Source organism: Amphibalanus amphitrite, unplaced genomic scaffold (assembly GCF_019059575.1).
Source record: "Amphibalanus amphitrite isolate SeventyFive unplaced genomic scaffold, NRLGWU_Aamphi_draft 000100F_arrow, whole genome shotgun sequence".
Lineage (NCBI taxonomy): Eukaryota > Metazoa > Arthropoda > Thecostraca > Balanomorpha > Balanidae > Amphibalanus > Amphibalanus amphitrite.
The window spans coordinates 386,008-456,205 of NW_024881595.1; the positions used below are offsets into that span (position 1 = coordinate 386,008).

The window sequence follows — 70,198 nt, forward strand, 5'->3', positions numbered from 1 at the left end:
TGTTTTTAAGCAGGTCGTATTTTTGTTGAAAACCCTACGGATGATATTGGTAAAACGTATTTCAGATATTCGATTCGGAAAAGATATGTCGAGTTGCTTTTCTGCCCCACGTCGCCATTCTGGGTATTCTGTGATCGATTCGCCCCGTGTTTGGTTGGGCCCGCGCCGCGTGGTTCGGCGGTATTTTTGAGGGAGGAACGCAGGAACGCAGGAACGCATAACGCACCGAGCGAAAAAAATTGAGGAACGCTATTCCAGGAACGCACTAACCGCGGCCGGAGGAACGCAGGAACGCTAACGCACTACCGAAAATCGAGGAACGCGCCCAGCTCTGCAGACCAGAATGGCGATTTGACGCACATCGGCGCATATTATCCGTGCATTCCCAGACTTTCTGTCATAAAAAAATGCGAACGTGTGAAATATCATTTGTCACATTCATGTCGGTGATTGTCAAGCAAAACCCCCAAATGCCCGTCGTGGATCATAGCCAGGTGTAGCAATACCTAAACGACCAATGGATATTCGGCCAAGCTGGCTGGGCTCACCCGGTCACCGGTGTCTGCTCGTTTTCCAATACTGATGCATTCAAAACTTTGAAGAATGTTTACTTTTAAGAAGTATATTTTTGACAGGCGGTGAATATCGTTAAATGACGAGTTTCCCTTCCCAGTGCTGATGGATACAAAACATCCATTGCAGAGTGTAAAAGATCAAAGATATAGGTATGCATGGAATGTTTCAAAGACAAGCTACATAGACCATAGGTATAGATACTCAGGCAAGTGTTACTCATTCCGGTTCAATTCAAAACAAAGTCACACAATCTGAGCGCAGTCGGATACAAACTGGAGAAAATTGCATCCAGGGCTAATTTGACCCCAAATATACGGTAATAGGTACATAACATTCCTACGGACTCCGCACTTTCACTCTAAAAACGTGTCATTTTTTCATCATGAAGGTGCAACACTTGTGACGACAGTCGACAACATCGCGGGTGGCAATCAAGTGATGGTTGGTGACACACCTTCGGGAGATTTGGACCGCAGTCAGGGTTCAGGACGCAACGAAATACACATTTGAGGAGTTGCAAGACTGCAGAACGTCCGTACCTACCTACATGATCATCCGACTGTTTCAGCAGGAGCTGAGACGTTTTCACCCTGTACTGACGGAGCTGCGCGTCCATCTGCAAGGTCTGTCTCCATCCTGAGTAACCCGACCAACCCCTTTCAAAAACATTTATCTGCACCCTGCCTTTTAATTGCGTGAAAAGGTATCTCTTGGTTAACGGTTTTCAACTTCTTTTCATTTGAATCCACCCAAACTCCCCACCAACATTACTTGGATGCAGCCACAAACTGATATGATCTGCAGTATAGCCACTCGAGTCTCGGTCGTCAGAGTACACCAGCCTTCTATAACTGATACTTGTCGCCTCGGGACAGCTTCGTTCAGGATATCCTGCCGAGCGGCGAGCCCGTGTAGCCGCCCTCGGAGCTGTGCTTGCCGTCCGAGCTGTGCCGGTCGCTGTTGATGTCGCTGGACGTGCTGGACGAGAGGGTGGTGCTGCTGCCGTACGGGTCCAGTGAGCTCTGCACGGGCAGGCGCCGCGCCCGTTTGGGCGAGAGCCGCGAACTGCACGGCTCGACGCTGCTCGGGTCGGCCTGGTAGGCCAACGCGTTCATGATGATGTGGTCGGGCACGATGCCCAGCGGGCGGATGTCCTTCATCAGGATCGTGGCCGGCACCTTGTGGAACTGGATGTACTCGAGGAAGGTGGAGATGACCTCACCCAGGTCCAGGTTCGAGTTGTCGCAATACTTCTTGGACCACATCAGAGCCGCCTGGAAAATAAAGCTTTTATAAAGAATTGTCTAATAAATGATATAGTTATCTAGATCGCATTTTAAAGTTTTTTTTTCTGGTAAAAATGTCTATAAAATGCAAAAGTGTCTTTATAACTGTCACTGATAAAGCTATATGCTTTAATGCTGACCTTTTACGAGAAAATAACCCTGAAAATCAGGGGCCTCAGTGTTGCTGTTGTTGAATTGTTGTTGTTGTTGTTGTTGTTGTTGTTGTTGTTGTTGTTGTTGTTGTTGTTGTTGTTGTTGTTGTTGTTGTTGTTGAATGTTACGTTATTTACGCTCACTAAACTATTCTAGAAGCGTTTAGGGTAACTATGGGGAAAACGCACCCCTGGGTTAAACGCCTCCCCTAAAAAAAATCGTATTTCTTATCGACGGATAGGTGTTTTATCCTGTCTTTCAGAACAGTCAGCTGCTTGTTTACGTAGGTCTCTATTTCCGGTTCAGAGTCTTGAGGAGCAGCGTGGGTAGGTGCTGATGTTGGTTTTGGGTGTTGTTTTTGTTGTTTTTACAGAAGATTCCTAATATTTTGATGCCCTCTTTATATCACAAAACTTGCTATTGTGCACATCACTCAAAACTGCGTTTTATTGTCATTCTGTTGAATATATTATGCTGCGGCGTTAGTGGCGCGTTTTTTGTCAATATTTTGTTGACCGGAAATGGAGTGGATGGGGCAAGACGCCTACTCGATGCATGGGGCAAGACGCCCCCAGTTTTGTGAAAGGGGGGCGTTTTGCACGGTGGTGAGAGTGCAGGGTAGCGCCCTGTAGGTCGGGGCCGAAAAGGCCTCTCCCTGTCCTTTTTTGCTGATATATCCTAAACGACTGCAGATATCGTCACCAAACTTTCAGGACTCCTCTGGGCATCCATTTTACACATTGCAACAAAATTTTATTCCAAAGGCTATGATAGGTTGACCACAAATGACGTCAGAATGACGTCAAGTTCTGCCATGTTCATCATTTTCTATTGATAGATGGGGTGGGGGCGCTTTGCACATGGGTGTGGGCGTATTACCCAGGGTATGGGGCAAAACGCCCTTTTGCAAGGGTATGCGAAAACCTTTTTGGGGGGTTAAATACCTCACGCAGGTGTCTTTTCTTGGTCTCAAAACGTAGTAAAAAGAATGAGCTACATGATGGTGCCCAAATGTTTAAGTAATCTGTGTTGGGTTGAGTGTCAGAAAGTTTCGCGCTTAAGGGGGGCGTTTTTGACCTATTCACCCTATTTTATTCTAAAACGTTCTAAATCTCGGCCGGCCTATATCGTATCGCATCTCACCTGGAACTTGGTGAGCTCGTCTGCGTTCAGCTCTCGCACGAGGATCAGCCTGACCACGTGCTGAGGCAGCAGTGTGAACGAGCCCAAACTGAGCACCTCGTTACCGTGCATGTCGACAAACTCGAGCACCTGCAGCGGGCAGGACAAAACGAGTGAGGGGCTCGGGACAGCTCCAGCCCTTTTTTACTACACATTCATCTTCCTGGCTAGGAAAAATGATTTATGCTGGATGTAGGTATGTATAGTACGGTAATAAGCAGTAACGGCGGAACAACTTCAATTACGGGGGGGGGGGGGGTACTGCCGACTTTTGGTCCCATTCTTTCCATGCAACGCCCATAGGGGCAGGGCTAATGGGATGGGAAAATCCCATTAGCCTGGGAAAATCAAGGACACAGTGCCCCGGTGCCCCCCCCCCCCCCCGTTCCGCCGCCTATGGTAATAAGAGTGCGGAAAAGGCGGTAGATAAATGACAAGCATGGTTTAAAACACTAACAAATAAAAATACCTCACAGAATGAACGCTTGCAATATATCAACATGCTTACAAATTATGTATCTGACGGACATAATTCTTATATGGTTAAGTTTAACTGCCAAACATCATTTATTCGGCTCGTACTAGCCGTCTTTATGGACCGCCCCCCCCCCCCCCGATCTCACCTTCTGAACCATGGACTTGGTGCATTTGTACTGTATGTATCGCTCTGCGGAGGCCAGCAGGGCGCACACGGTGTCCACGTTGATGCAACACTGGACGAAGCCGGCGCAGGCACGACGCAGCTCGTCCAGTCCGTAATAGTCGGCGGCGTTCATTAGACCTAGCAGAGAGAGATAGAGAGAGAGAGAGACAGAGAGAGAGAGAGAGAGAGATAGAGAGAGAGAGAGAGAGAGAGAGAGAGAGAGAGAGAGAGAGAGAGAGAGTGAGAGAGAGAGAGAGGGAAGAGAGAGTGAGAGAGAGTGAGAGAGAGTGAGAGAGAGAGAGAGAGAGAGAGAGAGAGAGAGAGAGAGAGAGAGAGAGAGAGAGAGAGAGAGAGAGAGAGAGAGAGAGAGAGAGAGAGAGAGAGAGAGAGAGAGAGAGAGAGAGAGAGAGAGAGATGGTTGTGCGTCAGATTTGCAGAGGACAGGATGAACTACATATAGTATAGTGTTTGCAGCCTGGGCAGAGTGTCTACACTCACCAGGCAGAGTGTCTCGACTCTCGACACTCACCAGGCAGAGTGCCTTGTCACTCATCGAGTAGAGTGCGCGGCTGCAGGGTCACTCGCCGTCCGCAGAGTCGTGACACCCTCTGAGCAGTGAGCAGAGTGTCGTATGACTCACCAAGTAGAGTGTCGTGACACTCACCAATAGAGTGCTGTGTCTCTGTCACACTCACCGAGTAGAGTGTCGTGACACTCACCAGGCAGAGTGCCGTGTCACTCACCAAGCAGAGTGTCGTGACACTCACCAATAGAGTGCTGTGTCTCTGTCACACTCACCAAGCAGAGTGTCGTGGCACTCACCGATAGAGTGCTGTGTCTCTGTCACACTCACCGAGCAGAGTGTCGTGGCACTCACCAATAGAGTGCTGTGTCTCTGTCAGACTCACCGAGCAGAGTGCCTCGACTCGACACTCACCAGGCAGAGTGCCGTCACACTCACCGAGCAGAGTGCGCGGCTGCAGCGTCACGCAGCCCGTGTGAACGTACTCGATGAGCTGACGGAACACGTCTGGCTCAAACTCCTCAATGATGAGCGTCTGATGCTGACTCTGGTTCGGCTGCAAACAATAGACAGGGGCGCTATATGTACATATATACACATATAGCTGCTGGGTGGGCATTTGAGGAGTTCGGCTTCTTTGGTATCCCTGTCGCTTCACGGGCATAGATATGTAGTAAACCGATAAATATTAATTGCATGTGTTACACATTTGAACCTCTTGGTTTGAAATAAAGCACCATTCTTCTTCTAATATTTCGGAAGCTCTTCATAGCTGGTCATGTTTGCATACATGCAAGCCTTTTTCAAGGTGCCAGGATTTTGATAAACGATTGCTTTACATAAAAGAAAAATGCATTTGTAAATAATCTTTTTTAATACTACAGATACCTAGTCGTAGTAAAGACGTATGAGTACGTGACGCTTAGACAAGCCATTGAGGAAACATTTTTACCCATTTCCCCGTAACCAAATTCATGCAGTAACACCATTCATGCAGTTGACTGGCATCACGCATGCGATTTGTCTTCTCAGTGTCGAGGGGCAGGGATTGACGTAACCAGCATCCGGGAATTCGCCCAAGCAATTACTGTCTTACAAGCATAATGTTACCGGTAACTCGACAGATGTTAATTAACTCAACTGAGTTCGCGTTTCTTTCTAGGCTGGCGAGAGGCCCGATGACCCTGCCTGGGGTCATGGCTAGTCATTAAGAAAGCCAGACGGTTTTTAAGATCCTTTTATCTAAATATCTGCTGATATTGTGACTGGGGCGCGTGACATACTCGGTCGGGAGGGGGATCGGTGTCATATGTCGTAATAACTAAGGTGTTTGAGTAGGGGTGGGGCGGGATGCAGCAGGGTGAAGGCAAAGAGCAACGTTTTACCTCGGGGATAGTAGCCAGCTGTTGTGAGAAGCCATGACGCTGCAAAAAGTCAGAACATTTGATAACACCTGTAGTTTTACGGCCCATCGATACCTCCCCGCGACAACAGCAAAATAACATCGAATATGGACAAACAACCCCATGGACAAACGGCCAATGAAACTTAAACACACAAATATGAACCATGCCGACAAAAGTGACAGAGCGAGAAGAATGGAGCTTATGAAAGAATTCAGTCTGATTGATGATTTAGCGAATAATATAAAAAATGTGGTACAATTTTACGGGCACTAGTAAACGTTTACTCTTTATTTTATGTGATTTAAAACTTCATGAACGAGTTGCTTGAAATAACGTAGCTTGTTACATAAGCAGACTAAGAACACTTGAATACACATAAAAGCTGACACATATCCATTGACTGAGACTAGCGGACGTCGGACGTGTAGCTAAAACACAATTAATAACCATAATCGTAACCACAAATAGCTAGATCGTCTTGATATAGGTATAACAAATAGAGAATAGCTTGGCTTCAGTAAAAGTGCATATAAATCGTAATCAAAATTCGTTGAATTATGTAAATGTTTGTGGCCGTTTTCCAAATTAAGTAAGAATGAAATAACCAATTTTCTTTTTTGCTGGATTATGAAAAACGAAACACGATTCTAGCACGAAAGAGGACATTCACATTTCATAAGAATTATTAAAGCAGCTCTCATTAACTGCTTAGTAAATCTGTGTCGCCTCAATCGTCATTTACTCAAGATAAGCTATTCTCTTGAAAGGAGAATATAAAGTTCAAAGAAGACGTGTTATGTGTGTAGGCATACATGATACAACATACAAATACCAGTCAGTATTGCCTTATGCTGAATTGAAGAACAGTCATAACAAAATTATGGACAAAAATACCTACTCATAGCGCAACTATCCGTGGTGGTCGTACCTTTTCTGTCGGATTTTGAATGTTGAGGAGTGGCTCGCTGCTTCTTTTCAGAAATAACCTGAGCTTATTCTCCTTCTGAGGCTGATCTTTCTTCCTCTGAGGTGATGACGACGAGTAAAACATCTTGTGAAATACTCTGAAACATAAGAGAAAATGCATAGCACTCTTCACCTTTCATGTTATCGTAAATTAAAAAAAAAACGCTTAATTTCGATCATATATTTGGCTGAATGAGCTACCTGCGACATTACTGAGATTTTAGTCTTGGGACGCCTTTATAGCGAAATTCAAAATCAGCCACAGTCCTTTAGCCAAAAAGGCATTGACGTACTGGAGGGTGTCAGGACTGCACGGACAGCATGGAGGAGCCAGAAATGACCTGGACCCTGCCCCTCCTGCATGCCAAATACCGACCTGCTGCGGGAGGCCAGGACGGCGCGGACGGCGCAGACGGGCTCCCGAGTGTCGCCGACCAGAAACGTCACATCACACAGCTCCGGCATACTCGCCAGAAACTTGAGGTCCTCAGCCAGCCCCGTCTTGTTCTCGAATATGTTGTAGTCGGGCTCTTCAGCCAAGGCCTCAGCCATGGTGGGGCGAGCGTCGATCATTGACCGACTGTCGACCCCAGGACGGGTCGGGTCAGGTCAGGAATGCTATGGTCCACAGTTATTATTGTCACGGTACACCACAACAATGTTCAGAACAAAGGATTGGCTGGACAATGGTCTTGCACACTGTATAATGTATGCTCTGTGCATATACCTAAATGTATGTCACAAATTCACTGTAGGAATGGTATACTTTTCCCGAATGAACTCAAACTCTTGTACTTGCATACAGTCAATGGGTCTCAGATAACCGTTGTTACTTTGCTGAGGGAGAGAGAGAGAGAGAGAGAGAGAGAGAGAGAGAGAGAGAGAGAGAGAGAGAGAGAGAGAGAGAGAGAGAGAGAGAGAGAGAGAGGGAGAGAGAGAAACAGTCACGAGACAACCACTCACTCTCACTCTTACGCACAGCCAACCCTTCGGCACCCATTCGCACTTACCTCGATCACAGCTATCTATCACAGCGAGGCAGACACCGCTGCTCACGTTGTCCAGCCTCGTCACGCTCTTCAGCTCCGCTAGCACAGGCAGCACCTGGACGAGCTGGCAGCGTCAGCAGCCCCCGGTGCAGCTCCCACGATCGTCCACTTGTTGCTGGTATCGTCAGTCCGCCGCGCGCACCGCTTCTCCTCCGCCCCGACGCCTCACACGGAACCCGGTGTCGACGTCTCCCCGCGTTCAGCCTCCTTATCGATCTGCCTCTGTGTCACCAGGCGACTGCAACTGACCAACACCTGACGAGCCGATCATCCCGGGAACTGAACGACAGCCGGGACGCCGCTCAGGTCCCCACTCGGCCGCGTCGCCGCCGTCGGGCTCGCCGTCGGCGCCGACGACTTCCGACGAACCGACCGGACCGGGTGCCGATCAATGTGCGCGACCGGGCTGCTCCTGCCGGCCGCCCGCGCCCCCGCCCGCCCCCGACTCCCCGAGCCACCTCCGCCTCCGCCACCGCCGCCGCCCGCCAGCGCACCTGAGCGGCCGGTGGAGCAATCTTGCCCGCCGGCACAGCAAAGAGTGATACGCACGCTGGATGCCAAGAGGCGCACTCCATTAGCAATATTAGCTAGCTGCTGCATACCGCGTATCTCTGATCACTGCTTCCGCGGGACGCCTATCGATTCGTGTGCGTCGCTGATACGGACTATGTGCTTCGTATTTGCTGAATCAGGCGCTGATATTTTCAGTCTTTAGAATTTAGGTTCATGTAACCTTATAAGCGGTCTTACAATTAATGATTTATATGAATGCGCTATATTTGCTTTTTTTATATGAATGCGCTATATTTGCTTTTTTTATATTTGCCTTTGTTTATATTTGTACTTATGAGGTGCATAGTGCATTCACGTTGTTTATCTTTCGTTGGTCGGGTGATCGCTAATTATCGATAAGCTATATAGTTAGGAACGACAATCACGGAGGGAACTCTTATTATTATTACATTATTATTATCACATAGACGTATTACATGACGTAGGTATTGTTCGCGGAGGGAACTCTCGCGAGTAGGTACTAAGTCAACTGCTATTACATCCTTGCTTACTCGGCCACTGGTCGATACTCGATAGTGAGACTGTAATTAGCAGTGCAAGATCATTATGACTTATACCTATGTGCAGATGGATTGATGCATGGCTGTCCGGCATTGCGAACGGCAGCCAAGTAAGAGGAGGTAGGAAATCTATTATTTGCACAAAGCGATAGCATTGATTAAACTTAGCTTTATAAAAAGGCTAGCATTTTTGTAAGTAGGAACCCATGGTTTTTATTTGGACACGCGTGAATTTTATTAAATGTGTGCCTACTGCCTGCCTACCTATAAATAAAACAAATTTGAAATGCAAGTCATGCTTTGGGGTGCGTAGGTATGCACGTGAAATTTAGCCATTTTTGGTGCGCGTGTGTTGTCGGCTAGGAAACGCTTCAAAATATTCGCGTGCATTGCGTACGCAATTGTGTGCGCTTTAAAAAACGTGTGCATGTGTTACGTACATACGCAATAGGTACGGTGGACCGAACGAACCACAAAAGAACCCAGCAGTGTGTGTATGTGTGTGCGATCTTTGAGCTCTTTCAACGTCACATACGTTCTCAAACATTTCTTTTATTGATTTTTTCAACCAGCCAACTGCCACAAAAGTGACGCACACGGGCTCATACCAACGGTTCACAGAACATAGTCACGCGCACGGTAACAATGCAAGCGGATGCACGGCGAAGAACCATCAAACGTATGCAACTTATATGGGTTCTTTTACACATGTCGCGCACACATGTCGACAGCTTACATGCAAAGGTAAATGTTGGTTGCTGGAGGACGCAACTGCACTTACGCTGTAAGACATGACCATAAAACGTCAAATATTTACAAAAGAATGACGACTTCATAGCAGGAACGTTTCAAGAGCGCCCCATTCTTACAGCGCACAGCAAAAAACATGCACGTAACTCATACTTAAACTACAAAGCAAGCGACTAAAAACTAGCATTTTTATCGTTGTTTTGTACTTGATCAATATTTCTATGTCGTTGTACTTGATCACAACAGCTCACATGATATCACAGTGATAGGGCACGGAGTTCCGCCGTCTCTCCTCACCACGGTCTCCACATGTCATCGGCCTGTTTCCGGTCCACGCCGAGGTCACTGACTTCTGACTCCTCGCTGCTCTCACTGTACGGCACCCGCTGCCGCTTGACCGGTCTCTCTCCCTCGCTCTCAGCCTCGGCCTCGAACGCTCGCTTCTTCAGATCGAGCGGGATCGGAATCGGACGGACCAACTGAGCGCCCGCCGCTGACGGTCGCACGCGCTCAAACGCCGACGGCGTCAAAGCTCCAGTTCCGCGGCCGCCAAGAGATGGCGCTGGCGGCGCGAAGCTCCTCTGAGGCGTGCTGGTGGCCGTGGCCGGTGGACGGGTGGCCTGAGGAGGTCCTAGTTCTCCATTCAGCAGACGATTGGCCATCAAGGTCTGCAGGCCGGCCAGAAGACGCGCATGCGCTCCGTTGTTGTTGAGGTCACCGCTAGGCGGCGCTGGCGGTGGCAGTACCGGAACACTCATGACGCTCGGGGAAGCCATGGCGGAGAAGGACAAAGGCGTCATCTGCTGAAGATTCGAGACGCAGCGCTCCACGTGCGCTAGAAGACGCTTCCTGACGCCGTTGTCGACGCCTTCGATACGGCCCACATACCTGCCGGTGATAGAGGTCAGGGTCAAGGACGATTGATCCGGACGTCACGCTCAAGAGCGACAGTTTTATCAAGTCAACGGTAGTAGCTGTTTGTCACGTGTGCAAGCCATAAACTGAGATTAATTGGAATAGTTTAATGTCATGCTGGTTTGGCAGAGCACCTACGTTTTATCCAAGCACGTTTCAGTTTTACCTATTTGTATTGCATGCAAGTCCGGCCCACAGGTGACAGTCATTTTTCACGGCTCTGCACTGACCTGGCCACCTCCTGCCCGCACTCTGTGAAGCCGTTCTTGACCTTGGTGAGGACGGACGGGTCGAAGGCGACGGCCATGGCCAGCTGCTGGCGCTGCACGTTCTGCAGGTGGCGCACCGTCATCTCCAGAATGTCCGCCTTCTCCAGCTTACTGTGACGCGCCGGCTGCAATAGACAGAGAGAGATCGTGGTCAGATGAGCGAGCAGATTTGCATTTAGCAACTTATTATTTTTTAATGAAAGTATATTATTTTTATGTTGGATTACGAGCTTTTCTTTCGGGGAGGGTTCCAGGAAAACAGTCATGCATAGTGTTCCATTTTACCTCGATCATACGCATTTTGTGGTACATTCACTAAACTATTTACTAAATATAAATTATTGTGAAAGTAAGACCTATAAAACAAACGGTGTTTGTCGATGTTATGGATTCAATTGTTATAGCAACTCTTGGATGAATTCCGATATAGGTGGTCATAGCTCACGCTGAACAATGTCGAATTCATTCGCGGAAGGGTGTGGGGAAAGCAAATCACTTATGCTGACAATTTGAAGGCACAAAAACTGGCGCTGGCGTCTTCCGTTCTCCCATCGATATAATTCAACTAGCACTTCCTTTCCGCACTAACATTTCCGACTTTCGTCCGGGATATCCGACCAGTCCGGCCCAAACGGCTCCTCTGAACGCGTCATTTCCGATCAAACCACTCATTACGGACCACCAGCATTCTATTACGGCACTGGGTCAGCCAATCAGCCCCGTCTGGCCGTGTTTAAACAGCCCGGAAGTGATAGGTCCCGGCACGAACGGCGCCGCCGTGGGTGGCTGTCCGTGACGGGAGCGTGATCGGTGGACCGCGGACGGACGGAGGACCCCCGGCGGGACGAGGCGACGCGCCGCTCAGGCGGCACTGATCGGGCCGCAGCAGCGCCGCCGAGCGTGGGGACGAGTGCCCCGGCTCGGTCGGCAGCGCTGGAGCGGAGTCGTGAGAAGAAGCGCCAGTGTGCGTCGTTCGGAGGGTCATGGATGAGAGCAGTGACGCGGCGGGTGTATTGAGAGATAACCTATTAGTATATTTGTAAATGCTAGAAATATTTCATTCATTCACGCGATGATTCAGCCATTTCGGTGTTCAGTCATCCGTTCTTTCATTCATGCACACATTCATGCATCTTGTCTATCTATCCCATCTATCCTTCATTCATCTGCCAATCATACATTCATATTGATGGCCAGGCCATTGACAAAATGATGTTTAGAAATGTTCAGGATAGAGAAAGGTTCAGTACCTAACCTACCAGTAAAACTATCAAGCAATCCATCTTATCTCCAAGCACATGCATGCACGGATGTCGCTTAAATTTTCATTGAGCTCATACTTAAGAACGTTCATTCGTTCACCCATTCATTAATTCATTTTATTGCGTGCTTTAATTGTCAGGCAATAAATTAGGCCAGCTCTAATGAACCAGGGCATACGGATATCCCCTTGAACAAGTCCACGACTTTTTGTCACCTTCCACCTTCACCTGTCCTGAGTGTCCTCCAGACACCGGTCCCACCCACATAATGATCCCTCGCGGCGCCTGGGAAGCTGCCCTAACGGCCGGCGGCTGCCCGTCGACCCAGCCCGCGCCGGTCCCACCATACAGGTGACCTGTGCGACCCGAGCGGCGACCGGCCGGTGGCTGGCACACGCCGTCCACCGCTCACCGCCCGTCCACCGCCCACCGCCGCCAGCCGCCGCCGCTCCCCGGTCACCGGAAGCGGCGGCGTGGGAGCGGCCGGCTCTCTCACGGCGGCGCGCGCCGGTCGACCTGACCCCATTACGGTCAGAGAGCGCGCCGGGTCACCGGCGTGGGAGCGCCTGTCGACCCCTCGGCGAGCCGGTGACGGGCTGGGAGCCGCCGCCGGGGTGAGAAAGCCGCGCCGACCCGGCGCGCGCCCGTGATGTTTTGTTTGGGTGCGCATTTCCTGGCTACCGTGTACCGACAAATTATTTGACTTCACGCCTATAATCGCTCTTACGACGTTCCTATATGGTAAGGAAGCTATTACAAACAGCGAAATCTAATTAAATTAAGTCCTTAAAACAATCATAATCATACGAACGCTCCCAGCAAAACGAACCAGTGTTGGCTAGAAATTCACCAACTCGCTACATAGCACTGCACGCCATTCTTTCTATCCAAACGCTTCATTACATGCTCCCTGGTCAATTTATCCTTGATATTAGCCGCCACCGCGTCCATCCCAACCAGTGGCCACATCCTGCCAGTCATATCCCCTACGCGACTCGGAAGTCAGGGCCGCAGTGGGGCAGCGTTCCGACCGGAGGGAGAGGGACCGGGGCAGTCACCCTCCCTCTGATCCCCCGCCGTCCTACAATAGACCGGAGCGGCGGCAGGTGCCTCCGGTGATGAGCAGGGGAGCGCACTGTGGGAACGCATCCGGCGGCCGCGCCGGGACAGGTGCCGAGCGGTACCGCAGGAATGTGCTCTCCCAGCGCCCACCGGACCGGAGAGCATCATTAGCTTTTGTAAACAGCGCCGCCGCATACCTATGGGGACGCCAATTTGGGAAATTGCTCCACTCTGCGCCCTTGTGTGTAACGTCATTCATTTCCTAGCTCTCCAGCGTTGACCGACACCAATTTCGGTGAATTCCTTCTCGTCTTCTGATCAGCATCTCGTCTTATCGTGCATCTGATATTCATATTTGTGGTATTGCAAAATGAACCTTTCCATGCATCATCATTTTCAGCTAACCCTATTTTATAAATGATACAGCTTCCACCTTTGATATTCAATGACGATACGCAAGAATAATTAAAACATGCCGATTACGGGACTGAAAACGGGTGCCTAGAAATACATATGTAATCATAACTGGGTACTGCTATATCTGTAGAGATAGCAGAAACGGTTCTCTCCAGCAGAAAAGATTACTGTGAACAGGTTTCCTTCAGGCTCGTATAAGACTCACGTATCTCTTATAGCGTGCATACACGGCACTCCATCTGGAAAGGTGTGCAAGTGGGGTTCGTGCTCGGATACCCATACCAAGTGAAGTGTGAACGTTCTCAATTTATCGATGCTTCGGTCGCGCCGCTTCTTTGCGAGGAAAAAAGACATATTGTGATACCTATTGCATAATACCTAATAACCAGTATAGCGCCTTTTGGGGCGACTAACGGAGCGAGCGAGGGGGCGAGTCTTGCACGTGCGAAATTTCGAGGGGGTACCTCCAACTGACTTGTGCACGGCACCCTACTGACCGGTCTCTAGCGATGTGCCAAATTTGAGCACAATCGGCCCAGCCGTTCTCGAGATCTGGGAGCGGCACCCTGCACGTGCGCACGTGCAAAATGGGTCCCAACTGACTTGTGCACGGCACCCTACTAACTGGTCCCTAACCGTGTACCAAATTTGAGCGCCATCGGTCCAGCCGTTCTCGAGATCTGGAAACGACCCCTGCACGTGCGCACGTGCAGCAGCACCCCAACTCTGGCACACGGATATGCAGTGCCTAGTGGGTGCCTACCTACATGCCAACTTTCAGCGCAATCGGCCAAGTAGTTACCGAGATATTGCAACAATTACAAAACTGACACCTCTTCGTTTTGCACGTGGCACGTGCATAAGGGGTCACCCACATGCGTCGGGAATAGTCCAATACTTGGTAGAAGGAATGAAGCTACCCTACAAAAATTACCGCGTGTAAATCGGTCAAGTGGTTGCTGAGATATAAGCCTCGCAAAAGCGTCCGCACGGCTTTTGCGGACGCTTTTGCGTCCGCAAAAGCCGTGCGGTCCCAAAAGTCTTTGCCCAAAGTGCGGTCCCAAAAGTATATTATTTACTCACTTTGCGTCCCAAAAGTCCGAGCTCGCTTCGCTCGCTCCGTAATTAAAACACTTATGGCAGTTTTCATAAGTAGTATAAGCATTCATACTGAATGCTAGGGCCAGCGACGAATTAAATGAATACGGTGGTTAAGTGCATCAGTACATAGATCAACGATGCTAAATAATGTATTATGCTAAATGTTATTATAGCTCTAGCACTATGTTAACATTATGTTAAAACGTATAATTTAGGTAAATGACAGTTATGTTAAATGTTGAAATCCATTTATCATTAAACCCGTTCTTAACAATAAGAAATGTTCCACTTATTCTGCACTTACATCTTTCTGTAGGGCGTCCAGTATGAGGGACTTCAGCTCGCCCAAACAGCCGTTGATCTTGGCTCTGCGCTTTTTCTCCATCACGGGCTTGTTGTTCTGGAATGGACACAACGTATCGTCAGATACAATGTCAGTTACCTGTCTCACATATGATTCTACACAGAACGGTATCAAGGCTACTGTCATGATACCTTTACGCATGATACCTACCTTATGAGAACTTAACGCATTATTTTCAGAGAACGGTGCTTTCCAGACAGCAATCAGCTGAGTAAGAAATCACAAATCACATGCACACTAACACTACATATGAAGCATAGTGTCTTTTTTTTCGCTCAAGTAACTTGCATCAACCTATTCAAAAGTGAACTAAATAAGATAAATTAAAATAAAATAAAATGAAATAAAACAAAATGCATAAAATAAAATGAAATAAAATAAAACAAAATACATAAAATAAAATGAAATAAAATAAAACAAAATAAAGTGAACAGAGCTGAATGACCTGTTATATAAAACAGGCATGTCGAAAACGATCAATCCAGGGTGACCAATCATCCCATTCCCCAAAATTATCGACCGTTAGATATCCCTAAGGGACCGTGTGCTTCCCGCCTTGCCGTCGATGGCAATGTCTCGGGAGACAGCAGGCGCCGGGCAGCCGTGTCAACAGTCCAACGCATCCCATATCAGGTGCTCACCTTTTTCATGTCTGCCTTGGACTCTGACGACGAATCGGCGCGATGACAGTCGAACTCCATCGGTGCTCTCTCCATGGCGAGTGAACCGAACTACCAACACTTGGTCCTCTCCCCTCACAGCTGTGACGTCAGCAGGGGGAACCCGCGGCGGCGGACGACGGACGGCGAGGGACGGGAGGAGCTCAGGGGACGGGAGCTGCTACCACACCGGAACCCGCGGCTCGACTGATGTCCGCCGACCCGCCCGAGCCGCTTTTGGTCCCGAGCCATGGCCCGCCGCTGCGCCCGGCCGAGCGGTGCGTGCATTGTGCGCCCGGATAGGCGTGGGAATTCGAAACAGATCAGAGGTGCTCGCGGAACTGACTCAGCTGAGGGTTGCCCTACTAACTCAGATGACTGCTTGCGGGTCCAGGTCATGCCTGATTACTGTTTTTGCATTTTATTGTGATCATTTTGACAAATAGTTATATTATTTACTCACTTGCCCGGCAAATTTCGAACTCCGTGCAAACATGTTTAATGGTATCACATGTGGTGTACCATACCATTCCCGGTGAAGGAAGAATCTGTCTCTTCCGATATTGTATTGCCTCTTATCTGTTGCAGTTATCGACATTAAATCAATATAGCTAATCTTATGCGCGGTGAAGTCATGGGCAACAAGTTGCTGAGAAGCTTATAGTAGGTATGTGCCTGTACGCCTTTGTGATGTCACTTCACTTAAATTAACTTAGCCCTAAATCACCCCTAAATAATATCAATCAATTGTGCTATCCTTGAGCGTAATAATGTTACAAGTTCAATCGAAAATTTTAGAGCAATATGAAGCGTAACAGTCAATTCTGGATGAAATAATTGCTGAAAAAAAAAAATGTTTTCGTTCCTGCCGTCTAGTTTAGTTTAGTTTAGTTTATTGAGTACCTACATCATCAACGGGCAGGGGCAGCCCAATTACAGTCGAAGTCGCATAGTGAAAAATACATACATGGTAGGAGACATACATAGGTACATAAATACGCAGACCAAAGACCTCTCAGACTTCAGAGACTACTTACGTATACGTAAGTGATCACACGAATCTTAGAGACATTCGTCCACACGTCTACCTCGCGGTTGCTATCCAAGAGGGTGTTGCACAGTTCCGGTATACGATAGAATGGGCTGTTCCCCACTGTGTTGACACGAGCGAAGGGTACATGGAAGAGAATCATATTCCGCAGATGACGAGTTGGCACTGCCAGTGGGAAGCGTTCGAGCAGATACGATGAGTCCACAACATGACGATGCTGAAGTGTGAAGGATGAGTAGAAGGGATAAAGTTTTCGGAACATTCTATGGAATGGGATGCCCTAAAAGAAAAAGAAAACACCTGCTTCCACCAAAATTGAATTGTTAAAGAATGAGTGTTGCTCTGCTGAGTTTTGATTTGATTGGAACGACCTTTGCACGAGCTCGACCCAACTGGTCTTGAAGAATCATCCTGAAAACAGCCTGAAATAGTCACGCTGCTGATGTCGCCCAAGAACCGTTTTGGAGAAGAGTGAGGACCGTTTAAAGTTCCATTTCTCCGTTTTATCTCTTTTTTATATGCTTACAAGACGTTCATCAGTACTTCATTTGATTTGCAGAAGCATATAACTGCAAGTTATGAATTGCATACCCAAAAGAATAAGACACCCTTGCTTATCATCTTCCCGTTTGGTCCTTCCCAAAGGGCGTCCGTTTCGCCGGCCGGCTCCTACTCCGTCCCGCCTCCTGCCGCCGCGCTGAGAGAGTTCCCACGGGGTGCCGGCGGACCGGCCGCCGCCAGGTGACGCGCGCCCCGGGTCGTGGGAGCGCGCCCCCTGGCGGAATGCCGGCACCTGTGCGCCGCGCGCCCAGCGGCGGCGCGGAATGCGCGGAATGCGGCGGCGCGTGTCCGCCGGCGGCGCGCGCGTGGCTGACGGCCGGCGGGCGCGGGCCCTCGGGCCGAGCCGACTGCCCCGGGGCGGTGGAACCTGCGGCCGACCGGCCGCCGGCACACCTGGTCACCGACCGAGTGGGGAGCGGCGGAATGCCAACGGGCAGATGTATAGGGGGGAGACCATCGGCACGCCGCGTCTGATGGAACGCGCTGTTAGGTGCCGGTGTGCTGCAGCGTGCGGGTTCACGGCGGAGCTGGACCGTGATGGAATGTGCTCCGGCTGCCTTGTGGAGCTGGCCTACATCCAATGAGACAGTTGCTAGCCTAATGGTCAAGAAAGGTTAAAAAAAAAAGAAAAAAGAAAAAGGTCGACCTATAAAGAAGAGAATCATTTTTTTGAGTTAAAGGGCGACAATTTACTAGACAATGGAGTGTTCTCTAGCGATGCTAGCGATGACACTAGAGCTAGCGTCCATTTAATTGTCAGTACCTATGCAAGCTACCACTGGATGCCATAGTGTATGCGTTATTTCAAAGTATATCTTGAGTTCGACTTTATTCCTCCAGGCTGTCCTTTATAATATGGTACTTAGTGAGCCAAGTGTATTATTTCGCACAAGAGGCTCATGCAGATCAACATATGTAACCAGAAGGTGATCTTCTGGTCCGACCTCGCGCCAACACACTAACCAAGGGGCGCATTGAGGGCCCCGGCCGATGTAAAAATTCCAGTTGGAACGAGGCTTGATAATCCTGCCTGCCAGTGCCACGCCTCAAATTTAACAAATGAGCATTAAATGTGTTTTCCCGAAGGCTATAACGCATGTCGGTGTCTTTAAATTTCATACAAAATATCAACTGGTAGCTCGTTACCGCCGTGAATTGGCCAAACTCACGGTCCACTGGTGCCATGCCATAGTTTGTGAAAACACTTCCAAGCAAATGTCCAAAAAATGGCCCATGGGGATCAGGCAAATCTGTTGACGCTCTATGTACAGCTTGCAGCAGATGCAATACGCATTACAATCATGCCTCGCTTGCATTTTTGCAATCATGCAACCTCGCTTGCAATCATGCCTCGGTGCATTTTTACCGAAGATACAGCCTGCTTAATTTTGTCTCGATTTGTAGTGAACACATATCAAGCTAGCGTGTGGTGAGATGATTGTTTGACATAAACTGGACGGCAATTCAGAACATTCGTTTTTTTATCATGACAAAATGAGCATTTTCATCGCTCATTTATTTGCCAGCTCTTCTCAAGGTCCTCCTACAATAGTCCGTGCACATACTCCCAGACCCACTTGCACAAGGCGCAGACGGGCCCGTTACATAAATATTGGGATGAGGACGCTTACCAAGAGAAAAACAAACATAAAACAGCGGTGGTGTACAAAGCAAGTGAACATATACACTCACCTATGACCTAGAGCAGAGCGCACACACATAAAAATATTGACACCGTTAGCGGTGTAATTGCACAGTACATATCTGAGCACTTGAGGAAAGTTAATTTAGTCCCTTCCCCGCTTAAATTACTCGCGCTTCCAAATGAACACCAGGAAGAAGGTAATAGAACACTGTTAGGAGGGTTGGGTGTTTTACTACATGTAGCAAAACACCCGACCCTCCTAACAGTGTTCTATTACCTTCTTCCTGGTGTTCATTTGGAAGCGCGAGTAATTTAAGCGGGGAAGGGACTAAATTAATTTTCCTCAAGTGCTCAGATATGTACTGTGCAATTACACCGCTAACGGTGTTAATATTTTTCTGTGTGCAGCGTATACGAGCACAAAAAGATATATTCGGGTCAACCAGATCCAGAATGTCCAAGATAACCTGTAGACGGGGTTTCATGAAGCAATGTTTCACTTAACGTGCTGTTCCGATGCCACCGTTTTGCATAAGCATAGTGGAATGTAGTACCGACTATGTAGGCACCTTATCTGTTGCATACCGGACAGGCGGATACGTTTTATCGTATATACCTACCTACCTACCTTTCAAACATCGTCTCGTTAAATACAAATCTACCTCATACCTGCTCAATTTTACCTGTTCCTTACTAGAAAAAAAAACATCATAACTTGCAGAATTAGCATGTGTAGATGTTCGTTTGTCCGGATATCGCTTCCTCGTTCAGTTTCAGTCGTCTCTTAAAACCGGTTCGGCAATGGCTCTCTAAACAACAGCAATAACAATGTAATTCATTCAAAATATCGTTGCCTATACACTGAGCTTGTCGTTACCCTTGGCCTTGTTAATCGCTTCCCAGTAATTGTCGGTGCTGGTCGCCTCCCAGTGACGAATTTCGGCAGGCAAACTGGCGAACCTGCGGAAATACGGGATACCTATCACTGGAAACAATCACCGTCGTGACTCGTGACAGAACCAAAAGCGAAAGCGACAACAGAGCTAAAGACTTATTAATGTCACATTAACGTTACGCAGTGTTTGTGCAGTGTCTACTTGAGTGTGTACTGTGTACTGTGCAGTGTGTACATATATTATACAGTACACATGGACCGATAAACACGCCAACGAATGGTATATCGCGGTCGCGGCCGTTTCCACGCACCTGTCCAGCACTTCCCGCAGCATGACCGTCTCCTCGGCGCTGATTGGCTCTCGGCTCATCTCCAGGTCCTGACGCACCTGCTCCGGTGACGTCACACCCATCAGGTGTGACGTCACACCGGGCCGGGTCAGGAAGTAGTGCAGCGCCAGGCGGGTCAGGTCAAAGCCGCGCGACTGGAGGAACAGCGGAATGCGCCATCAGGAAATGTCCCAACTATACCAATGATTGTCACGAAAATGTTAGAATATGAAAACGACATAAATGATATACCTATGTAGATATCACTTCTATCGGATTTATATCACAACTAAAATAGCATTGAAGAGTATGAGAAAATAAGATATGAGAAGATCTATGCCGTCTGCGCAGGTGTTTGCCGTTTCGTAAATACCTTGCAGAGCTGTTTCATCTCGCGACAGGCCTGTTTGAGCTTATCGGAGGCCGGGTGCCAGTCCGGGGGGTCCACGGGTGATAGGAGACCCATCGAGGTGGCTCCGGCGTCTATGACGCCGATATTCCGTTCACTGGAGGTCAAAGCAGATGACTAGATTACATCTAGAATGCATGTAAGTTGACATAAATGTTGATTGAATTAGGGAAGCAAGATAACATATTTACAAATTATGTGTTAGAAACTTTAACAAATAATATGCTAGCGTCCGTTTTGAGCACCAAGGCTTACCGGAAAAATGGTATAAACGATTCCAGTGTGTTGTCATGGAGATTGTTTCGGCTGTACGATAAAACTGAGTCGATTTTCACCTTACTTCGCTTGACCACTTCTTTGAGCGTGCTCACGGGATAACCTGAGGAACAAAGAGAAGCACCAAATATGTTAGACACTCGACGCAAGCCAGTCAGTGCAATATCCAGTACATTCCACACTTGACAATACAGTATGCATTCACAAGCAAAACATTTGACCCACAATCGCCTCATGCAACCCCTTGTCAAGCCCCGCCACAAGACCCTCTTATCCCCGCCCACCTGTGATGCCGACGTAGCGCACCAGGCCCTGCTGGCGCAGCTCGTCCAGTGCCGGCAGCGTCTCGCTGACGATCGTCTCCAGGTCAGCGCAGAACTCCAGGTCATGCACCTGCAGCAGGTCGATCCTGGAGAGACCCAGCAGCTGCAGACTGTGCTCCACGCTGAGGCGGACCCGCTCTGGACGAAAGTCGAACATCCGCGCCGGCTCCAGCTCGTAACGGCCTACCTTGTCGGCCATGTTAAAGGCCTGGCGGGGTATGTTTCGCACCGCCTGGGAGATGGGACGGGTCAGGTCAGGTCAGGTCAGGTCAGGTCAGGTCAGGTCAGGTCAGGTCAGGTAGATTATGTTTTGGAACGGTACGTTTATACTGTATGTATATTGTATATGCTGTAAATCACTAAGAGATTGACAGCATATTTCATAGAAAGAGAAATAGGTCAGGTCAAGCTATAGGTCAGGACATTGAAAAAGACTACGTTGGTTGGAATGCCACGGTTGCGCATGTATGTATGTTTGTCCATATACATGTATGTACTATGTAGGTATACGTATGTACATATAAGGAAAGGAACGATAATAGCCGTTTTCACGACGGCCATCTGGTACACATTTGGTGCACATCTGGTACAGATTAGGTGCAGATTTGGTCAAATCAGGTGCATTCGCCGGATAGCCCGTCGTGAAAACGGCTAATGTCAGCTTAGGTCAGATCGAAGGCCTGGAGGATCCAGCACAGCCACTTGGGAATGCAAGGACCAACGAACCGTGAAATGCATTTCACTGCAGTTTAATGCACGTGCCTCGATGTCAGCACTCAGCACCCTTGTATCTGACCGTGTTTGGGTGTGCTCATTTACATCCTCACCTCACCAATGAGCTGCTCGCTGTGGCCCTGGCCGTACCAGGGCGAGGTGTCGATCAGGTTCACCCCGGACCGGAGCGCCAGGTCGATGGCCTGAATGGCCCCGTCACGGTCATACTCGCCATACAGCCCTCCGAAACCTCCGCCGCCGAGACTCAGCTCCGAGACAAGCAACTCTGCGGTAACAAAGGACTGATATTCAGAAACGGCGACCAGTGCATGGCGGCCGGTCGGAAACCGTGTTCCTTTAGTGCATATTTATGTAGTTTACAGATATGTAACTCATTTTTTATATTATTGTGTGCGAAAATTGTTATCAGATACAGTACTTACTGCTGACGTAAATCAAAACGTCAGCAGTAAGTGAAATAAGAAACAAATATGGTGTGGATGAAGCATTCCGACACTTTGGTTGAAGTTTGAACCGTTGTCGTTTAAACTCGTGTCACCGTACTCACCAGTGTTCCCGAGCCTGTTGTAATTCATCATTTCGACAGCTACCGTGTCGTGGAAGCCGTCCACAAATGTCTCCACGATGGGCGCCATCACGGGGTCGCTGGCTGTGACCGACTGAGGGAGACCGGGTGAACCCGGGAGGAGCTAAAACGGTCAGTACGCCGGCACTGCCGGCAGTGGACTTCACCAGTTAGAGAAAACAAATAATTGCACACGTTTCAATTACTTATCCTTAGAAATAAACAACAAACACTTCTTTGCTTTCAAAGTTGGTTCAAATACTGAGCAACTCAAGCATAAAAAGCTACATTTCTCCTAACATGCTATTTAATTTTTTTAGTGCCTTGTTTCGGTATTAAAACGGACGGAACTCTTCTTTGTTTCGTGAATGAGTTGGCATGAGCGCAGTTCCCTTTGAAAAGCTGTACGTTAGTCGATTGATTTAACACTTAGATAATTGCTAAAAATGTAATCCCGTTGCTCTGAAACAGCGTTTAGCCAAGTTAAATTGTTCGGAAATGACTTAAATAAATATGCTTATCTCGTCTCCTTACCTTGCATTGTTGATTCACCTTGAGACTGCCTTGTTTGTTTTATAACTTCATGTGATTATAAAGCGAGCATTGGTATTGCACAGGCAGTTTCAGTAATATGTATGTACTTACATATCGTTGTTGGGTTGGTGATAATATAGAAGCAGTATGGAAAATTGACTTACCAATAATTTCACGTGTGCTCAGTATAATCTCGTAAGAAGTAAGCATCCACCTACCTTCACTGTTGCCCAATCAAAGCCGCCTGTAAACCACACTTACGCTATATACCACTGCAGGCGGCAATGTTTTCAGCACTGCACAGCACGCGTCTCCACCACTACTCGCCCGCGTCGGCTGAGGCTCGGGCGCAGCGGACCGCTCTACGCGGGGTCTGTTTATATAGTCACGTAGCACATGCCAACAGGGGCAGTTCAAGGTCGATATTCAGTTCCAGCTAACCTTGCAGCTCATTTGGTTGCACGGTGCAGGTGGGTGATGGGAGCAGCCAGCAGGTCACTGTTTCGTTGCCCATCGTAAGACCAAACGATGGTTGTATAATGTTATCCTACTACCAGTCATATTATAGAGATCAGCAATATACGCAACGGAGACGGCTGATGAGTACTGCGCCACTCGGCCGTGTAAGCTCGGTAACCATGCTAACCAGGCCACGAGCTGGGAGCTTTTAGATTAGGCTCCTTCTCCTAGCGTCAAAAAGTGGGCTGTTTGCCTCCCTACTGATGGTTTCTTTCAGATTGAGGATAGGCATTTCTTTTTGATAAATTTAGTCCGAACCCTTTGAATTGAATTATTCACATGAGGGACAGAGCCCACGCTAAGCGAAGCTTTTTGTGGTGACCCTGTGCTCTGCCCTCCGATCGCGCAATTCCGGTTCTATGCAGACTGGTGTTCGATTCGTTCGATTCACCCGTGATTGAATCGATTTGATTGAATCAAACAAAATTTGTCGAATCGAAAAGTTCAGGACTGTTCGATTCACAAGCCAAGCCATGGTAGAATAGCACGCATTTAGGGTTGATTGGATTGAAAAAATTAACGATTCATGAACTAAAAAATAAAATAAAAATTAAGTGAGCATAGTTCATTATCAACAATGCACATGAAATGCAACAATGGCGCTGTTCAGATGTAAAAATTCATTATGTAAAAATAATCGCCAAAACATTGGTTTGAGATTTTTTATTCGAATCGAAAAAAGAATCATTCCATAACTGTTTGGCTGAATCAAACTTACCTAAAACGTTCCCTTTTTTGTTTTTTAATTCTGAATCGAAACGAATCGATTCACCTTTTTTTGAAGGAATCCAACGGTTATTGAATCGAGAAAAAAATCAGATGCATCAATGATTCAAGCGATCCAAAAAAAAGTAAATCAATAACCAGTCTGGTTCTATGACAGAATTTGGAGTCCAAAATTTAACGTGCGCACATAGCCGCGCACGGCCGGTTCCCTCACTGACTTCGCCTGGCTACGGCCTGCCACCAACCACAACCATAACTGTCAGTTGGCTCAGCAACATCAAGCGCCCGTCGTGCTTCGAACCCTTCAACCCGGACTGTTATAAACGGGATCGCGTGCTCTCACCACGCGGAGTCCAACGCTCTACCGGCTGAGCTACGGGACCGACTGGCGGCTTAAACTGAATATAATGTCAACCCGCTAGAACTTTTTCAATTTACATATCTAACTTCTACCTGCCTACAATCTAAAATCTATTTAGCCAACCATGTCCAAACTCCAAACCACCATTGGTATCATCCAGCTATGCATTTTCTTTCGGTAAATTTCCGACCACCATCAGATTCAGCTGTCATGCCCATTAGGGGTACCCATTTTTCCCGATTTTGGAAATTTGTGGGTGGGGGTGGTTTTTCCCATTATTTCGCGGCTTGTGATTCCAATGATGCCAAAAATATTAAAATCAAAGGTGGTTTAGGGGTCGCGAATTGAGATTGAAATTTGCGTATTTACCTAGAATTATGCCTATTTGACGCTGATAATAAATCGCACTAAAGGCAAAGTTTTTGTTTTGAAAGTCGGGTAGAGGGGTCATTGATCGCTCATTTCCTCATCCAGATCGATGTGCTCCATCACGTGGTTCCGGTTAAATGCTTTACTAGCGATCATTACGATGTCGATATTGTAACATTTGGTGAAAACGCCGGGAATCCCGGCGACCAACAACAGGAGCAAAACATCCCGGCCCGGGATGTTTTGCCCCTGTTCTTGGTATCGTTCTGGTCAGCGTGTAATCATTTTTGAAATCTTCTGCCTCTTGAAGGTCATGAGTTGTAATGGTGACCTTTGATGACCTGTGAGGTCAAATTAAAATGTGACCTTCAGTTGCCACGTCTCTGTTCATGACAGGCTCTTTGTGTCCATACAATTAAAGTTTGTGCAAATGAGCTCAGGATACATCTCACAGATCATGGCTTCGAATGGATTTCAAATCATGTAATTAAAAAACGATCGAACCATTTTGACCGTATGCTTCCACAAGAAACTCCGTCCTGATCGCTCACGGCTACGATGTAATACACCTATGAGACAGGGTAGGATGAATCTGGGTGTTCTACCCAAAAATATCAACTTCTAATCCGAAAACAAACTCGAAAGCGTCGATTCTTTCCATGCCCACCAATCATGTACTATTCCATTTCTTCAGTGGGGACAGATACACACCGTTCTTGTGTAAGAGTTTCCGATACAACTGCAGATCATTTACGAGTTCATATTCGACCACAGGCGACTAGCCATGCGCTGATACGTGCATGGTTGATATGTGACAAAGACCTTTCACAGCTTCTTGCACAGATCACTTGTGATCTCAGGTACCTAGTTGGCGTCTGAGTTTGAAGAAACTAATGTAGCAGGAGATTTTCATCCTGCATGGGCCGTATGGTGGTACCAGGACGCATCATATGAGGGAGTGTGCGTGCAGAGACTGAAGACGAGGAGAACCAGGTCCGCCACCTAAGGTCAATGGCCCACCCACTGTGTCGGCCCCCAGGCAATGCCAGGAGTCAGTAAACGGTTCTACCTCGGAGTTGGCTGAGCCGTCTAGACTTTGGCACCTTCCTAATTTCCAGCTTTAGGCAATGACATCTTCATCTTCGTCTTCATCTTCGTTTTGCTTCTGTATATCTATACCGAGATAAAACAGCACTAAGCTATGCCGGTATGCATGAATGATGACCTTTGCCAATTTGCTAGCCGACCTCCCCGAGTCCCGGAGTTGCAGAGACGGTTGACGGATGAGGGAGACAGATGGCATTCGTCGACTTCAGTTCAACATCAGCTGAGGGTTTGGACTGAGCCTGTATAGAGTGCAGTGTGCAGTGTAAGGTCCGTTATCTTGAAAGGATACTGCTGGCAGCGGCCGTCACCAGGCACTGGTTCCATGACAAGCTATCTGCACCCGTCTCAAGTCATCAGCTGGTATAGAAGTGACACATGCCCAGAATTGGAGTCACGAGCAGTCGTGCACGCGTTCGGCCAGGCCAGTGCTGTCCGTCATAAGCAAAATTGCAAACATATTTCTTTCATAATGGGTTGAGGATGGAGTTTCGGTGTTACTGTCCTGTGATGTTCTTGCCTCTTGGCCAGCTTCCTTTCCATATGCTCAAACGCACATGCTGTGTGCGGGTTTGGGTGTTTGTGGGGGAGGGACAAAGCTAAACTCATACAGCAACCACCCGACGGTGGTGTAAAGCTTGCGCCCCTCCCTCATCCGTCTCTGCAACTCCGGGACTCGGGGAGGTCGGCTAGCAAATTGGCAAAGGTCATCATTCATGCATACCGGCATAGCTTAGTGCTGTTTTTATCTCGGTATAGATATACAGAAGCAATTGATAACTTCTTTATCTACTTCATGCCATATTTCCGTTAAAATACGGCATGCGAGTTATATGGTTATACCGTAACGGTTTTTAATGCCCCTTCCACCCAAATTGTATCGATAGGTCAATGTTCATGTCCTGGGGATTGGTCATTCCCTTTGCTGAATGAGACGACTCATTGAAAATTAGGTGGTTCCAATGAGAAAGCCTCGATCGCTGATTTTAGCCCCCTGACTACATAGCCATTCGTTCTAAGGCCGGGGGGATCCAGGGCGTCGCAAGTCCATTTACGACACGTCGCAAGTTACGACACATGTCCCGTCGCAAGTTGTGTCGTAGCGAAAAAGGAGGGATGTTGAGGAAAAAGGGGTTTGTCGGAGGATACGACAGAACGTAGCTGCGACAAGGTTTAAATACCCGCTTTACTCGAGAATTTAAAAGGCTACACGATCAGCTGATCCCGTAGTAAGCGTCAGTAAGGTCGAAAACTCTATCAAGCATAAAGGAACATTCGCCCTTCTGGTTTGCGAGCTTATGAGACAGCCAGTTCAAGCATGTTCTCTGATTCTGAAGCTTGGTCTCAACTGGGTGACTTGTGGTTGCTAACGCTCACGTGAGTTGCCATGAATTTTGGGATCGATCACAGGAGATTCGTGGCGCTATAGGGCATCTAGAAGCGATGCTTTAGAAGAAATGAGTTAAGAGAGTATGAGGTCACAGAGAGTTAGTAGAGTTGGAGATTGAGGTCACAATTGGATGTTACAGAGGTCATCTGGGACACTTCAGGTCACGGAGGTCAACTTGGGGTCATCACAGAGCTCAATTGGAGACCACGGAAGTAATCTGAGACACGTCAGGTCACAGAAGGCAACTTGGGGGCAGGTCAGGTTACAGAGGTCAACTCGGGGTCATCACAGAGCTCAATATGGGGTCATCTGGGACACGCCAGGTCACAGAGGTCAGCTTGAGGTCATCAAAGAGCTCAATTGGAGGTCACGGAGGTCATCTGGGACACGTCAAGTCACAGAGGTCAACTTGGGGTCATCACAGAGCCCAATTGAAGGTCATGGCGGTTATCTGGGGCACATCAGGTCAGATAGGTCAGCTTGGAGTCATCAGAGGGGTCACTTAGAGGTTACAGAGGTCATATGGGACACGTCAGGTCACAGAGGTCAACTTGAGATCATCACAGAGCTCAATTGGAGGTCACGGAGGTCATCTGGGACACGTCAGGTTATAGAGGTCAACTTGGGGTCATCACAGAGCTCAATTGGAGGTCATCTGGGACACGTCAGGTCACAGAGGTCAACTTGGGGTCACCACAGAGCTCTATTGGAGATCACGCAGGTCATCTGTGACACGTCAGGCTACAGAGGTCTACTTGGGGTCATCACAGAGCTCAATTGAAGGTCATCTGGGACACATCAGGTCACAGAGGTCGGCTTGGAGTCATCAGAGAGCTCAATTGGAGGTCACGGAGGTCATCTGGGACACTTCAGGTAACAGAGGTCAACTTGGGGTCATCACAGAGCTCTATTGGAGGTCATGGGGGTCATCAAGGTACACGTCAGGTCACAGAGGTCAACTTGGGGTCATCACAGAGCTCTATTGGAGGTCACGGAGGTCATCTGGGACACGTCAGGCAACTTGGGGTCATCACAAAGCTCAATTGGAGGTCATCTGGGACACGTCAGGTCACAGAGGTCAACTTGGGGTCATCACAGAGATCAATTCGAGGTCATGGGGGTCATCTGGGACACATCGTTTTTAGAATTTGGAGAATCTTTTGGGGGATGCCCCTCGCAACGTCCAAGACCGCCTTTCTGGATTCGCCAGTAGTTGCTGGAATGGTGTTAGGCTACTTCATATCCATGAATACCCCAATAAATGTGAATATAACATATTATGCACCATGTTCAACACTCTCGCTGGCGCGGATTGAGGCCTCATAGACGAACCGTTGGTTCTTGCTTTATAACTCGCGTTAGCGGCAACGGATTGCAACGAAATTTTCAGGATCTCAAGTTTCAACAATTTTCCACGTACCATGCAAATTTCGTGACCATGACCCCAATGACCTGTGACCTGTGACCTCTCCCTCAAGGCCATATCAACTTGCGACACAACTTACGACTGCTATTTCAAATTCGTAAGTTGTGTCGTAAATCAGGCACTTTGCGATAGACTTTACTTCTTAAGTAACGCTACTCATCAATTGATCCCTCCAAAAACGACTTACTACACAACTTGCGACACGTCGCAGCTGCGACGAGGCTTACGACGATCTGGATCCCCCCAGCCTAAGAGTTGCGGTCTTGTGTAGGTGGTAATGACGGTCTAAGCCAGAGTGAGTGTAAATGAGCATATGCTGTTCATTGACCAAAATGATATTTTTGGTGCTCTCTTTTACCGCTGCACGTCGAATATACCTACAGGCTACAACTAAAGCAATGTTGCACGGTGTCTAACAGCCATTAATACCACTGGAACACGTTGGCTTTGCATATTTATAGTCGTTGAAATGAAGTCATTTTTCCACTAAAATTAAAACTCCAATGCAAGCTTGCGACCCATAAAAGTGATCTAATATCGTTACTTCTGTCACTGCTATAGATCCAGAACAGAGCAAATAATGATAAAATCGACCCCGACCTGTTGGCATGGTAACCTTGTCCCAACATAAATAATGGTAATTTGGTCGATTTTCTGATAAAATTGACATGTTCATTTTGAATTCGTGACCCCCAAAAATCGTTTGCCTTCGTTATTTTCGGCACAGATGGAATCAGAATAGACCAAATAATGGGAAAATTGACCCCAACTTGTTGGCATGGTAACCTTGTTCCAAAATTAAATAGTATTAATTTGGCCGATTTTTCGCTAAAATTGGCATTTTCAATTTGAATTCGCGACCCCTAGAAATGGTTTGATTTCGGTATTTTTGGCACAGATGGAATCAGAATAGACCAAATAATGGGAAAATCCACCCCCACCTAAAATTTGAAAAATTGACCCAAAAATGGGTACCCCTAATGCCCATGACCCACTACTCTCCTCAGTTACCTACTCCGAAACTACCGGTAAACGATAAGGGCGGTCGGTTCCGAATCGGTCATAATGTGCGCCCACCCTCGTCACAGACAGGTTATCTATAGACACTCCTCCAAAAACGTACCTAGGTAGTACGGCTCAGGATCAGTGATCTAAAGTGGATGAATTTGGAGGACAGGAAGGTAGAATACGAAAAATAAAAATTGGGTAACTCACCTCCGTTGGACCCAAAGTCCGGGATGCATCTGAAGACTGAAAAATGCAAGGCCTTATGGCTTCTGTATAGCGTCATATGTCATTACGGAGCGAGCGAAGCGAGCGTAGTCTTTCCTTAGATTAACGGAAATTTCTGAGTATGAGCGGCCGGCCGGCCGGCCGGCCGTGGTCACGCTTCTGCGAGGCTCATATCTCAGCAACCACTTGACCGATTTGCACGCGGTAATTTTTGTAGGGTAGCTTCATTCCTTCTACCAAGTATTGGACTATTCCCGATGCATGTGGGTGACCCCTTATGCACGTGCCACGTGCAAAACGAAGAGGTGTCACTTTTGTAATTGTTGCAATATCTCGGTAACTACTTGGCCGATTGCGCTGAAAGTTGGCATGTAGGTAGGCACCCACTAGGCACTGCATATCCATGTGCCAGAGTTGGGGTGCTGCTGCACGTGCGCACGTGCAGGGGTCGTTTCCAGATCTCGAGAACGGCTGGACCGATTGCGCTCAAATTTGGTACACGGTTAGGGACCGGTTAGTAGGGCGCCGTGCACAAGTCAGTTGGGACCCATTTTGCACGTGCGCACGTGCAGGGTGCCGCTTCCAGATCTCGAGAACGGCTGGGCCGATTGTGCCCAAATTTGGCACATCGCTAGAGACCAGTTAGTAGGGTGCCGTGCACAAGTCAGTTGGAGGTACCCCCTCGCAATTTCGCACGTGCAAGGCCCACCCTCTCGCTCGCTCCGTTAGTCGCCCCAAAAGGCGTTATACTGGTTCCTATTCTTATTTTTCTCATCCTTCATCCCCTTCCCCCCGCCCCCCAGGTAAGCACCCCACCCTTCCCAAGTTGGGACGGGGTTAAACGCGCCTGGGCTACCTATCATATTCCGCCCTTCCCCTAGGGTAGCTGCTGCCCGCCCTTCTCGAGCTGGAGCGGGGTGGACTCACCTAGGCTACCTATCGGCTATTCTGACCTTTCCTTCCGAGAACGTATCACATTTCGGTACCCTCTTTTTCTCATTCACATGACTAATCATCTTGTCTAGGATTCTGGCACTTGAGTCTTGAAACACCGCACAAGTTTTGTCAGTGTTTTACCAAATGCAGACGCACCATTCCAATCCCTTGCCTGAGGTCCCGCCATCTGCCCACCCAAGGAATTGGCGCGTCTTTGCAGTCATTTGCACGCAATAGGTTTCCACTCCTTCCTTTACGAGCCGAGGCTGTGGAAACCTAACAGGTAAGTTTAACGGTGAGTATTCAAATTTGTACGCTCTGCGCAATCCCTTTATTTTCCCCTTTGCCAGGTAGAGGTAATTTGGCAGCACATAATTATAGATGGCACACCATTACAAGACGTTTACTGCGCAGGCAAACGTCCTCAAGCAGTACAATCGCTGAAAAATATTTTATGGAGGTACGTGATTTTAGAAGAAATATTAGGCATAGACCACGGTCATAGATGCAGAGACATGTAAAAGGAATAACATTCATTTGAAAAATCAGAGAAAGAGTCACTTAGCTATAAACGCCACTGAGATTATCCTGTCGGTAGGTCAAGGTACTGGTACGGTTTGAATTTTGCATAGGTAGGTACCTACCTAAATTGATATTTTTTTGTGCATGAAGGCTAAAATGCTTTTTGCCATGAATCCAAGTGTTTGAATATTATATGAGGTAAAGCCATCTCGAAGCCAAACCATGTAGGTAATTAATGTCAATACAAAATGCATTACATTTGCACGAACGGGGACATGAGCAGGTTCAGGATTGACCACAAAGCCGGATCAGTCGGGCGCACTGTGGTATCTCCGATTCATTTATGGAGACGTTTCTATTATTGGAAACGTTTCCAATTTTGACTACTCTTCTGTTCCAAAAATGGAAACGCTCGTTCCATAAATAGAAACGCTAACATCTCCGCACATATTTTCTTGCCAAGGGTGGCTGGATTCGATGTATAACAACTGTTTCGCGTAAAACAAGCTCAGATACACCAAAAGCACTTGTCTTCTTGCATGGAAAGCTGTCGTATGCATTAAAATTCACGTCTTTAAAATGCTCCTGAATCGTATCCATTTATGGAGACTTAGTTTCCAAAAATGGAAACGCCGATGTTCCAAAAATAGAAACGCTGAAGTTCAAATGTGTGCAAACTTAGCTTAAATGTGTTTTTAAAATTTACATGCAACTAAAAATTTGATGTTTTGGGACTGGTTTAGCATCTCGGCTCTCGGCAGTTACCTTGGACGCCGGGTTCGATAATAATACCTTACGAGCCGCAACTTGAGCACATTCAAAAGTCAACTAAAACTAAGATTTCCCAGAAACTACTGGACAGATGTGGTCCAAAGTGGGCAATACATAAAGCGTAGATATCATTTCAATATATAAAATTAATATCCATGTTACACATGAGCTAGAATGAATAAATTCATCGTCAGAATGCAATGGTATTTGGTGTGACGACGGTGCAGACCTTATTTCCATCCTGCTTTTTACGTATTTGCACGGAGATTTACGTTGATCCGAGCCTACGATCATATTCAGCACATTTGAAATATCATAAAATGCCCACTTAAGTCTCCAAATAGGGCTTTGCAACAACTTTCATGCGATTTAATAAAAGATTGACGACCACCAGGCCGCTGGTACACCGGAAAACGCAGCGTGATAATGAATGAAAAACTGAAGTTCCCGGTGATGTGGTTGTTCCAATCAATGGGTCAGTCTTTCAGTAGTCTGTTAAAAACGTTATTTTTTGTTCAAAACATTCATAAATGTTATTATTTTCGATTAGAAAAACGTGTGAATTTTTTATCACGTCAACATGTTATAAGCATCGCCTCGTTCGTCAACTTTCGGTTTTCTGATCGGAAAGTCGGAGAACAGGAACATAAACTAGAATGCTGGCTGTCGATTGGTGGCATCCTGCGCATGCCAAATAGCACCAATCAATGCCCAGTTTGCTTTAAAGGTAGCGATGCACGCGATGCACACAGCGTCTCCATTTATGGAACAGATCGTTTCTATTTTTGGAAACGGCGTATCCATTTTTGGAACATTGTTCCAAAAATGGAAACGTTTCCATAAATGGATCGGAAATACCACAGTGTGCCCGACTGGGATTGCTCCAATTTTCAAATTGTTGAGATTGTTAGAAAATTAATAAGTTCATTGTTATTTTCATTTAAGTAAACAATACAATGACTGAATCTTTCCTAAAAGGTCGTTTGTTGACTTGTAGGCAGTCATATGCCTGCCTCCCTTTTTCCTCCTAATTTGCATCGCTCAGTTTTTTTTTTTTCTAAAGCATACCATTGTTTCATAATAAGCCTCATGGATGTTTTTTTTGCAATATAACTGATCTTGTTGTATGTGAATGTGTGGTTGCATTCAGTTGCACATTGTCGGGTTGTCCAATGTCCATGCTATCTCCTTCCATCCCTTTTGTGATTTCAATTTTATCCGCAACCATTTACAAGAAAGGATAATCATCATTACACTGTAAGAATAGGTATTGCCTGGTTGTATTTCTTTAGGGATTAATGAGCCAATTGCATTGCTACACATTGCAGCATTGATTCTGATTCACTTTCTGTCTTGTTGAAAAGTTAAAGGTGTTCAAGTAGTGACATCATAACTGACATAAGATTGGAAATAGATTCAAGTGGAGATTACATCATTTGAAGCACCAATAGATAATGTTATAGGCATATATGCTTATCTATAAATCCAAATATCAAAACCAATGGCTGTAGAATATGAGGATTGCTTATGGGAGTTAGGTGGGTAGGAAGTTAGGTACTCACTTTCAGTTGGTTTTAACTACATGAAACATCGTGTATCCTTCAAAATTTCATACACATTCTTTGGATTTTTTTTTTTTAGCAATTTATACCAACCCTTAAGGTTTAAATTCCTCATTTTGTTGATGTTCTGCTCCCACGAATTCCTACCTAGGGTCCCGACTTCCCTCAGACCATTTCAGGGATTGTATTTGTAATTGGCTGTGTGACTCATTGTATTTTCATTTCAGGATTTGTATCCAGGAGCCATGACTCCGGTTGATGATATCAAGTATCTCATCAACTCTGTCATCCTTGGAGAGGAGCCGGTTAGTTTTGTTGTTTTATTGTCTATGTGAACAGTGTGGATAAAAATGTCAGTGGATGACATGGGTGCCTATTCTTGTTTTCTAACTTCGATTGCATGAGTGTACCCTTAAAAACGTACTTATTATAGACATGATTTCTTAAAATTTAGGCACCTGCATTTGCGATTCAATGACATTTCAACTTCTTTCATCCAGATATTTTTTTTACTATCTTGTTTTGTGACCAGGCTGTGGCCTCTGTTTCCCAGTCTGTGGAGGACTTCATTCTGTTCATCGGCACCCTGGTGGCGTTCATCGCCTTCATTCTGTGGTGCTGCTTCCCAGTCATCCCCAAGGACTCGCAACCCAACTCGGAGAACCAGTACCGACACTACAAAAAGACAGATGCAAACGCCATGTATAAGGAACTGCAACGAAGTTAGCCGGCCGGTCGGCGCTAACCGGCCGGCCGCAATGTTGTGTAGATGGCAGCACGATCTGACCGCCAGGTGGCTCTACTCTCGGGGATGCCAATAGCGGCTGGGATGGCGAACTCATCTACATGTCTGATGTATTTCGTGTCTGAGGCGATACGGCCCCGGCGGGTGCTTACCGATACTCTGGGGCATAATGCACGTTCCAGGTGGAGCGTGCCGAGGGCAGTAACCGGGGGCTGCTTCGCTTGGCGACGTTTGCCCCGCTCGTGACTACAAGTATCGTGTCCTCTGTTGATCTAACGAGTGTTTGTGATGCCACTTTTCTTGATCCCGGCGCTCGATAAGCGTTTGCTGATTGTATGTGTATGTGTGTGCGTGACTATGTGGTGGAGCACAAAGCTAACGGCAGTGGGCGGCTCGCTTCGACATTCGGCCGGCTTTTCCTCGTGCGCTGAGACCCAGCGCCGGGCGGAGTGACGAATCGCGTGCGTCTGGGTGTCTCCGCATGCTCAGTGTGCGCTCGGGCTCTGTATCATGAACCGTATGGCCGGGTGTATTACACGCCAGTGGCCGGCTGACCTCTCCCACATTCCGGCGTTCGCCGTCCAGCAGCCTGACCTGACCTGACCCTCAGTGACCCAGCCGCCTGCTCCAGTTATTACCCGGATTACCATCCCTCGATGCTAATGTCTACACCTATATCCCTAAGTGGAGGACCTACTGTTGTGTGCCGTTTTCTGGCGGTTAGTATTCGGCTGATTGTCTGGCGTTGCTCCATGGGTGTTGTGACTTGTTTTGGCGATCGTGGACATTGATTGGTCAATCCCCTCCCTGTTGATGGCTGCTGAAAGTTCTCTGCTCTCTCTCTCTCTCTCTCTCTCTCTCTCTCTCTCTCTCTCTCTCTCTCTCTCTCTCTCTCTCTCTCTCTCTCTCTCTCTCTCTCTCTCTCTCTCTCTCTCTCTCTCTCTCTCTCTCTCTCCTCTCTCTCTCTCTCTCTCTCTCTCTCTCTCTCTCTCTCTTTCTCCCCCTCTCCCTCTCCCTCTCCCTCTCTCTCCCTCTCTCTCCCTCTCTCTCTCTCTCTCTCTCTCTCTCTCTCTCTCTCTCTCTCTCTTTCTCTCTCACACCCACACACACCCACTCCTAGTTAATATACTATTTGTCTGTCCTATTTGACCTTCCAGCTCCCCTTTTCCTATCCTCTGCCTCCTCTCACTCGTCAGCTGTCCAGCCTGATCCTGTCCAGTCTGTACAGACTCTCTGGGTTGTTCGCCATGTGTCGTGTATTTATAATGTATATTATTAACTGTGATACGCGCCCGATTACCATGCCGCCATCCCCGGGCGGATAAGCAGTCGTTTCCGCTCTCCGGTCTTGAGTGTGCGCTCGTGGCATTCGGTGCGTCATTGGGCTCTATGAGACGGCGCATCGGAGCGGGCGACGTGCTTTTATGAATTTGTCGTACAATATACTGGATGGAATAGCCCGCTCTGATGGGGTTGTAGAAACGGACGAGGGGAGTGGGGTCTGGGTGGTGATCCAAGCATGAATGCTGAACAGGGTGACCGGTGGGAAATCTTCTGTGTATGATGTCGCATTGCCTTGTCAGGAACTATTGCTTCTTGGTCTCACCGGGCTGTCACGTTGGGGTCATATGTTGGTGGCCTGGTCTTTGTATGTGTGTGCTGCGTTGGTCGACCTTGAGGATCGAGGTGATACGTTATTCACCTCCTCAGGAGCGGGGCAAGATCCATATCCTAAAATCGAGCATCAGCTCAGATAAGCGACCATAGAAGAAACAATGCAGAATGAGGAGATGAGGTCGAGTGTGTTGGATTGAAAGCGAAAGGTGAACACCACCGAAAAGTATCTGATGTGAGATTCTGGCATCTCAGAGTCTCAACCTTCCCTTACCGCGATACAGCAGCCACCTAGCGGTCAAGGCTTCAAGCGTAGCTCGACCGTCTATTTCGTAGGTGGCGCATGAGGTATCTTTTCAGCCGCGTTTGCGGCCGAAGAGAGGGGAGGACTGCGGACTGCGGAGGGCGAGGCTGTCCAGTGGCCATCGTACAGATTAGGTAATGCAGAACGTCAGCGTGGGAGACGGGAGTACATTTGTGGGATGCTTTGGGAAGGGAAATTGCCACGAATGCCTCCCTCCCCCTTGATCGGAGAGTGGCTTGATCACATTGTGCTGCTTTTACAGGCACGTAGCCAGGATTTTGCTCAGGGAGGGGCCACAGGTCGCGGCTTAGTGGCGTATGTACCTACCCCCTCCAAAAAAGGAAAGCTCCTCTGATTTAGCCACTATTTTTGGGGGTGAGGTGCAGCTATTTTATTTTTATTTGATTTGATTTGATTTTTTCGCCTTGGGGGGGAGGGTCATGACCCCCGTGCCACCCCCCTTGGCTGCGTTCCTGTGCTTTTATTAGTGGCAGTGGTGGCAGCGTTTTATCTTGGCAAATGACAGCGTGACCTTGGTGACATCCGCAGGTATTCCGTAGGTCAGAATGGGCTCGTCCACACACGCCGTTTCGTTTTCTCCGTCTTCAGGATACTCAAATGCTTCTCCTCCACGCCTCCGCATAGGCGCGGGAACCGGGGGGGGGGGGGGGCGCAGCTTGCCCCCCCCCCAACTGGAGCTGTGGGGGCGGTGTCCCTACAACTTTGAGACGGATATACCTCCGCGCGCACTTTTTATGCAAATGTTTTCTTTTTTTGTTGAACAAGCCAAGGGATGAAAAATAAGTGGCCTAAAACCGGTGAGACAACTAGATTTGGGGGTACCCTAGGTTGATCTCTATTATCCCGGCCGGGCCCGGGGGGTAATCCCAACCACCGCAGCCCGGGGGGGGCGTTTTTCGCCCCCCTGTCTAACTCCGTAAATAAGGGAGCTACGGAAACAAAAGCGATACCAAACGAAAGGTCCTTACGAGACGATTCTAATGCACCTAAAATTTTTGACCTCAGGTCAATTTTCAAGGTCAGAGGTCAAGGTCAAAGGCCAAAACCGGCACATGTGTAGTGATCTCAAACTAAGCCTTCTAGAGGACGGCAGGCTGCATCAAACCGGCAAAATTGGGTGTCAAACGAAAGAAGAGAATCTGAGGATTTCGAAAATGTGCTACAAATCAAAGGTCAAGGTCAAGGTCACGCTCAAAATTCACCTCAAACTTGGCACTTTTTCGCACATCTTGCGTGCTAACTTCCAAGATGTTTTGAAATGTTTTGAGGCTTATCAGTTCCCTATTTGTGGTTCATCTTACGATACAAGGCTGCTAAAAGGTCAAGGTCACAGAAGAGTATCCCTGCTAGAGGCTATTTCACTGATTCAAGTTAGTAATAATAAATAAGACAATTTTGCCATCCGGAAGCTCTAAATGAAGGCTTAGAGGAAAATAGATGCCAGATTCGTGATCAGCGGGTACAAATCCATCAGAAACGACCTTTCATGTGTCAAGGTCAACCAGAGGTCATTCGAGGTCACATGAGGTCAACATGAAACTTGACCTTTTCCGAACAAAATATATATCATTCGACGCGGCTTGACAAGGCGAATGCGATGGTACCACTGCCGTAGCTCTAGGACCATTTATGTCGTAGTTATTTGCGAAAAACTAAAACCACATTTCGGGGTCGTTGACCTGACCTCTGACCTCAGGTCACCAAAACTATTTTTCTATTTTTCTCTAGGTCAAACGCTACACAGCCGTGCTCGTAATTTGTCTTTATCTCTAAAACTCTATTTTTAGCAGCTATTTGAAGTTTGCGTCTGTGACGCTGATTTTTGCCGTGCAGGGGTCTAGAAAAATGGACCTTGTGACGTCATCAAGGGGGCTAGGTCCAAATTTTTTACTTCAGAAGATGTCAAATTGATGGGAGAAAAGGTACTGAAAGTTTCGCTTTCCTATCCCTAAGCGTTAGGAAGGCGAGCGTTATCCCTAAGCGTAAGGAATTTGGGAGTTATCGCAAATATTCGCCAGGGGGGCGAAAAACGCCCCCCCCCCCGGGCCCGCGAGGGTTATGGTGTGCCCCCCCCCCCCAGTCTGAAAGTAGATTCGGCGCCCCTGCGCCTTCACTCCCTAATCCGGGGCGCTGGACGATCCTCTTTATCCCACGCGGAAAGCTCCACCCCAGGAGTAAGTCCGAGGTCGGGTGCAGTGATTGTTAGGGGGCTGGATGGCCTGTCCTCGGGACGGGCACAGCCCCGACGGGTCACCAGGGTGCCCGCCCAGACCATCGCCTAATTTCTATCTTCCTTCCAGCTCTGAAATGGTCTCGTCCAAGTCGGTTTGGCAGACTAGAAACTGGAAGATGTCTTTTGTCGCATGGGCGACGGACGTAACTGTAACGCTTATTCTACGAACATCTATCTATCTACTCGAAAGTTACACAAAGCTCATCCTCCCTGTTACGCCATTTTACTGCTTGGATTTATACCTAATTGGATCTCGTTTGGTCGGGTTACCTACGTATAATGTGCAACTTTCCTCGAATCAGAATCAACATCTCCAGATCAGACAGTTTAGAGCTGCAGAATTGTTGAATGGGTTCTTCGACCACGGGTTCTACCATACCGACTGATATGCACAATGACCTCTTCCGGTCAGGTCGTCATTTTGACCGTAGTAGGTCAATACAGTCAAGCTTTCATAATGACCGTTTAAATCATACCTCATTCGCCGCGTCTCGACGAGAGGAACGCGATGCCGGGAAAACTGCAGCGGATCGTGCCTTTCTTGAGTCAGAAATTACTACAGAGAAAAAAAAAACGTTAAGACGGCAAGTTCAAAGGTTTTTGTCCTATGGGGGCTAGACCGTTGATTTTAGGTCAAATATAAGTGCTTATTTTGGAAAGAGCGTCAAAAGAGCTATGGAACGCGCTTTGCTCTGGCGCGACGCACTATAATAGGTATATGTCATCATAGAGATGGAATATATTATGGAGATCTTATACCCTTCATAATACCTAGTACCTACCTATACTTTATAAGATCTCTAAGATCTCTATTGGTTTCCGAGCTATGCGCCGATTTGTCAAAGATATTCAAATTAGGAATAATTTGACCTTTGATGGCCTCTGGTGACCTGACCGTTGATGTTGTTCTGACCTAAGGACTGGAGGACTGAAGAACTTATGTGATTTTTTGACGCTCTTTCGGATGCTGCTTACAGCGTGCCGCCACGTGGGCCAGAGCCGAGATAGACGGGCATATTCAAACACCCCGGCCTGGCGCGGTTAACCCGCGCCCTGGTGGGGTCTGTTTATAACGCGACCTGGTGGGGGGGGGGGCTATTTTTTGCCCCCCCCCCTCGTATCTCCGAAACTACTGGACGGATCCGCAAAATTCAAACGGCGTTCGAAAGGCCTGTCAAATTTGTCGAGGGAAACCAAATTTCATTGACCTCGGGGTCACCGATGACGTCACAGGTCAGGTCAAAGATGAAATGTTTCACCGTTCACGGGTCATCTAGGGAATGCGCTATAACACCGAAGAAAACGCATTTTGTCGAGAATCAGCGATAGGGCGTCAGTTGCCTAGTACATATATTGCTATAAGAGGTCACTGACATTACCAGGTCACAGGTCAGGTCACCAAGGGTCACAGGTCAGGTCACATGAACCTAACTTTAGGTACTAAGGTTGTGCGATGCATGTTTTATGGCCAATTTTTCATTTCCAACTCAATGGTGTTGGTTATAAGACTATCAGGTACGGCTTAGGCCACTTTCTGGTGGAGGTCAGGTCAAGGTCAGGTCAAAAAAGGTCAAATTTCAAAGTTGATATTTTTGCATAAAATGGGTATTGATTCGATGCAGCTCATCACGGGGAGTCTAATGGTGGTCTTTGTTTTGCGCTACGGGGTCTAGAATTGCAAAAAAAAATGAGTTTGAAAATTTGACGTCATCAATTTTGAACAGTTTTTTCGCTGTAACTTGGCCAAAAAAAAAGAGGTATCGATCTCAAATTTGGTATGTAGATAGAAGGCGGTAAGGACTATCACATATATTCCGGTTTTTTTCGAAATTCAAAAAACTTTTTTGATTTTTCGGCTATTATAATCAAAAAATCTATTTTTTGATTTTTGGGGGTCAAAATCCAAAAATTTCAAAATTCCGAGATAGCAGTTTTGTAGCCCTGTCAATTTTACAGCTTTTATGTCTTTATCGTTTTTCTGAATTTGCAAAGCTATAGGCCTGACAGCTCTTCCCGCGAAACCCTTTTTTGGGTCGAAAACGGCAGAACATGACGTCACTCTGACGTCATTTCCGGCCAACCTATCATAGCCTTTGGATAAATTTTTGGTCACAATGTGTAAAATTGATGTCCGGGAGGGTACTGAAAGTTTGGTGACGATCGGCGCAGCGGTTCTGGAGATATATCGAAAAGTCTGGAGGGGGGGCAAAAAATAGCCCCCCCCCCCACCAGGGCGCGGGTTAACGTCGAACATCGGCCCGGTGAGGGTGAAACGAATCCTATGCAAAAATAATCTAGCTAGCTTCAAACTCGCATTTTTAGGTCCAAGTTGACCACATATAGGGGCGCGGGAGCTACTTTCCGACTGGGGGGCACACCATAATAGAGATCAACCTAGGGTACCCCCGGCCCAAATCTAGTTTTCTCACCGGTTTAAGCCACTTATTTTTCATCCCTCGGCTTTTTCAACAACAAAAGAAAACATTTGCAAAAAAGTGTGGTATTCCGTCTCAAAGCTGTGGGGGCACCGCCCCCACGGCCCCAGAGTGGGGGGGGGGCAAGCTGCCCCCACTGCCCCCCCCCCCGGCTCCCACGCCTATGACCACATATCTATTTGAACAGCGAAAGTGGTATTTTTACCATGTGTATTGTGTAATATTCATTGCTAATGTCGTATGTAGGTATGACAGTCGTTGTGGTGTCCTGTTAGGCCAGTCCCCTTAGTTACAATCAAGCAACTTTAGCGACATCCTAAATTATCTTGAGTTGTCTTGCACAATGCACGGCGCACGCCCACCGGCATTGGTTCTGCCGCCCCGTCGGCCCACGAGCCACTCTGTCCTGCGAGCCGGGCGGTAATCAATCACACGTGCAAGCCTGGCCTCAGAAGGTGACGGGCTATCGAACAAAACTAACGCCCTGGCAGTTGACACGCGTCCCGTGCCGGCAGCCCGTGCCACCGAGTCGACTGGCCGGACCGCGCGCATCCATCATTGACCGCGGACAACGGCCGAGCCTGACAAAAGGTAGCCGTCTCGACCGGCGTGTCGTGTCTCGTGGACTCACCGATCGGCCCGCCACCCACAGAGAGGCGGTCCATTTTGTCCGGCTCGCTCGCCGTGTATAAGATGCATGATAGTGCTGGGCCGGGCGGAGAGTCTGCTTCGACACGGCCACCCGGACTGGGTGCGGTCCCGACATCCCGGCAGAGGTCCTCACTTTTCGCGCCGACACATACACCCCCACCCCCACACCCCCACACACTTAGGTACATACACATACACACACACACTTAGAAAGAGAGAGAAAGAGAGAGAGAGAGAGAGAGAGAGAGAGAGAGAGAGAGAGAGAGAGAGAGAGAGAGAGAGAGAGAGAGAGAGAGAGAGAGAGAGAGAGAGAGAGAGAGAGAGAGAGAGAGAGAGAGAGAGAGAGAGAGAGAGAGAGAGAGAGAGACCAACGAACCAATATCATCGGCCAGCTGCCCGCAGTCGGACGAAGAGCCGCTGGTCAGTGATCAGCCTCCGGCCAGTCCTTCCGATGCAGCCGGTTTGGAAACATCCGGCCGGCCACGCTGCTGCTGAAGTGACGATTTGTCTCGCCGATTGAGCGAGATGCCTCGTGACGTGACGCACGCGACGCCGCAGAGAGATGAAGACATCATAGGCGCAGAAACCGGGGGGGGGGGGGGCAGTGGGGGCAGCTTCCACTCCCCAACTTTGGGGCCGCGGGCGCGGTGCCCCCACAACTTTTCATTGGCTCAGGAATCGTTATAGGCCATAGGGGCAGCGGAGGCAGCTTATCTATAGATAAGCTGCTCTAGAGCTTTGTGGCTATGGCCACATAGCTCTATAGAGTCCAACGCTCTACCGACTGAGCTACACGGATCCTTGACCGATATGGTGACTTTAACACTTTTTTATTATGTTTTGAACCTCTCTGAAACAATGCATATGTTGGTTAAATTCTTACATCACGCCTCACAAAACGAATAAAATCTCCCCTCTTCTGAGAAGCTTGCTGCGCTCTTAGTGATGGATCGACGTAGATGCATCAAAGCCTACCCTACGGCCGGGTGGTGCACCTCATCACATAGGCGGCGGAACGGGGAGGGCACCGGGGCACCATGCCCCCCTTTGATTTTGGCATTTTAACATTAGCCCTATGGGCGTTGCATGGAAAGAATGGGACCAAAAGTCGGCAGTGCCCCCCCCCCCCCCTTAATTGAAGGTGTGCCGCAGCTACTGCCTCATCGTGTGGCGACCGTGACGCCGCAGAGCTGTTGATGGCGGCGACGAGCCGGTTACATTCCCAGGGGTCACACCTGCCGCCGTCGCCCCGTCCAGCCGCCCCCCCCCCCCCCCCGCCGCCCCCCCCCCCTCCCGCCGCCGGAACGACACTGAGAGGAACGGCGGCGCTGTCAAAACAGCCGCCGTAAACAGCGCGCCGACGTCAATGGGAGGCCCGGGAGGCATTGTACAGCGGCTCCTCCCGACGCGGCCACACGCACACACACACACAGGGACCGCCGGCAAGGGTATACAGGCGCGCGCCGGCGATCGGCCGCGAACTGCGCCCGGGACGACAGGAGGACTGTAGAGGCCAGCTAACGAGCTTGAAACTAGTGAAAAGGCCGGCCGGACGATAGCGAGCAGTGGGTGTTTCCGTAGACGGTGAGAGATGGTGTGAGAGTGTGATGTGAGAGTGTGAGAAGGGTGAGAGATGATGTGAGAGGCGGCGGCTGTGAGAGGTCCGATAGGTGATTTGAGCGAAGCGTCGGCCGACGATACTGACAGGGATGTCGGTGACTGCCCATCTCTGCTATATGGGGGTTCTTTTAGGAATAGCGAAGAATGGGGCCAAAACAACAGGATAAGCTATCATGTAAGCTTTCTTGGGTAATTGTGAAGGCAGCAAACAATAGGCACGTAATTACATAATGTTTATTGCCGTTGATATTTCAGAAACTTGATTACTGACATGTTGTAGGTAGATAAAGTAAATGAATAATCATAAAACACCGAAGTGATGCTTCCTTCAATCGGTAAAAAAAGTTCAATCATGTTTTTGAAAATTGAATTGAATTGAACGGTTATAGTATTACAATTACTTATACAGGTACTCAATACCATTTCAATTGTTAATCGTACCTATTTCTATGTTTGAATATTGAATATACCTAAACAAATGAACTCGCCTCCATTTGCTTATTTTCAACTTCATAACTGGTAAGTTTATTATCGATGTCGCCAATGTGCACGTGTATCACGTCTATCAATTTCGAATCTGTATGTATTTACATCGTGCAATCGATCCATGAACACAGGGCTATGATGATTGACATGCCATAAAAATGGAACATTGGGATTCAGTTACACAACTCACGCACATAAGCATACGGAACTTGGAACAGCTTCGGTGTCAATGAACGTTTCTCCGAGTCGGCGTCCACGTCTAACCGCAGTTATGTTATGATTGTCCCACAAAGAGCAGCGCGACTGCTGCCCTATTGTCGGCCGGTGGCTATGTGACCAGTTTTTACGTCGAGCTGCCCCGCCCCTGCCTTAGACACAGGACCGCCGCGCCCGCCGCCCCTATCTGAGACAGCGGACTGCCGCCGCGGGAGACGGGCCCGGCCGCTGTGATCACCGGTATCACTTCCGCCCGATGACTGACAAGCGCGCCGCCAGGTATGCGACATTCTGTGGCGCAGTGCGGCAGATGAAAAGGCACCGCAATCGACATTCCTAGCGGCCGTTCGCTGGTCCGCGGGAGGGGCTAATTACCTCCCGGCCCACCCCGGTCACGCTCTGTGAAACTGAGTGACAACCCTTTGTGGCGGTGACAAATTTCATGAATCCGGCGCCACGACGGCGTCTCGGCGACGCACCGGCACGCCGCAAAGGACGCACACCGGAAAACGGCGAGTGCAGTGCTGGAAGCCACGCCGCCGTGGCCGCCGTGCGTCGAGCGGCGGCGCAGTACCGGTCGTTTCTACCCCATTGAGTGGATGGCGGTCATTATTTCAGCTGGTTTCATTACTGGCGCGATCACGACGCAGTGGCGGCGTGATCGGCGCGGCTCGTTGGCCGCGTATAGGGGGCATTCCATGTCAACCGGGACAGCCAAAATCGGCCACCTCTGCGATTTTGTTCAAACTTGGTATACTTATTGGCTATTGGGTGAAACCTCTGAGGGTGAAAGGATTTTGTCATATTCCCTCGGGCTACAGAGATACAAGTCGCTAAACTTCTGCTTTTTGAGCAGAATTGGACGTGTATTGCAATCTTCAAAGATCTATAGCTTCAACATGTTTGAAGCTATCCATGTCAAACAAACTGAAACGTGTACATAAGGAGTTACGCTAGTAAAATTTGACAATTTTTACATTTTTTGGTGATTTTGAATTTATTTTATTTTGAATTAATTTCTTAAAATGTAATTTGTGAAAAATGGGTACTCTTCGATTTTGCTCAAATTTAGATATTGTCTTCCACTACACGTAAGGCACACGTGCTGAGAAAATTAGAGTGGGCCAACGATAACTTTGGATGATATAGCAACAAGTAGTGCACCGTAGCACGGGCGGTGGAAGGGGCCGATTTCGCTAACTCCACCTGTTTATCGCCAATAACTCACGCCATAATTATTATATTAACGTCAAACTTTCAGTATCTGTCCAGAATTGAATTGCAAATCCTCCCGTGCAAGAAATAGGTAAATCAGTCCACAACTTTTCTAGTAATAGCGGTGTAAAGTCAAACATTCCTGCCGGAGCGGCTCGGCGGCCGGCGCAGGCCGTTGCCGCCTGAATGGTAGACTGTGCCGGCGCTGGACGGTTCCATCTTTGCACCGCGCTTCTTACCGCTGATTATGATCGATTTGTGTCAAATTTTGTGTGAAGGCTTAAAAATGTACAGGCTATCTAATGTTCAAATAAATACGAAAATCAACTGGTAAAATTAAATTATTAGGGTGCAAACACAATATGTGACTATGACGTTTCCCGCGTCGGCCGATCCCCGCCTCTGCCGGCGACATCTTACTCTTAGCAAGCCACCAACTGCCAAATTTATGGTAAGATTAACTGGAGATTCTCATAACACTACAAATGTCGTATAAAGGAAGAAATAGGAAAATCGGCCAGTATCTCTTAGAGGGCGTTTAAACGCAAAATAGTCACTATAGCAAATTTGATCACGTTTAACCTCATTTGATCTTGAATAGGTATATTGATCTAGGGCCATGAAATCGGCACACGATTAATTTCCCCACCGCCCCACATACAATTCAAATTCCGTTTTTTTTTTTAATTCCCTTTTTTGGCTAAACCGGGCTTTTCTCCCCTAGCGCTGGGAGAGTCAGGCGTATTTTCTTTTTGCAACCAAAGAGAGGCGCTGCCCGGAGAATAGCCAATTTCATCATTAAAAAACTGGCTTACGATGACCAGCTATCTTCGTGGATTAGTAGTAAGTGTGCCGAGTGTACCCACCTCGAAATCAAAAGGTCGCTGGCTCGCAGCGGGTCAGCCTGAAGTGTTAAACACGCATTGGTTTTTTAAAGGAAAAGGGCCACCTTTAACATGGGGATTGAAACTGAGATAGCCATCTTGTAGCCCGTGTCCGAAAACCTATCTGTCTATCTCCTTACGGCCGATTTCGGCCTCCATTCGTAGATATCGGCAATTTTAAAAGAAAATACGCCAGGAATGCGTTCTTATCCAAGGAATGCGTTCTTATCCGACAATACAGCCACCCGCGGCGAGGCTTTGGTTTTTTACCAATCAGCTCCAACCATCTCAGCTTTAACCAATCAGCTTATCTGACACAATCCGACGAGTCTGTCTTCTGAACGCTGATTGGCTTGAGTGTGACGTCATCGCTATGCCATCATACAGTAGGTGCCGTAGAGAGTATCAACATAGTACCAATATGTTAAATAGTTTTAAATACTTTTTCGCGAATTGTGCACTTCTGGCACCAGTTTTAAAAAGAAAATGAAAAATACTAATGTCAAAATGAAAAACAACGATATCTTCATATTTCACGAAGGTGGCCCTTTTCCTTTAAGTAGCATCTGGCCAGCCGGCAACAGCTGTCGTGAGGGCTAATGTTCGTATCTAGGTAGCATTTGGCCAGTCGGCAACTGCCGTGAGGGCTGTACATATTTACGCATGTTAGATTAGGTCAGGTCACGTCAGGTCAGGTTAGGTTTGCTTTGGTTTGGGGTAGAAAGAAGCATCTCCGGGTAGCGCCTCTCCTTGGTTGCTAAAACGAAACACGCGAGTGCCAGACATAACGAAGTCCAAAAGACAGTTACGTAGACGTCGGCCCATTTTGGATTTTTTATATGATGTAGCTTATGTATAGGAGAATAAAATATGTAAAAATCAGCAAAATCGAAGGGTACCCATTTTTCAGAAAATCAAAATTTATTTTTTGAATTTTAATTAAGTTCACTAATTAGTTAATTACGTCAGTATTGTTATCCTCAAATTAAAGCCTGACCTATTCCCTCCATTTCACACTTTGTCTCGTGGTGATATGTCTAAAACTTCAATGGTTATGACGCTTTAAAGATGATAATGTGCCTTGCCTAAGTCAATGTTTGATGACGTCAATCTCGGAAACGTGACGTCATATCTCGACAAAAATATGTCTCCCTTCTTTTCACATATAGATGAGTAGTTTCACAAAGTTTCGCAAAAATCGGAGGAGGTGAGGTTCAAAATGATCATTTTTTGTCCCACTTGACGTGGAATGCCCCATAGGTGTCGCTGGCGGCGGAGGCTGGCGCCAAATCAGCCGGTGATTGATGGAGCGCGGCGCGGAGCCCCGCCCTCCTCCCGCGCCCGGCGCCGACAATTGAAAGCTGGCCGACCGGCAGGAAGCCGCTCCCGTGATTAGTGCTTATGTATTACGTCGGGGATAATTGGAAATAATGGAGCGCATGGGAAGGTGTGCGCGCCCCAGTGGCGTCTGACGAGCCGAGAAACGCCGCACCACCCTCGCCGCTCATGTGCCACCGTTCGCCGCTCATTCAGAAGGCCGTTCTACGGTAGTCGGTAACCTGGAAATGGCGTCAGCCGGCAGGTGTTCGTTATGCTGCGTCGCCTTCATGCGCTTTGGGTTTGTCAGAGATGGTCCAGTAGGTATTTTTGTTTAGTCTTATATTTCAAATGCGCTTCTAGATTGTTACCGGTATCACTATAGTAGATTTTAGCAATACATATTACATTCCTCATGCGCAATCAATAGGGGAAAGTGGGGTAAGACGGTCAAGGTAGGTAAGACGGGCACCCCCTCTGCAGACCAAACCAATAGCGCTACGAGCGAGAAAAATTAGGACCAGAATAGCCTTTCCCACTACACACCGCCATTGAAGTCTGGTGAATTTGTGTTCGGTCAATAATCTTTTATTTTGATTTCTTTAAAACACTCATTTCATTGAAAACATTCATAATGTATTGTGCAAGCTTTTGTGTGCAGCACTATAGAGTTAAAAACTGGCAATCACTTGTGGCACACTCATATGCCTCCAGTGTTCATTCACCGCGGATTTGCTTTGTCTGCATCAAATTGTCCACAGAGAAAAATCGTGCTGAACTTCTGACATTGAGTTTGGGGTAAGACGGGCAACTATGAATCCGATGGGTCTGTAATGGTAAAAATATTTTTGTTGCTGTAGGAAAAAAGAAGCATTTCTGATAAGAATATGTTCGATTCCGATACTCACAGACATGTTAGCAATATTCCTTCGGCACAGTTTATTCTCGAATAATGAATGTGAAAAACGGCTCTACATGGCTTCTGAACTAGGGCCTATATACGAGTATACGCCTTCTGCACGAATCTCGTATACTGCCATTTCCGAAGCACTTGAGACCAACGAGCGACTGTATCAATGCGGCTAATCTCGGGCATTTGCTGCGAGCTGTGCTGGTCGGTGAAAGAAGCTGGCCGTCTTGCCCTACCCATGTGACCGTCTTACCCCATGGAGTGGGGTAAGATGGGTTTTTGCAAGGTTTTGCAAAAATAGCTGCAGTTTATTTGTTGAGTCAGGTCTAAGTCTCATCTTCTGGCAAATGGAAGTAAAATGTCTGTAAAAGGTTTTCACTCAGTTTCCCGTTTCTATGATGTTTCTAACCGGCCGAAAAATGGCTCCAAAGTTAAGGTGCCCGTCTTACCCCACTTTCCCCTAGACGGAGTGACGACAGACTCGATTACAGCGCCTGCTAGTTATACTGCACCGCATCACTGGCGTGTATTGCGGGACGTCCGGGCGCCTGAACACTGGAGTTAGGCTGTGCCGCCATACACGCAGGCACTGCGGAACAGTATTTGATAACAAAATACTGGAGCTTCGCATAAAACTCACAACTATTCGAACTTCGATCGCATTTACTATCGAAAACAATCGATAATTCGAAGTGGCATTGATTGAAGTGACCCTCCATCCAATAAGGTGAAAGCAATGGGTTGCTTGCCATATTCATCTTTGCTTCTGGAATAATGTTATAAACAAATCGTGCTCGGTAGGTATAGCCTTGAAACGCTTCTCGAATAAGATGCAACACCACCGTTCACCACCCCATGAAACTTTGCATTTCCTACAATTTATTTTATAATAAATATTGCTGTGTCTCACCTTCTGTAATATTTTCCTGAACAATTGCTGTTTTGAGCGTTGTTATTCTCATCCGCTCTTCATGTCTCCTGACCACACACCAGTTGCCGAGAACAATCAACAATTACTGTGGGCAGGCACGTCGACATGAAATCTGGTGGAAAGTTGTCTGAAGCACTCACGCTCCGCTGTTAGAGCCATAACTGCCAGACAGGTGCCGTTCTGATGGATCACTCGATTGTTCACGGCTACAGATTAACGCAAGTCTGGGGAAATTGTCATGATCGAACTAGCATAGAAAGCCATCAGCGTTTAGTTTCGAGCAGATGTCTGTTATGGCTCCTTAGGTTTCGTCACATCTCACTTCGGTACTTTATACTTTGGGATACACTAAACTGTAACCACTCAAATATGCTCATGACCGTGGACCTGCAAGCTCGTACATTGTGGGGCGGCAAGCTCTCTCTGATGTGGCCCAAACGGGACTCCATGCTTTGGTCTTCCGTGCATGCTGGGTTATGATTATCCCGGCAAACAATGGCATTCATCACCCAATCCGGCACTTTGAATTACGCCCAAAATTGCCGCCCCGGTGGGGATTAATTGCCCATAACTTTATTGCGTTCGGCCCAGGCCGGCGCTCCGTAGCGCGACATAGGCCATCTTTACGGTGAAATTGTGCAATGTAATCAAATTGCCGGTGTGTTGCTGAGGTCGCCAGCTCTGGAGAGGCGCTGAGAATGGTGTTGATTCGATGATGTCTGTGCATGCTAGTGTTTCTGAACATGATAACTTGCGTGCAGTGTGAGTGACATCCATTTGGCTGAGGAAACTCTCACAGAATGATGTCGAGTCAGTCAACAGGTCTGGTTCTTCTTGTCATCATTGGGTTTTTGCGCAATAAATCTGAGAAATTGTCAATGTGTGTGTTTTTGTATGCCTTTATAATGTACATGTGCTTAGCATTTTGCCGTCTTCCTATGCTATATATCTCTCATAACATTCTACTATCTCTGTTCGGATGAGGTGCATCTATCCCTGTGCATCTGTCATTCCTTGGTTCGTGTTTATTATAAGTTTACTGATCAGTACCTGCAAAGCTTCCTTGAATAAATAAGCGTCTTTGAACTTCCTGAGTCTTCCCATAGCACTTTAAATTCTCACAGTGTTAGCGCTTCAATTCCTTTGCAAGAATGTTCTGTAAGTTTTTTTGGCTGGTTTTATCTACCAATTTCTCCTTCCTTGCCTTTTGTTTTGATTGCTGTAGGTTAGTGTATTCAATCCATCTACTGTTCATCCTTCTGACTTATTTTCCAAACTGCGTTATTGCTGAAGCTAACTATGCTTAACCCGCGCCCCACTGGGGTCTGCGTATAACACGCCCTACTGGGGGGGGGGGCTATTCATAGCCCCCTCCTAACTCCGAAACTACTGGGCCGATCGTCAAAATTCAAACGGCGTCTGATAGCCCCGGAAAAACTGTTGAGCGAAACCTAATTTAATTGACCTCGAGGTCACCGATGACGTCACAGGTCAGGTCAAAGTAAAAGTTATTAGCATTTTGGCTTCTTCACGTTTTGGGCTCTGGCCGCCGTCTTACAAGTCAGATCAGGCTCATTTTTGGTTCACACACTCGTGAGCAGATGCTCTAGATACTGTGAGGGTACCAAACTTGTACTTTGATTTTCAGGTCAAGGTCAGGTCAGCACAGGTCACGAAAATATTATATCATCCGTCGGTCACGTGACACATGTTTTATGGTCCATTTAGGCCAAACATTTCGAATTAGATGTCGTCTGTGTCATTCGAGGTCATTTTGAGTCAAATTTAGCTTAGGTCAGGTCACTTTCAGGTCAAAAAAGGTCAAATTTTGAAGTTAAAATTTTTCAACAAAAAATGTGTCTATTGGATGCAGTTTGAGCTAAGGAACACGATGGTGCTATTTATATTGGCGTACGATGTCAAATTCGTGCTGAAAAATTGATTTGAAAAATTAATAATTGTTAATGTTTTGCAATAATGCGTATAACTTGGCCATTTTTGAAGATATTTAGCTAAAACTTGCTAGAGTTAGTCAAAATAATGCGTTCTATCACATATATTCCGGTTTTTTCGAAAACTCAAAAGCTTTTTGAAAAAAATGTAAAAATATAAATTTTGAATTTAATTATATAAAATTTTCGAAATTTTCAAAATTTCGAAAATCCGAGATAGCAGTTTGATAGCGCAGTCTATTCTGAGTCCTCTCATGCAAAAAAAAATTGGATATAGCTTAAAAACTGAGCTCTTGGGAGCGATTGCCGTGGTTCAATGTTTTGCGTCGAAATCGGCCGAACATGACGTCACTCTGACGTCATTTCCGGCCGACCTATGGTAGGTACGAAGTTCAAATTTTGACACAAGGTGTCAAATTGATGCCGCTAAAGGTACTGAAAGTTTGGCGCCGATACGTCAAGCGGTTTGGAAGTTATTGCAGAAAAACGGGAGGGGGGGGGGGCTATAAATAGCCCCCCCCCCAGTGGGGCGCGGGTTAACAGTTTTATAATTATGTTAAAATACAAAGCAACAAGTGAAGAGCCAGCCAAGGCAGTAATTTATATCTCCATGGGACAAACCAGTTTTCTCACCAGCTCCCGAGTAGCTTCGTTAAGAAACTGCTTGAATTATGATACATCTATTTTAATATGAATCGTCCCTAAATGGAGCCAACCCTTGGTGCATGTCAGACACTCTCAAATCACACTCTAACACCCCTGGCATCCAGTTCTCTGTTGAGATAATGTGTTACCCGCCAGAAGGGGCCCGTGGCACCCGACAGACGCAGCCAAGCTGTCGTCTATATAACCAGATTAAGACCCTCCTCGACGTGCGACACATATATGACGTGCAATGAGTGACGCCACATGCAACCCTATGTCAGCCGCCACACGGGCAAGCGCGGGGACAAAATTGGCCGCATTACAGACCATTATGTCACTTAGTCGCTTCGTGCAACAAAGACGAGCACATTAATGCCACAGAACAAACACCTTTGCGGTCGGTAAATAGCCCATTCGGTCACACATTTCACCGCAACTCTAAGAGGTTTCTCCGCTGAACAGTGAACATTAATATGGCCTTCATTAACGTTGTCTCTTATTAAGCACGGCTGCGCTGCAATTACCGTAGGACATATTTCCTGTTCATTTTCTGTGTGTATTTTTTCTCCGCTAATTGCCCATTGTGAGACAGTAGCAGTATGAAGAGTCGTAAAGAAGACACGCTTCGTGTAATCCCATTGCAAAAAGGCTGCTACTCATGATCATGTTTGACGTTATCTTGGCAAGATGGGTTCCGTAGACTTGCATCTAGCTGAAAAAGCAACTCTTCTCGGAGGGAAGTGGAATAAAATGATGCAGCTAAAAGTTGAATTATTTCCATGCAATGTCCTGCAGCGGCTGCTGGTTGAGAGTGGCGGGGGCTGGGACGGCGGCAGGGGCGGGGGCGGGGGCGGCGGGCCATGATGGCGGCTCTCGGGGGGCGGAAGTGGCCGGGTCGCTCGTCACCTGGTGGGCGGACCGGCGCGTCGAGAGGCGGCCGCGCTCTCCCAGCCGCGCCGTGTCGCCGCGCCGCCGTAATGACATCCCAGCAGTGTAATGATGGCCGCCCGCGAGGATGGGGGCGGCACCGCTCACACGGCGACACCCATTGTCTCGCCGATACCCCTAATCAGCTGATCACCGAGCGGCAATCAGCTGATTAATCCGCGGCCCGCCACCGGACGCCACCTCTGCGCCACGATTACCCAAATTGAATTAGATTGAATTCGGTGTGTCGTGACGCGCGGCGGAGGTGATTTCTCCAGCGACGTGTGGTTAGTCGGCTCGGTAAATGACGGTCGCACGGCGTCCGGCTGTCATTTGCGTGTTAGGCCGAGCCCGCCGGCGCGTCCGGGGAGCGGCAGAGACAAGGAGATCGTCTCCTCCTCGGCGCCTCCTGCGTCTCCGCCTCCGGAGCCGGCTGCAGAGGAGGCCAGGTGACGGCGGAGGCGGCGGCGGTGGTCCCCGTGGCGACAAATTGGCGTTGATTAGGCGCCGGAAGCCGCGGTCGCCGGCGCGGTGACGAGCACGGGTCGTTCCAAATTGGTCGCGCCGCCACACGGGTCGCGCCGTGCCGGCGGTGGTTAGCCGGTGGTTGGAGCGCGGCCGAGAGTCGGGCGGCCCCTTTGATAGTGCGGTAATAGTGTGGAGATGGAGCCGGACTGGCCAGTCGCAGATAGAGGTGAAATTTAATGAAATTAAGCCGCAGCTCTGAAACTGTGTGAGTGGAATGCACTTTCATGCTTCATGTGCCATTCAGTCAGATATGCATTACCTCAATTACCTGCTTAAACCTGGTCATGGGTAAGATTTTCTGATTTCTATTCAACCGAAAAACCATGCCAAGGATTTCTTTTGCCCCGTAATTTCGTTTCTTTGTTTTCCATACCTGTAACATCATGACTGGAGTATATTTCGCTCTTTCGATATAAAGAGGCCTTCTCTCTCGCTCTCTCGACGCATTGCACTGCATGGTCAGTTCAGTCTTCTGCTTCGTCGGCTTTTCTTTCGGAAGCTTTGATTGCTTTTTGTAGGGCTTCTTTTGCAGTGTTTTGCCACATTTTCTAGTTAATAACTTCAGAGCACGAGTTTATCCTAGCTTTTTGATATCCCATATATACGATTTATAAACTTCCAAGAAGTGAAGCTGCATAGTTAATCAGGCAGACCCATGCATCACAGTTTAGACACTACCTCTCGCGATGTTCTATCAACTGACGTATCCACGTGGCGCCTCGCCCTCCAGTCAAATGCAAATCGAGTTGTCAGCGTCGTCCGCCCGCTGCGCCTTGACCTGTCATCCGTGTCTCAGCCAGCGACCATCCCTGTCTGCCCGGGCGCCGCGCCTCGGCCGCTAAACAGCCGTCACATTTATCTAAATTGGCATCAAACTAACGCAGCCGTCATGGCGGGCAGCGTCACTGTCATCCGGGTCGGCTTATCAGCTCGGCCGCTCGACGCCGCGCCGCCACCGCCGCGCCTCGGCGCCGCTGCAGCCGCCGCCGCGCCGCGAACGCCGCAAAAAGGTGGCCGCGTCGACCGCTGTCGCCGCCGCGCGGCGTGAGCTCGCCGGCGCTGACGCGGATGACGCCGATGACGCCGATGACGCTCCCCCGGTGAGACGTCACCGAGCCGTCGGCCGGCGATGACGGCCTGACGCGCTGACGGCGCGCCGTGTCGCACAGCCTTGCTCCATCCTGCACCCTCACAGTTTACACTAATTGAAACCTTGCAAAATCCTATTCGCCACGCTCATCGTGTGACGGACGGGCGGCCCGGCCCGCACGCATGTACAATAATAAAGTTGATTGACGCTGCGCTTTGCAGTGCCCAGCCGGCCGCCCTGCGTCCTACATTCACGCGTGTCGGTCAGCGTCCCAGTTTCGTACACGTGTGTTTCATCGTATATAAAGTCCTGTATCTGACGCCAATACAATCCAGTTCACCAGCAGACGTCTTTGCTGAAGGTAAGGGCTAAAGGCCCCGCTGACATTTGGTGGCAGCGGTGGCTGGGGTATCTATTACCCCCCCCCCCCCAACCCGGACCCATGTCCCGTTGTGTATAGTTATTTTTTAGGTGGAAAGGTTTTCAACTCTGTTCAATTTTGATATAGGATCCTCTCTTCTCATAGTTGGTTTCATACTTAAAAGATATCTCTCTCTGGTCTTACCATGCCGGTCGATCATACCCAACCAGTTTCTAGCCTTAACATTCACCAAATTTCGACATTCATACCAATTTATGACGGTTCATTCCCGATTCAAGATTTTTTGCAAGAAGTCCGTGACGCTAAAACCATGGGTTCCTGGCCCGACAGCGTCACCCTCAAAGTAGCTAAAACAAAACTGGACAGTAAAGTGGCCGAACTGGTCCGAAACCGTCATGACTTGAATCATGCTCCCACCTTTGAAGAATTCGCTACTCGCCTGACATCCGCGATCAACTCTGATCGCCCCGTATCATCCCGTTTACAAGATCTAATGACTTGCACACAACATCCGCAAGAGTCCGTCGATGCGTATGCATTCCGACTCAGAAACAAAACCAAATGTTTGACCGAATGGGACGCTACCCCCGAAACCAAACAGCTAAAAAACCGAACCGCAGCAGCAGCTTTCGTCAAAGGCTTAAAACCAAGCCTACGTCAGCTGGTCTTGCCACAAAACCCATCCGATTTTGATGCCGCCATAGCTTTGGCAAGAACCCAAGAATTAAATTGTGTGTTCCTTCCATCTTCGGACACATCTGCTACACATTCTGTGTCGGCCACGGAGTTAAACTCGGACGTGGTTCAGCAGTTGCAGCACCGTGTGGCCAGCCTCGAGCTCGCCGCCTCCCAAACCCCTCAGCGGGGGAGAGGACGACAGCCCTTCCGGCGAAACTTTCGCCAGCGTGGGTCGTTTCCCAATCGTGGTCGTGGCTATTCAACGCCACCGTCATATACTCACCAGCGAAACGCATACCCAGCTCGCCAAAGTCATTCTTCCTATCGTCCTCCCTCGTATTCACAGCACCAACAATGCTGTTCAGATCACTGTCACTCATCGAGGGACCGCTATGATCGTTATCGCCGCTCATCAAGGTCTCACTCTCGGGACCGACGGCACCGATCTTATTCAAGGTCGCAATCCCGATCTCCGGATCGGAGGGGATCGAGTCACTCCCGACGGAGTCCATCCCCAAACGGCAACCGCTCGCGACGCTAAATGGGACTACAGCGTTCGCGAGCGTGGCAGCTGATAATGCAGGCACGCGCCCTCGTCCACCAATCCTGGAAATCTCTGTTAAGGACCAACCTGGTTCAGCCTTGTACGACACCGGATCCAGCATTTGTCTAATCAGTCACAAGTTTTTCCAGTCGTGCAGCATTTCGAGTCCTCTGGAGAAGTCGTCATTATCTATTTTAGGAGTTACCGGTACCCCAATTCAGATTTTAGGTCATTGTCAAATACCCATCCACGTGTCTGACCGTACTATTCAGCATACTGTTTATGTGACCGATAAGTCACTTTCCTTTGGTTGCGACATCATTCTCGGCATAGATTTCATCATCCGCCACCAGCTACTGTTCAATCCGGACACAAAAAGTGTGTCCTTCCTGCAGCCTAGCGCCGCAACATCCACCCAGCGACAGACGCCGCAACGGCTCAGCCCGAGGCGACGAAAACGTGTCCGCTTCTTACTTGGCACCACTGACTCACCGCGCGACATTGATAACCCGTTGATCTCTTACGACGAAAACGATGCTTTCACTATCGATGAAGGGAAAAATCACCCTTTATTTTTGTACAGATCAGTCGAAATTCCAGCCTTTTCAGAAATGTTCGTTCAAATGAAATTACCGCGCTACTTGGTACCCTCTGAGGCCCCATACTTCATCCAGGGTCACGTCGATCAATCAACGGCAGGTATACAGGTCGCTCGCTCAATAGCGTTCTTGACCAAGTCGTACGTTTTAGTTCGTGTAGCAAACGTTACGGCTCGTCCAATTCTACTTCGGAAGAACTTGCGCATAGCGCAGCTCAACCCTGCTGCTCCCAAATCAGAAACTGACAGGAACGATGAAAACTCGTCAGGACAAACTTATTCAGCATCCACTCAACCTGACAAAGGTGACAAAGTGTCTCCAAACGACTTTCAGCTCGATCACATCCCAGAGCCATACCGATCGCAACTGCGCGATATGCTCATGAAACATGTCGGTACGTTTGGTAATACGTTAGATGATATCAAAATCACAAATGTGTATGAACATCACATTGAACTCTCAGATCCAACCCCTGCGTACAAAAACCCGTATCGACTCCCGTTTGCCCATCGCGATATAGTTAAGTCTGAAATCGACAAACTACTTGCTAGTGGTATCATAGAACCCGCTGTTTCACCGTACAATGCACCCATCATTTTAGTCAAAAAGTCATCAGGTGGTTACCGCCTTGTTTCTGATCTCCGTGTTCTCAACGAAAAGATCAAAGATGATAGGTATCCCAACTCATTTGCTTCGGATGCGATTGATCAACTTTCTGGTTGTACTGTTTTCTCGACACTGGATTTGCTTAGCTCATTTCACCAAGTCCCTCTCTCGAAGTCGTCGAGACCATATACCGCATTCACAGCTAACAACCAGCATTTCCAATATGCCTCTGTACCTTTTGGATTGAAATCAGCTTCCGCCGCACTGAATCGTGCGTTGCAAATTGCTCTCTCTGGTTTACAAGGTATCGATGCATTTCTTTACGTCGATGACATTCTGATCGCCAGTAAGAATTACGATGACCATTTAGAAAAGCTTGATAGAGTTCTTACCCGACTAGAAGAAACTAGATTCGTCCTACGTCCATCTAAGTGTTCGTTCATGCAACGTCAAATTAAATATCTCGGTCACATTGTGGATGAGCATGGCGTACGTCCAGACCCATCCAAAATTCAGGCTATTCAGGACTTCCCCAGACCAAGTTCAGTCAAAGAAATTCGTTCATTTATAGGATTCGCGAACTACTACCGCCGTCACATCCCGCGAATGTCTCAATTAGCTGCGCCCCTGATCGCTCTGACCAAGAAAGATGTTGAATTTATATGGTCTGAAGAATGTGAAAATGGATTCCAATCCATCAAAGATGCGTTAGTTCATTACCCAGTTCTTAGGTTTCCAGATTTTACAAAAGATTTCTACTTGTCTACTGATGCTAGTGATTTTGCGATCTCTGCTGTTTTGGAACAACAGCACGGTGAAGAACTTCATCCCGTAGCATTCATCAGCCGACAGCTGAACAAAGCAGAACGAAATTATTCAACTACTGAAAAAGAATGTTTAGCCATCTATTGGGCATTTGACAGCCTTCGTTGTTACCTTGTAGGTCATTTTACACATGTCATCACCGACCACCTCCCTCTACGAGGTGTGTTCAAAGCTACCAATCCAGGTGGCCGTCTGACGAGATGGTCACTCAAACTTTCCGGTTATGACTTTGATGTTACTTACTTACCTGGTCGTCTGAACGTAAAACCTGACGTTCTGTCTCGCGTTAAAATTGATTCCCAGTCAAAGGATACTTTCCTAGGGTTTGTTTCTGCCACTTCGTTTGAACATGAAGGTTGGACAAGAGAAAAGATAAAAGCCGAGCAACGAAAAGACCCCAACCTCATTCCCATTATCAACCAGTTATCTGGCCATTCAACTGCTCGCATGGATTTACAGCTTCATGAGCCATTGTCAAATTACTTCCTCAGCTCAGACGGCTTGCTTTATCATGTCTCATCTCAAAATAGCAAGACCCGTCCTTTCGTCGATCAACTTGTAGTACCAGAACCAATGAAAAAGACAATCGTACAACAATATCATGATACTCTCTGGTCTGGTCACCTCAAGTTGGACAAAACTGTTCAAAAAATTCGTTTGTTGTTCTTCTGGAAACACATGTACACAGACGTACAGAAATACGTCAACTCATGTCAGCAGTGTATGGAACGCAACGCTCACAAAACCATCAAAAAAGCACCACTACAACGAACGCTCACACCAGCATATCCAATGCATATTTCGTCTTTTGACATTGTAGGTCCCCTCAAAAATTCGTATCGTGGAAACACCCATTACCTTAGCTGGATTGATCATTTTAGTCGATTTCCGGAAGCCATTCCTTTAGCCGAAACCACGACCGAAGCTGTCGCAAAAGCATTTGTTGAAAACATCATTTCAAGGTACGGCATCAGTAAAATTCTTCTTAGTGATCGTGGATCCAATTTCACTTCAAAACTCATGCAATCCATTTGTAAGCTTCTGGGTGTCAAACGCATCCTTTCATCTCCTCGTCATCCACAGGCCAACGGCCGTGTGGAACGACTGCATGCTACTATAGCAAATATCTTATCTCATTTCGTCGATCCATCCCAAAAGAATTGGGACGAAGTTCTGCCCATGGCTCTTTTAGCCATTCGGTCTTCCATCAACCGTTCTACCGGTGAAACTCCCGCTCAGATATTCACTGGTCGTGATGTACTTCTTCCATTGGACGTCGATGCTCAACTGCCCTTTGATCCTTTTGCCTCCATTGATTCCTACCGTGACTTGCTCCATAAACATTTGTCGGCACTTCATGACGTGGTGCGCGACAACAATGAGGCCGCCATCTTGGCGCAAGAACGATCCCATCCAACTCAATCCAATCCTCCGTCCATCCATGAAGGCATGCTGGTGTACCTTCACAATCCTCAATTCAAACCTGGACTCACCCGCAAGCTTCAAAAGTTAAACAAAGGTCCATACAGAGTGCTGCATTTGACTAGTCCCGTCAATGCACGCATCCAGCATCTGGAAAATCCCGGTGACGTGCAACTCGTGCACGTCAACCGATTAAAAAAATTCACCGAGGACAACCCCTTCAATGCTCAGAAACCTCCTGTGGCTCACAGTGGTGAATCTGCTACACGTTCCGTAGGCGAAGCTACCCCAGGCAGCAATACTGGCGAGAACTCAACCCGAAAGACCGCAGGAACAGAGAGAGGTCCGAGATAGAATGCCGCCGCAGCGACGGTTTGAATTGGCAGAAATGGAGGAAATGTACAATGCCCAAGGACCAGCGATGGAACAAGCTCCACCGCATTATAATTTAAGGCCAAGAGCCAACTTACGGGCACCTCCAAGATATGGTCAGTAACGTAACTGCCAGTTAAACACAAAAAAAAAGCTCTCGTCCTTGTGCTGAAAAAAGTGAGAATTGAGAAAGAATAGATTATAGAGCTCCGGTACCGTAAGAGAGAAAGAGAGAAAGTCTCAGATAGAGCTCAAGAATAGCCAAGGACAAAGATTGTTGTAGGTACCTGTATATATGGAAGCGCTTCCCTTTTGTATATATCCCTCTAGTTATAAGTATAGTTAAGCATTGCAATGCAAAGACATGCAATGAAATGAGATGAAATGACATGAAATGACATGCAATGTATTGAATATGGTGTTTTGTGTGACAATGTTCTTCGCATTTTTTGTGACATCATTTTGACATTTGGAAAAAATTAGCTTCTTATGGCGTTACTTGACACTTCAGCCTTGTTCTGTCCACAGATACCAATCTTCGAGATTGTGGGTACAATTATGCACCTCGTCTGATTTTGGATCAATGAACATACATAAAACCAAATAACTACCTACCGGACTCCGCCAAAAGCATAAGCTTTGTTATTATACTTAACTGCTACACACCCGAACGATAACGATAGTGGCTCGGTAGGAAACTTTACATTCCCCCTCCCACCCAATTCATACTTTTGATCACAAATACGTGCTGCTCATTCTTGTGGCACCAAAGAGAACGACATCGGACGCTGCCTCTGATTGTACCCGCCAACAGAAAGGTAACCGAGTAAGTAAATCAAAATTATTTGCATATTAGCGCCCCTTTCACCACCAACGATACGTACCTATCCCTCTCCACATCCAAAATATGTCCTAGGATAGAATCCGTAGTATCGGTCGACGGATGTCACTCATGTCCGTTGGCTGCAAAAAAATCGTCCTACGTGCCAAATCCCTTTGTTCGTCAGGACCCGCATCCGTTTCCTTCAACGCTATCCCGCTGTCCACTAGAACCGTTTCACTCACTACTGAAGACTCCCTCATTACCATCGAATTTATTACTTCCCAACAATGCCACAAAGAGAGAATTTGTCTATCTCATCGATCAATAAAAAGCTGTGAACCCATTTCTTTTTGTTTAGATGCTCCCATCTTGAACCTTACGCAACGTAATGAAACCTCTGTTCAACACACAGCTCTTACACACTCCCGTGGTCTTTTCGACTCTATGACCACAACCTCCATTGGCACATCTATCAAAAACTACGTCATCTCGTTTTTAGCCATTCTGGCTGGTATTTTTACCCTCTCTTTCGTAATCACTCTTTTTAAACGTTATTTTTTTTTTCAAACTTCCCCGTTATCATGTTTCGCTTCCGCCAGGCTCTTCAAGCCTGATTATATACAATGTACCACAGTGCGACCGTGCCACGCCCGGCCGGCGCCCCGATACATCTACCACTTCGAGGATCTTCACATTATCATGTAAGCGGAAGTGCAACATGGTGAGGCCAAAATTTTGCTCCCTTTTAAGCCTCACGTTTTTGATTGTACATTTTGGTTGCTTGTGTCACATGATGCTTATTGTCACTTGAACGTCACACACCATGGTTCATAAAGAAGACACGGCCAAGTGCCGTCCACATACCTATATGCAAATATGATGGTATGTACTTGTCTTGCTTGTCAAATGTGTATCCTTGTATTACTTGTAAATCGTATGTACTTGTATCGCTGGCCAATTGTTCTTGTATATTTTGCTTCACTATAGGTTGTAGATTTGTCCAAACGTAAAAAGTCGGATACAGGCATTACCACTTCTTCCAAGTTCCCAACATTTCACTACCTAACCATTTATCTCAACACCCCTCGAGTCACAATATAGGTTGTCAGCCGCTTTGCACAACGATGTGTCAGTTATGGTCACAGGTTTCCATCTTCGCGTATCCATCTGGACAAGGGCCCAGTCCAGCCGCGAAGACCTGCACTGGTCGACATCCGTATGTTCCTGCCATCGAGATTCCCCTGTTGGTTCTCCAGCCACATCAAGCAGCAGTCTTCTAACGCCGACGCCGTCTACACACCCGCCTCATCAACACGGCACGGTGTACCGGTGGACCGAACTCTCTGCGCCACGTCACCACACTCGTGGCAGCGCCTTCCTGCAGGCATCCGGCTACAACATCACCTGACGTCGCCGTCACCTCTCTGGTGACCTCACTATCACCATCTCGGGCGATATCAGGATACCAGCCGGCCGCCGCTGTACTCCAGCACCAAGCGCTGGCCACTCCAGAGGCGCACATACGAGTACCTACGGTCCATCTACATTCTACGGCGTCCGAGAATATTTCTGCTGCTCACCATGATGCCTGGCGAACCGATGGGATATCTACCTGATGCTGCTTTCGATGTCGATCTCCAACAATGCATACCTGTGCATCATACTATCATGTCTTGTTGCAAGTGTTCATTGACGCCTCCTATTGTCGGCTCCCGGGGAGGGTGAGATAATGTCGCACAGCCTTGCTCCATCCTGCACCCTCACAGTTTACACTAATTGAAACCTTGCAAAATCCTATTCGCCACGCTCATCGTGTGACGGACGGGCGGCCCGGCCCGCACGCATGTACAATAATAAAGTTGATTGACGCTGCGCTTTGCAGTGCCCAGCCGGCCGCCCTGCGTCCTACATTCACGCGTGTCGGTCAGCGTCCCAGTTTCGTACACGTGTGTTTCATCGTATATAAAGTCCTGTATCTGACGCCAATACAATCCAGTTCACCAGCAGACGTCTTTGCTGAAGGTAAGGGCTAAAGGCCCCGCTGACAGCCGGCGGCGGGGGGCCGTTTTTACCGAGTGGTCCGGCGTCCCACTGACTGCCGTTGAGAGCAGAGGTCACTGGCGAGGTCACCAGGGTCAAGGGTGGGTGGGGGGAGGGGGAGATAAGGTAAAATAAAACCGGAAGCTGCGTAGATCCGGAGCATGTCAGTCTGTGCTAATGAAGCCCCAAACTCTGGCTCCCGTGGTCTTCATCGGACTTGGAAGGTATACAGCAAGTGCTTCACTTAGATGACTGAAGATTTCGATTTCTTATTATTGTCACTGTCGCACCGTCACACTTTCACCCTAGATCACGCTAGCTGTGCACGCCAAGTTGCCGTCACAATTCAGCCGTGCAGTGGTCAGTACCCCTCCCCCTTCACATGTAGGAGTCGAGATAGATCTTCTGTCAAACATCTGTATCAAAGTCGATTGCGTCAACTGCATAGCTGAAACCCAAATGTATTGCTCAAGTCGATGCTCGCCCTGCCCGCGTTCTTTTCTAACAGACTTCACTGATGTGTATGTCGTAACGCAATATCGTCTTCATTTAAAACTCAGTAGTAGAAATATTCTCACATGCCAACTGGGCGACATCTATTTAAATGACTGGAAATGAGAGCCATCGGACACCTAACACGACAACAAATACAGGGCCATCGACCACCGAACAGATGAACGATGAGGGCACCGCAGCACCAATGGCGGTGACCTGACCGCGGCCCCTGGTAGCACGCTGTGCCGCCACACCAGCTAATAAATATCACCAATCAGCGGCCGAGTTGGTATGCGCCGCGCGCCGCCACCGCGCCGTGCGCCGCCCGTTACGATGACGAATCTGGCGCGGGGCGCCGATTGTCGTCGCATTATTTATTCACGCCGTACGCGGCGCGGCGGCGATCGGCGCGCGGGGGGCCGCGCCGCGACTGCCGCGCCGCGCCGGTGACGGATGCAGCGCTCTGTCGGCGCTAATAGCGCACTGACGGCGGCCGGTCGTCTGCTGCATGTCATGCAACTGAGACCAAGAGCAGGAAAGAGGAGAGGAGGGAGGCCGATCCCAACGAGAGCCAGCTGCGCGTGCCCGGAGATTGGTCTGATCAGAAACTGGCCACGACGGGAGTGGGACTCGCTCCCACGACAGAGATAATAGTCTATAGGACTATAGGACAGTCCTATAGGACTGTTCATGATCAGAAAAAGTTACGTTACCGTAGTTCAGAAAAAGTTACCGTAGTTACGACATTCGCCGCCAGGGGCTGACCCCGGCCCGTGACCGAGGTCGCGGGCGGGGTCAGTCTGCGTTGGTGCTCCGCACGAGCCGCGACGCTCCGTGTTGCGCGAGCCGCCGGTATTTCGAGGCGGCTTGTTTCCTCATGGAGGAACGGTTCAACAACCTTCTTGAGAGGTTTGACAAGTTGGAAAGCTCAGTGGCTGCAATCAGTGAGCATTTGAAGACCGACACCGCCGGTCGTCGGCTGGTCGACACTCAAGAATGCGCAGACACTCAGCCGCAGCCGTTCGGTGAGTCTGAAGTGGGCGCGAGCAGTGATCTGCAGACAGACTTTAAGAGCATTCGCGAAAGTCTGGCAAAGGTCAGACTTCCACCGGACTTGGTGGTCGGTGATTCAAGAGCAGGCGTCAGCAAGGCTGACTGGCCGAAGTTCCAGGTCATTCAGAAGTGTGCGCGGTATCAGGAGACCGTATTGAAACTGCTCTCTCAGTGTACAAGCAGAGAGCCCGTCCTCTCTGAACTATCGACTAGGCTATCGCACAACTCCGGTACCTGCAAGAAGAGTATACCAACCTGCTGGTGGCGAACCAGTTTGATGACGGGACGACCAGGCTGTTCCAGACGCTGCAGCGGAACCCGGCAGCTTTCACGCCGGGGGCGCTGGAAAATCTGCAGCGAGCCGTGTCCATCGCCGGAGCGCGACACAACCGGCAGGTCAGTGGCTCTGGAAGGTTCCGCGGGCGGGGCTCATTCTTCCCGTTCGCTTCTGGCGGTCCGGGCAGAGGCTACCGCCTGGACGCGGCGGGTCAGCGACCCGGCGGCGGCGCGGCGGGCTCGGGCTCCGGATCAGCTGACTGGAGGTTCCGCCGCGGGCGGTTCGGGTACGCACCCGGGCCGCGTGACCTGGCCGCCCGAGCGCAGCAGCCGGATGACGTCACAGGGACATTCTCAGCTGAGTAAACCATCACGTGAGTTGTGAGGGGAATTATGCCGCTGCATAAGGACGAGTGGGTGCGCATTGGGGCGCCTGATGCAGTTCTGGACTGGATTATGAATGGTGTGCCGGTGCCTGTGCGTGACATTCCAGAGCCCCGTGTCTTTGAAAATCCCTGTTTTAATGAACCAGAGAAAAAGTTTTTGGAAACTGAGCTGATGGCGCTAGAAAAGAGGTGTTATAGCAAAAGTAGCTGACGTGCCGCATTGTGTCTCCCCTTTGAAGGTTGTTCCAAAGAAAAATTCCAAATATCGCCTCATTTGTGACTTGAGATATGTGAATTCTCACTGTGATGTGCCACATTTTTCGTCAGAAGGTGTTTCTGTCCTGCCAGAGGTTATGAGAGGTGGTGAGCTGGCGGTCACTGTAGATTTAAAGGACGGATTTTATCATTTCCCTGTCCGTGAAGAGTTCAGAACGTATCTGGGTTTCCAGTATGGTGGATGCTGGTATGTGTGGTGTTTTCTACCATTTGGTTTGGTGGCTAGCCCGTACTATTTCCACAAATGTGTTCGTGTGGTCATAGAGTATATGAGAGGGACCGAACGCCTGTCGGTCATGGCCTACGTAGATGATTTTTTATTGACGTCAACGAAGAATAGAATGGCCAGTGACGTGAAAATATTTTTAGATACTTTAGCTTCATTAGGATTGTGTGTCAACTGGGAGAAGTCGTGTTTGGAGCCGTCAAATGTTGTGTCTTATTTGGGTTTCGATGTGCACTGTGCGTCCGAGGGTGAATTGCCGTTCATTACTGTGCCAAAATGCAAAGTGTCGAAGCTGAAGCAGGATATAGGTAGGATGTTAAAGCGGCCCACTGTGTCGGCGCGTCTGCTGGCTCGCATCGCGGGTAGGTGTATCAGTATGATGGCAGCGGTGTTCCCGGCCAAGCTGAAGTTGCGGAACATTTACCGTCTGTTGAATTCTAGGATGTCTTGGGACGAGGCAATGCCGTGGTCGCCCGAGGCCAGAGAGGATCTGGCGTGGTGGCTTACATCGCTGGACGGGTGGAACGGCCGGCTGCTGGTGCCGCCGGCCAGCTGCGACTTGCAGCTCTCCACCGACGCGTCCGAGACTGGCTGGGGAGCGACACTTTCCACCCCGGTCGCTCAAACCGCCTCGGGTTTCTGGCGGCCAGAGGTGAGCGCAGAAACGTCCAATTTTCGCGAGTTACTAGCTGTTTATTTTGCCTTACTGTCATTTTGTTCTACGCTTCGTGGCAAAACCGTCGAGATATTGTCCGATAATATCACGGTAGTCGCGCTCATTAACAAGCTTGGGTCAGCTGATCGTCGCCTGGACGCCATCGCTCAGAATATTTGGGAGTTTGCTTTTGAGCATCAGGTCATGCTGGTTGCGCACCACATTGCAGGATATTTAAATGTAGACCCCGATGAGCTGTCACGTATTCCGCTGCGTCACGAGTGGACACTCCATCCGGCTGTGTTCCAGCAGTTGGAGCGCATGTTCGGCCCGCACACGATCGACCGGTTCGCCTCCCTGTCTACGGCGTTGCTACCGGTCTACAACAGCCGCTTCAGGGACCCCGGTACCGCTGGTGTGGACGCTCTGGGTCAGAACGATTGGCAACAGCACAACAACTTCATAAACCCGCCCTTCCGGCTAGTCGCACGTGTGCTGGACGCGGTGCAGGCGCAGCGTGCCGAGGCCACGCTGATTGCCCCGATGTGGCCAGGCCAGCCATGGATGGAGCGGCTGCGGCGGCTCAGCGTCTGCCCGCCGCTGCGGCTGCCGCCTGTGACGCAGGCCTGTATTCCACTGCTACCGCACCAGCAGATAGAGCCGCACCGCAACAGACGGTGGACTCTGTTCGCCTGGCGGATCTCTGGAGAGCCCGGTTAGAGGCGCTCGGCTGGTCTCCTGCTGCACGTGAGCAGTTCCCTCTGTGTTTGGCTCATTCCACTCACGCGAATTATGACAGGTACATCTGTAAGTTTAAGGAATTTTGTAGAATACGTGAATTGATTTTTCCACCGGTAGATGGCGCGGTAGTGGCTGATTTCCTGGTAGGCGAGTGCAGTGTGTCTGACAGACCCCACTCTACGTTACGCTGCTTGTCAGCAGCCTTGGCTGCACTGTACGAGGTGATGGGAGTAGCCAACCCACTCCACGATCCCCTTCTCGTGCGTCTGTCTCAGGCCATTGTGAAAAGCGGCACACGGGCACCCATGACACGGTCGTCCGTGATGGATGTATCAGCCTTTGTTCGTCTGTTTGAGTCGTGGGCTGTGAACGAGTCGCTACCGTTGAAGTTGCTGCGGTTGAAGGCGATATGTCTGCTAGCTATCGCGCTGATGTTGCGGCCCTCAGATATTGCCCCCCTGTCGATGAGGTTCGATGCAGGCTCGGGGGTAACGTCGCCGTTTGTGCTGTCCACTGATCAGCTTCAGTTCCGTTCAGATGGTACCCTGCAGGTTACCTTTCTGGGGATAAAGAACGACGCTCAGCGCACGGGGTTTCAAGTCGCAAGCCCGCCTAGCCCCAATAAGTCAGCGGACCCTATCGATGCCCTGCGTGTTTATTTAGCTAGAACAGAGTCGTGTCGATGTCCAGTTTCGAAGCCTGTTTTCATTAGTTTAGTTCGCCCTTATGCTGCAGTTTCTGCAAGCTCGGTGGCTGCCATTTTACAGCAGGGTATTTATTTTGCGGATGATTTTGGTCTCGCCAAAGGTCACACGCCGAAAGATTTTCGGCCAACTGGCGCGACCCGTGCGGTGCAGCTCGGGTTTGACGCAGACGATGTGCAGCGTCTCGGTAGATGGAAGACCAGGTCGGTTTTCCTGGATCATTATGTTCACAATAGCGTAGATCCGTCGTTTACACAGCGTCTGTTCGAGTGACATGGCGGTGCATATGTGTGATGGGTGCTACGACGCGACGTTGTGATTTTTTCTCTCCATGGAATTGCATTTATGTTTGTTTGTACAATACATGTACGGCTGGCGACGAATGTCTGTAACGTTGGTTTTAAGAAACCGTAGTTACGACATTCGCCGCCAGGGGCTGACCCCGGCCCGTGACCGAGGTCGCGGGCGGGGTCAGTCTGCGTTGGTGCTCATGGATTTGGAAGTTGACGCATGGAACATGATCTCGCCATAGACCAGTAACTGGAAAGGAGCTCGGTTCGTGCAAGTGCCACTGCGGCGCAGACGATTGCATTTATGTTTGTTTGTACAATACATGTACGGCTGGCGACGAATGTCTGTAACGTTGGTTTTAAGAAAACGGGAGTGGGACTCGCTCCCACGACAGAGATAATAGTCTATAGGACTATAGGACAGTCCTATAGGACTGTTCATGATCAGAAAAAGTGACAAGGCTGTTATTTATGTGAAATTGCCACCAAAGCCGTTTACAAATATACACTAAGTAGAAGTTGATTATCATGCCTGCTCCTCAGAACAAATCCTGTTCGATTCTGTCTGTTGGACATCGGTCCTACTCGAGATTGTTCCTCGAGTTCATGACATGAGAAGAACTACGAGTAGAACTCTCACTGTGTTCATCCAAACACCACTAAGCACCGGTCCAAGCCTTTCGAACGGATTACCTGCCACAGCTGTGGCCGTTTTGTCATCACAATGCCGCCATTAGGCTCGTCTCGGGTCGGAGCCAAGGGGCGCATTCCCATCATTGTTCCGACAGAAATCGGGGCTGGTCTGCTGGCGGAATCGGGCGACTTACGCGGCTTACCGGCCGCGGGTCGGCCGACATCGGCTGTCGGCTGCCATGATAACATTCACCGGCTAAGTGAGCCGTGAAAAAGATCAGCCCCTAAGAGGCAGTCATCCCGACGGGTCCGCTCGCCAAATGATCTCGCGCTCGCCTGCCCGCTCCGGCGACCACTATCAGGTGCGGGCGATCAGGTAGGGGGTAGCGCTGTGGTCAGCCCGCTCACGCTGCCCCAGTCGTGAAAATAGCTCAGAAGAAAGGGGATCGACGAGTTGAGGGAAGAGAAGGGATGTGGAGGAATGAGAGCGGTCTGCGGCCTATCTGCCGATCGCGGGACGTTTTAGAGCGCGTGCGCGCGGCTTGGAAGACGCGAGTGTTGTTATGACGGCTGTCAAAGCATTTCATCGTTTGAGAGGAATGAGGATTTCGTTAGTGTAAGCCGACCTTTGACCAAAGCTGCGCTAGTGCATTACAGTGAAGGTGATTGCCAATTCCTGCCATAAAATTATATCAAAAGTGTATCAAATACAGGGTGTTTCACAATAAATGTTACTTTTGAATAGCTTAAATGAAGATCTTACTTGTTCGTAAGCGCGTAAATTTTATATGCATTTTGCTGCAAATTTGTTGCGGTTTTTAGTCCTTATATTCTTTTTTTTTTACAAACCGTCAACGGTTCCATCTGTACCTATGGTCGTGCAATGCCAACACTGTCAAAACGGGTCAATTCGCCGTGTAGGTACAGATGATGAGGCGGTATGGGTGGTCATGCATTACGGCGCTTTGCGGAGTCTGACCGCAGCTCAGTGCGACGGAGTTTCGGTAGTCATTTTAAAAGGAGGAAGGATATTCCGTCAGAAATGTCTTTCAAACGGGTGGTAGAAAGGTTCCAGAAAACTGGAAACACGAGACCAGCCCCACCTCCTGGCCGGACGGCGATCCCAGAAAATCTGGTTGAAAAAGTCAGACGGAAGGGTGGCATAGTGGAGAACCCGTGAAGACTGAAGGGTGCTGAACTGAAAGTTATATGTTCATCAGTCCTACTGTTCTGCTGTCTCATGTGGTAATACTCATGAGCCATATGTAATACATGTCACTGAAACATCGTCGTTTGAAAAGCAACACTCGTTGTGAAGGACCCTGAAGCTTAACAGCGAATTGACCCGTTTTGATGGTGTGGACATTGCACATACATAAATAATGCAGTTGATGATTCGTCAAAGTTTTTGTAAGGATAAAAAACCCGAAAGAATTTGCAACAAAATTAATATAGAATTTATGGGCTTACGAATAGTTGAGGTCATTTTAAAAGCTTATCAAAAGTAACGTTAATTGTGAAACACCCTGTAGAAACAAAAATGGAATTGC

General features: G+C 48.4%; 5 protein-coding genes across 10 annotated transcripts; 2 read left to right on the top strand and 3 right to left on the bottom strand.

Moving 5' to 3' along the window:
• Window positions 1-606: 606 nt before the first annotated feature.
• Window positions 607-8,235, bottom strand: LOC122380524 (serine-enriched protein-like). Of its 2 annotated transcripts, XM_043363739.1 has the most exons (8): window positions 7,746-8,235; window positions 7,112-7,315; window positions 6,698-6,833; window positions 5,749-5,787; window positions 4,802-4,919; window positions 3,821-3,978; window positions 3,159-3,287; window positions 607-1,850 (listed from the first exon to the last, which is right to left on the bottom strand). In XM_043363739.1, exons 2-8 carry the CDS (start codon window positions 7,306-7,308, stop codon window positions 1,458-1,460), a joined length of 1,170 nt encoding a protein of 389 aa, XP_043219674.1. In that variant the 5' UTR covers window positions 7,309-7,315; window positions 7,746-8,235; the 3' UTR covers window positions 607-1,457. The 2 variants fall into 2 exon arrangements, with proteins under 2 accessions (XP_043219674.1, XP_043219675.1); XM_043363740.1 differs by lacking the exon at window positions 5,749-5,787 and having other exon boundaries at window positions 7,746-8,062.
• Window positions 8,236-9,398: 1,163 nt separating this feature from the next.
• LOC122380525 (transcription factor HES-4-like) lies at window positions 9,399-15,891 on the bottom strand. Its single transcript, XM_043363741.1, has 4 exons — window positions 15,639-15,891; window positions 14,938-15,033; window positions 10,753-10,916; window positions 9,399-10,495 (listed from the first exon to the last, which is right to left on the bottom strand). The coding sequence occupies exons 1-4, from the start codon at window positions 15,711-15,713 to the stop codon at window positions 9,901-9,903; spliced, it is 930 nt and encodes a 309-aa protein (XP_043219676.1). The 5' UTR covers window positions 15,714-15,891; the 3' UTR covers window positions 9,399-9,900.
• A 3,843-nt stretch (window positions 15,892-19,734) lies between these two features.
• Window positions 19,735-24,447, bottom strand: LOC122380526 (L-galactose dehydrogenase-like). 3 transcript variants are annotated; one of them, XM_043363743.1, is made up of 8 exons: window positions 23,241-24,447; window positions 22,428-22,539; window positions 21,973-22,145; window positions 21,107-21,377; window positions 20,802-20,925; window positions 20,511-20,643; window positions 20,120-20,292; window positions 19,735-19,873 (listed from the first exon to the last, which is right to left on the bottom strand). In XM_043363743.1, exons 2-8 carry the CDS (start codon window positions 22,513-22,515, stop codon window positions 19,768-19,770), a joined length of 1,068 nt encoding a protein of 355 aa, XP_043219678.1. In that variant the 5' UTR covers window positions 22,516-22,539; window positions 23,241-24,447; the 3' UTR covers window positions 19,735-19,767. The 3 variants fall into 3 exon arrangements, with proteins under 3 accessions (XP_043219678.1, XP_043219677.1, XP_043219679.1); XM_043363742.1 differs by having other exon boundaries at window positions 23,198-23,487; XM_043363744.1 differs by lacking the exon at window positions 23,241-24,447 and adding an exon at window positions 23,144-23,171.
• Window positions 24,448-31,445: 6,998 nt separating this feature from the next.
• On the top strand, window positions 31,446-36,100 carry LOC122380528. The gene is made up of 3 exons (XM_043363745.1): window positions 31,446-31,503; window positions 34,126-34,203; window positions 34,452-36,100. Exons 1-3 carry the CDS (start codon window positions 31,498-31,500, stop codon window positions 34,623-34,625), a joined length of 258 nt encoding a protein of 85 aa, XP_043219680.1. The 5' UTR covers window positions 31,446-31,497; the 3' UTR covers window positions 34,626-36,100.
• A 28,672-nt stretch (window positions 36,101-64,772) lies between these two features.
• LOC122380529 lies at window positions 64,773-68,353 on the top strand. Of its 3 annotated transcripts, none has more exons than XM_043363749.1 (2): window positions 64,773-65,111; window positions 66,067-68,353. In XM_043363749.1, exon 2 carries the CDS (start codon window positions 66,068-66,070, stop codon window positions 66,998-67,000), a length of 933 nt encoding a protein of 310 aa, XP_043219684.1. In that variant the 5' UTR covers window positions 64,773-65,111; window position 66,067; the 3' UTR covers window positions 67,001-68,353. The 3 variants fall into 3 exon arrangements, with proteins under 3 accessions (XP_043219684.1, XP_043219681.1, XP_043219683.1); XM_043363746.1 differs by lacking the exon at window positions 64,773-65,111 and having other exon boundaries at window positions 65,322-66,277; window positions 66,590-68,353; XM_043363748.1 differs by lacking the exon at window positions 64,773-65,111 and having other exon boundaries at window positions 65,323-66,277; window positions 66,593-68,353.
• Window positions 68,354-70,198: the final 1,845 nt, after the last annotated feature.

Coding starts and splice junctions, on each gene's coding strand:
- LOC122380524 (XM_043363739.1), bottom strand. CDS start 7,308: ATGATCGACGCTCGCCCCACCATGGCTGAGGCCTTGGCTGAAGAGCCC. Junction 3,288..3,820: donor CCAAGTCCATGGTTCAGAAG/GTGAGATCGGGG, acceptor TGCCCGCTGCAG/GTGCTCGAGTTTGTCGACAT. Junction 1,851..3,158: donor ACGAGCTCACCAAGTTCCAG/GTGAGATGCGAT, acceptor TTTATTTTCCAG/GCGGCTCTGATGTGGTCCAA.
- LOC122380525 (XM_043363741.1), bottom strand. CDS start 15,713: ATGGAGAGAGCACCGATGGAGTTCGACTGTCATCGCGCCGATTCGTCG. Junction 10,917..14,937: donor TGGACGCCCTACAGAAAGAT/GTAAGTGCAGAA, acceptor TGTCTATTGCAG/CCGGCGCGTCACAGTAAGCT. Junction 10,496..10,752: donor TGCGGGCAGGAGGTGGCCAG/GTCAGTGCAGAG, acceptor TATCACCGGCAG/GTATGTGGGCCGTATCGAAG.
- LOC122380526 (XM_043363743.1), bottom strand. CDS start 22,515: ATGGCGCCCATCGTGGAGACATTTGTGGACGGCTTCCACGACACGGTA. Junction 22,146..22,427: donor CAACAGGCTCGGGAACACTG/GTGAGTACGGTG, acceptor TTGTTACCGCAG/AGTTGCTTGTCTCGGAGCTG. Junction 20,926..21,106: donor GCGCTACGTCGGCATCACAG/GTGGGCGGGGAT, acceptor TTTGTTCCTCAG/GTTATCCCGTGAGCACGCTC.
- LOC122380528 (XM_043363745.1), top strand. Junction 34,204..34,451: donor TCATCCTTGGAGAGGAGCCG/GTTAGTTTTGTT, acceptor TCTGTTTCCCAG/TCTGTGGAGGACTTCATTCT.
- LOC122380529 (XM_043363746.1), top strand. CDS start 65,477: ATGAGAGGTGGTGAGCTGGCGGTCACTGTAGATTTAAAGGACGGATTT. Junction 66,278..66,589: donor CGGGTTTCTGGCGGCCAGAG/GTGAGCGCAGAA, acceptor GCTGTGTTCCAG/CAGTTGGAGCGCATGTTCGG.